General features: G+C 37.5%; 5 protein-coding genes across 15 annotated transcripts; 4 read left to right on the top strand and 1 right to left on the bottom strand.

Moving 5' to 3' along the window:
* Window positions 1–3,590: 3,590 nt before the first annotated feature.
* On the top strand, window positions 3,591–4,190 carry LOC131324153 (uncharacterized). Its single transcript, XM_058356000.1, has one exon. The coding sequence runs from the start codon at window positions 3,639–3,641 to the stop codon at window positions 3,957–3,959; it is 321 nt and encodes a 106-aa protein (XP_058211983.1). The 5' UTR covers window positions 3,591–3,638; the 3' UTR covers window positions 3,960–4,190.
* Window positions 4,191–5,093: 903 nt separating this feature from the next.
* LOC131324151 (TNF receptor-associated factor homolog 1a-like) lies at window positions 5,094–21,135 on the bottom strand. Of its 4 annotated transcripts, none has more exons than XM_058355996.1 (13): window positions 20,878–21,135; window positions 20,153–20,373; window positions 19,554–19,665; window positions 17,052–17,140; window positions 15,962–16,030; window positions 15,742–15,871; window positions 14,813–14,971; window positions 14,069–14,417; window positions 11,787–11,899; window positions 8,673–8,820; window positions 7,993–8,453; window positions 7,255–7,450; window positions 5,094–6,680 (listed from the first exon to the last, which is right to left on the bottom strand). In XM_058355996.1, the coding sequence occupies exons 2-13, from the start codon at window positions 20,331–20,333 to the stop codon at window positions 5,322–5,324; spliced, it is 3,366 nt and encodes a 1,121-aa protein (XP_058211979.1). In that variant the 5' UTR covers window positions 20,334–20,373; window positions 20,878–21,135; the 3' UTR covers window positions 5,094–5,321. The 4 variants fall into 4 exon arrangements, with proteins under 4 accessions (XP_058211979.1, XP_058211980.1, XP_058211982.1 ...); XM_058355997.1 differs by having other exon boundaries at window positions 8,673–8,817; XM_058355999.1 differs by having other exon boundaries at window positions 14,069–14,270.
* A 2,342-nt stretch (window positions 21,136–23,477) lies between these two features.
* LOC131324150 (uncharacterized) lies at window positions 23,478–30,950 on the top strand. 8 transcript variants are annotated; one of them, XM_058355990.1, is made up of 7 exons: window positions 23,478–23,666; window positions 24,463–24,583; window positions 25,033–25,102; window positions 27,787–28,040; window positions 28,930–29,046; window positions 29,132–29,180; window positions 30,173–30,950. In XM_058355990.1, the coding sequence occupies exons 2-7, from the start codon at window positions 24,491–24,493 to the stop codon at window positions 30,661–30,663; spliced, it is 1,074 nt and encodes a 357-aa protein (XP_058211973.1). In that variant the 5' UTR covers window positions 23,478–23,666; window positions 24,463–24,490; the 3' UTR covers window positions 30,664–30,950. The 8 variants fall into 8 exon arrangements, with proteins under 8 accessions (XP_058211973.1, XP_058211978.1, XP_058211976.1 ...); XM_058355995.1 differs by having other exon boundaries at window positions 23,479–23,666; window positions 30,277–30,950; XM_058355994.1 differs by having other exon boundaries at window positions 23,534–23,666; window positions 24,468–24,583; window positions 30,277–30,950.
* An 8,879-nt stretch (window positions 30,951–39,829) lies between these two features.
* Window positions 39,830–40,951, top strand: LOC131324149 (transcriptional regulator SUPERMAN-like). Its single transcript, XM_058355986.1, has 2 exons — window positions 39,830–39,938; window positions 40,054–40,951. Exon 2 carries the CDS (start codon window positions 40,080–40,082, stop codon window positions 40,740–40,742), a length of 663 nt encoding a protein of 220 aa, XP_058211969.1. The 5' UTR covers window positions 39,830–39,938; window positions 40,054–40,079; the 3' UTR covers window positions 40,743–40,951.
* Window positions 40,952–56,454: 15,503 nt separating this feature from the next.
* On the top strand, window positions 56,455–56,928 carry LOC131323973 (transcriptional regulator SUPERMAN-like). The gene has a single exon (XM_058355805.1). It carries the CDS (start codon window positions 56,455–56,457, stop codon window positions 56,926–56,928), a length of 474 nt encoding a protein of 157 aa, XP_058211788.1.
* Window positions 56,929–60,948: the final 4,020 nt, after the last annotated feature.

The following is a 60,948-nucleotide window of genomic DNA, read 5'->3' as shown; positions in this document are numbered from 1 at the left end:
GTGCCGAAACCAGCCTGTACTCCATTCAATATGATAACTTGTCCACACATGCATCAAATTAATCTAGCTTACATCATCGAAACCATTTATTTCCGCCACTGGTTTTTATATTCAATTCCTTAATTCCACAAATGTCCAATATTTTAGCAGTCCCCAATTGACTACCACCGATCACCGCCGCACACACCACACCGCACACCGCTTTTTTTTTTTTTTTCTCGGCAAACGAAATTTTTTATAAAAAACTCGAAAGGGTACATCGAGGAAGAAATAAAAGAAAGCACACAAAACTAGCCCATCCAACACAAAGTTGGACAGACCCAACACCTCAACACGAACTACAACTTAAGCTTACGAATGCCATCAAGGTACACCTTAAACTCCTCCACCGAATAAATCTTGATTGCGAACTTAGTCTTCATCCACATTGCGACTCTAGTTTTTACCAATTCCCCCACCACTTCAAAACTCGTAGAAGTGGTGTTGAACACATAGTCATTCCGAACCAGCCACAGAGACCACAGAGTGGCATAAAAAGACGCTTCCCACAATGATGTTCTTGCTCTCTCTCTCTCAAGCAAAACCCATTAAACTAGTCTCCAAGCCAGGGTTTGACCAATCCATGGAACAACTATACATCACAACAAAAGAAAAGAAGGAGAAAATTACCTCTGATCGATAACCCAACGAAGAACACCTCAAAACTCTTCGACGGCGGACGCGGCGGCGGCTGCTCTTTTCTCACTAAACGTTTTGAAAGACAATAGCACTAGTCTAATATACCTATACTCCAAAACCACCAATAACTCACGTTACCCTAAACTCTAGCTAATTAGATAATTGGAATTTATTAGCTAAGTGAATAGCAAAAGTATACTCCTCTTCTAATAATCTGATCCAACCTAATAAAAATTAATAGAATTACCATCTTGTACCACTACTTTACCCAAAATCAATCTCATATTCCAAAGATTACAATCGTGTCAATATTACCCATAGAGCACGCAAAATAATTAATTAATTAGGTTCCAACCATAACACTCCAATAATAAATGGCAACGTAATTAATTAAATAAATAAATAAGCTAGGCCGTAACACATGCACCCTTTCTCTTTCTCTTGATCGATGTACCCTTTCGAGTTTTGAATAAAATTTCTCTTTTACAGACCCCCCCACCCCCCCCCAAAAAAAATCTATTTTTAAGTTTTAAAAGATAAAAAAAGAAATATATCGTATAATTACACAAAAATAGGAATTTTGGTAGCATATGTTTTTAAAAAGAGGGTCTCTAGGTTACGCATCAAGTGCGCGAGCGTATGCTGGTCCAAACAACTTGATTTATCAAACTATGAAAATATAAGTGATTTATGTAGAATGATCAACTCGTAACCTATACATGCCTAATGAGGTAGTTATCACGACTGATCAACGTACCATTACAATCGAGGAAAATACAATGCACGGACAAATGTATCTAGAGAACAATGTACAAAAAAAAAAAAAATTAATAATAATACACGGTCTACTTTAAAATTTGGTGAACTAGGATCACTAGCAAAAAAAATATCCATGAAGTCATAGGTTCCATTCCCATAGAGGTCAATTATTTCAGACCTTGGGGTCACTGGGGGTTATACTTGGTCGTTACCTTCAAGGCCCCGAAATTAGTCGAGCTGCACATAAGCTGGCCATAAAAAAAAAAAGTGGTGAACTAGGACCCCACACAAATTGAAAAACCTGACCCATTGCAATTTACAGCCTGTTTTTCTTTCCAGACCCTTGCTTATATTCTACTTATTCTTGTCCATGTTTCTCTCGTTTCTGCATAGTCTAACTTCCATTTATATAGTCTTTTTTTTTAATTTTTTAATTATTTTTGGTAAAAGTTGCTTGGGATTCAATCAAAGCTACCGTGTGTTTGATTTCACAATATGGACCAAATAAACTGACTTTTCAAACAATAATAATAATATATGGTCAAGTCAACACAAAAGCTCCCCGGCCCCCTTCCCAAGTCAACAAATTAAACCCATCACCCTGTATACCCACATACAAAGATATATCCATGCCTATATATATACATAGGCATAGCCCTCATCAAAATATCACATACACACACACACAAAGAAAAATTTCTCATTACCAATATCTCTATTCTCTACTCCCTCCCATTTTCTAAGTTCCACATTATTACAAACAAAAGGGTCATATTATTACCATCTCTAGGATCATGATTTCCTCTAGGAGTCTCTTCACAAAGTTATTCCTTGTGTTGGCGTTGGTGTTCGCTTGTTCGACTGTTTTACCGCTTGCTGAAGCAGCGAGACCTCTCGATGGAGAAAATTGGTTGGCTATGGAGTGGAAAGCTCTGGTGATCCAATCCCAGCTGAGAGGGACTGTGCCCTCATCTGGAAGTAATCCGGGCACTAACATTCCCTGAACAAAACGAAGCTAGTTAACAAGGAGGGATTAAAGCTCTTGATCTTGCAATAGGAACGAAGCTAGCAAGTCTTGTACGTTGTGTGCACCCTTGTAAATTGTTTATTTGTAACTCAGTACACGAATTGATTAATATTTTTTAATGTTTTCGCAGCCCTTGTATATCATGGAAATAACAATCCCAAAATTGTCCTTTTCAATGCACACAAAGTAATTTCTTTATTTGCAACCCAATAACAGAATTGATTATTTTTTCTTATTTTTGGCTCTTGTGTATGGTAAGATGTAAAGAATGTAGTGTTTTTTTTCCCCCCTTCCAAAATTGATTTTGAAACTTGTTTTGCAAAAATATCGACTCTCGAAAAAGAAGAAGCACGCAAGACGGAGAGATTTTTACGTGGCTCCTCAATAATTTGTTGAGTACATCCACGATTCACACCATTTTCACTAATCTAAATCCATCTTAACCACTTGTTAAGTTAATTTAGTGATAAATGACAGAGCCATCACGTAATTTTTACATGAATGTAGTTTGCGTTTTTGTGTTTGAGAGATTTGAACTCTTTGCCAACAGAAATAGACCGCACACAAGCTTAAGTATTGAATTTTTCCATAATGCCATAATGGGCCGGATGACTTGTGCAGTGACTTCATCTCCTACTAATGACATTTATTTATATTAAGTACATACATAACCAAACAAAAACACTTCAAATCAAATTCCAAACCTATATATTAAGCCCCAATTAGCAACTGCAGTGTTGGGAAACTTCCCCAACAAAGAACCCTACCGCACAATTCCACAACCAAAGGCTGCATGTACAAGTGGACAAAGTGTATAATAGGAAAACAAATCAATCAAGCTCTTAAACACTTTTTTATTAAAAAAAAAGAAAGGGAGAAATTTCATGCCAAACTCACATTATTTTAATTTATAAAAGAAGAAAAGTATGATAAAAGATTAGATAAGGTTGAGATTGAAGTTGAAAACCTCTCTTCAACATGATGACCCATTCAATACTTAGAATTTCAGTTAGCCAAGAAACCTAGTAGTCAATCAAAACCTATCAAAGAATTAAAAAAGAAAACAAAATCCTCAATCCTTCCTTCATATAAATATATACACACAACCACCCTCACGATAATCACCAATATATTGTTCTCTCTCATCTTAGTTTGTTTTCTGTAACCTACGAAAATGAGGGTTCCAATTACTATTGTACTATCAATACTTCTAGTTCTTCTAATTCAACAACCATGCAAAGCTAGTAGGGTTTTGTATGAAGATGGCGAAAAAATGGTGGTGAAGAACAAAGGAGACATGCTGATTCTGGAGTCACTTCAAAGGGCTCCGGTCCCTCCTTCTGGATCATCTGGGTGCACCAACATCCCCGGCGGTGGTGGTCCAAGCTGCCTTGCGGCTCAAGAAATGAACTTTGCCGGTGATGCTGCTTTCCCTCGCGCTAGTGCTTACCCCCATCTCGTGGTTCCTTTAGGCATTGCTAAAAATCAGAGATAAGACTCATCATGTCTTATATATCTTTGATTAAATCGCGATTGCCACCGAAGATGCATAAACTTCCTTTTATAATAAGCTAGAAGCACAAGTTTCAAATTTCTTGGCATGCACGATTCAAGGTGTACATAAGCCGTACCGAAAATGTTTAGTCTTCTTTGTAATTCGTTTAATTTTTTTCTTGATATTTTGATTCTTTCAAATGATTGGTGGCCATGCATGTACGTACATGCATACCATACACTATGTTGATTTATGGACTTACGGGGGAATTTATAGTTCTTTGCATCGAGCAAGGAGACATTTGTAATTTTACATGGTTGATTTCCGCATTTATTTGATAGTAATTCATTGCTGAATTGCTTTATTTCATTAGCTGGACCGATTTTAGGCTTTGATTCTGGTCAAGATTTGTATGTACAATGGTTAGGTTTCAATTCTCAATTTCCTTAGAACAGTTTAGAATGGCATGATCTGCCCGCTAGATCTGCTCGCTAGTTTCAGCGAAAACGCATCAATCAATATATCCGAACAATGTGCACCCGTAGTATATAGGCGGGTCTCATATTGCCTAATATTCCTATGCGACTCATAATAAGAGATCATAATTTTGACATTGCTGTGTCACAGACGTAATTTCTTTTGGATAAAAATGATCCTAGTATTAACTTCTCCCATGACTTTACATCTATTAATTTATCCTATTAAAAAGATTTTTCTGTACTTATTCATATCCATTTTTGTTTTACAAAACTCACTTCATTTAGCAGTTACAAACAATAGAAACCTCGAAAAACCAAACCGATTATCAAGGTCTACTGATATGTCTATTTGTCTAACCTCAATGATCCAAACCATTCACTAACTAGATCATCCATGGTTCCAAGAATCAGTTGATTTGAGATCGAGAGCCACTTGATCTAAACTCTTTCTTCCGTGAAATGAAAACAACAATCACTATATCAACCTGTTGATTTTTTACCAAAAGATATGGATCCACCAGGCCGGTTGATGTCCGATCAAGTTGAATTCTTTTTTTTTTTTCCGCAAATAATTAAATCGTGCTCTTAAAAAACGAAAGGCTAGGATCATCAAGCCGAGACCATTATCGTAAGCCACACCGTTCAACCCAGATTCTGGGATGCAGAGAAGTTATTTCTATTGAGCAAAATCAAAGCCGCCTCTACTGTAAAAAGCTAATGCTGAAAACTAAGGAAGCAGAAACCTTTTTCCTTACCAAGGGGTGGTTACAACCTCACTCCAAATCTAAACATCAACCATCAACACTTTTATCCTCAAAATACATTATTCCCAAGGACCATATCCCCACAAATTTAAAGGCACAATCTCCGTCGGCGTTCCTTCTCAATGCCCATTCGATGGTCGGAATACAGTATAACCATTAACACCGCAAACCAAGTTCGAATAGTCTGGGACATGATAAGGGTAACCATCCCCCTCTGCGTTCCCCATGCCAAGATACGAGTAATCAGACCCACCCATTTGCCACTGGGTCGGAAGAAACCCATCGACATGTTCATTCAGAAATGGCCCTGGATTAGCTTGGGGAATCATATCCGGTAGTAACGCATCGAAATGGGCTCCACTTAAAGAGCCATAGCCACGTTGCAACCTGCCGTCGTGGTAACTCCGTGCTCGCTCAAACCTGCAAGAAGTCGATGGGCCCATGTTGCTCGACATGCCGGGGTCCAAGGGGAAAGAGAACTGCCGATTCAGATGGTGGGGGCCGTTGCTGAAACTTTGAAAGCTCGTGCTGGCCCTAGTTTGCTTAGCGATACTGTGTTCATCGTCAAGGAGGTCATTGATAATGTCAAGGTGAGGAAACTCATCAGTGAAGGCACCGTGGTTGGTCTGGCGCCCGGATGTACAAGCAGGAGTAGAGTCAGTAGAGATATTATCCTGCAGTCTTCGGTGTACAACAGGCTTGTAGAAACCAGGGTTATGAACGTCATTTTGCTGGGAGGAAGAAGGGTCATCATAGTGCATGCTTCTTGTGCTGCTGCTCCTTTCAGGGCAATCCACCCACTGTGGTCGTCCATTCTGAAACACATCAAGATTGAGCATTCCAAACGAAATGCTTGGTTTCACTGAGTTCGGTTCCATCCGATCAGAGCTCCGTGGTAAGAACATGGGTGAAGATGTCAAGCCGGGCAGCTGTGAGTACAACTGTGATGGGTTAATCGCAGATCTTGGAGAGTGAGGTTGAGTGAAACCAGTTGAACTTGAGGTAATGGAAGTTCCCATTATGGCATTTCGATATGACTGAGGAACAGAATTACGAGTTGCGGGTGACGGGTCAGGACCCAACCGCCCAGCTTCGCTCACTGAACGTGCTAGCAATGGTGGTGTTTGAACCGTGGAAGCAACAGGAGCAGTTGGCCTAGGTCTGGAGTTAATTGGAGCGCTCAAGGGCCTTGATGTGACCGGCATTTGTTGAACCGAGGGCTTTTCGGTAAACTTCGGAGCTGAATTTACAAGTGGGGCTGTTGGTTGGGGGGTGTCTGAAGATGGGCTCCTAAGGGAAACAGGATTGATGGCTGCGACATTTTTTGAAGCTGATTTTGCCTGCATAGCCGATGGGAGATTTTTGGGAGGAATGGTGGTGGAGGCAGGCACTGTTGTTGCCTTCTCTTTGGGAGGCCTCACTGTATCAACCTGGTCCTTGGTGCTCAATTCTCTTCGCAGAGAAACTACTTCTTCTTCCTATTACATATAGAAAGTAAAGTTCGTCAACTCAAGAGAAAATATGAAGAAAGTGAAAAAGAAAACAGCAATAAGAAATATAAAACCAATACTCCCCTGTCCTCATTTGTTTGTTCCTTTTTATTTTTACCGTCATGCTCCTTTATACGGTCAACAAATATTTATTGTCGTTCAAAAATTTCAAGGATTTTTTACTAAACATCTTAATTAATCCTTGTAGACCAAGTTTTCAAAATCATCTAAACTCTAACAAATTAAAAAATAGAGGATCTTTAAGATGTCTGCAATAGAGAATGAAAAACAAATGGGGACGGAGTGAGTACACCACATGACCATGATTGGCAACCTTCAGGACCCATCTGTTTGTCCGGATTGGGTTCCACATGTCAGGATAAAACATCCGTTGGATATGAAAACATAACTTAGAGGATGTGATTATATTAATCCTCTCAGTGTTAGTCCAATGGGATCCCTTATCATATGGGATCGTATCTCTCTCTTCACTATTAATCTAGTCAAATCACCGAGGAACAAGAATGTGCTACTCAAACAAAATAAATGAAACAAATACCACCTTCTTCACCATGTGTTTCTCAAGCTCCTTTATACGATCCTGCAAGGAGTGTACAACAACCTCGGACTCAGCCTTGCAACTTCCGGATGGATCATTTGGCCTCGTTGCCGCCTTCGTAGGTTCCGATGGGCGGCTATGGGCTTCTTTCACCCCATCAGTTGCATCAGTAGTCTCCTTACCTCGCTGGTTCCTCCCTCTGACAATATATAGCAAAACCATATGAAATATAATGTAATCTAGCACAGGTGCCATAGAGCATCTCCAACCCACACTTTGTATCTTCATTTGAGAGTAAATAACTTTGCCAACTCATCCTCTAATACCATCTCCATTTTCGAGGATGAGAAGCAAATCGTCCAAACATAGAGGATGGAGGAAGAAATAGAGGGTGATCCCCAATTTTACAGGATGGGAATTTTCCCTTTCAAATAGAACATATAAACAATATTGACACCTAATTCTACTAGAACTGGTACCATTGGAAACAGATCAACAATAACTCCAAAAAGATCAAAATTAAATGTACTTTACAAAAACATCAAAACATTAAAAATTTGGGAGTTTCAGATAGAAACGAGTGATTTTTTGAATTATAAAAATGCAAATGGAGGTGTAGTCAGTTCAAATGAATAATAATATCCTCTAAACTTCATTTGTAAAATAAGAAATTAGTTTAGATATAGATTTCAAAGTATCTCGTTGGACTTGCTCTTAGAACAACAATAAGGTAAATATTACCTGCTTGGTGATTTTTGGCTTTTACGGTTGGGATGCAAACTCCCCTTGTAAGGCCCGTTTGTTACCACTGAGGGAACCGAGTCAGTGGAACATGTTGATGAGCTATCATCCACTGCAGATGTGCTGTTTCCATCTCTTGTTCCATTTTGTACGGATGAAAGGCCACTTACTCCACTGCCACTTGCCTCTGTCGCAGGATGAATTTCTGATGTGTCTGTATCCCAGTTGGCAGGACTAGCATCTCTGTCTTCAGAATCAGGCTGGAGCATTTCGGGAACAAAATCTACTGAATCAGACACATCAGAAACATCTTCCAGTGTGTCAGGGTTTTGAGGCACAGGTTCCACCACATCAGTCCTGAAATCTTTAACTTCATCAGCAGGACTATCTTGTAGCGGCACATCAAGCATCTCATCCCTTCCTTTATCTTTCCCCTTGCGGTTATTTCGTTTTTGTTTCCCCTGAAGTGTAGAATAAGTGAGATGCACAGAATAATTTCCAAAGTACCAAAAAAATAGGAAAACATATATGCATTTCCGCCAAAACCAATGCCCATTGTCACATACTAATCATAACCAATATAACCGCTTCCGACCCAGAGAGACAGAACCAGTTCTATTTAGCTATTTTTTTGTTAAAAGTGGCAGTTATGTTTACATATATGCATTTGGCCGTCAAACCTGCTTTTTCTTTGACTTCTTTTCCTTTTCAGCTGCACCCCGTTTTGCTTTCTGCTCAGTTTCGGCCAGCCAAGCAGCCTCTTCACGGATGAGCTCCTCTTGCCTCTTCAAAGCAACAGCCTCCTGGTATGCAACTTCAATTTTACTGCTGAAACATGAAGGATGAAATAAGAGCAAACATAAGAGTAGAATAAACAATCAAAACCATAGGCATGAACACTCTTCCGCATCAAAGATTGCATCAACCCTGGATTCCGTCAATGTTATTTCTTCAGCCATAGGAAATTAAGTTTTATTAGACGGATCAACAAGTTCCTTGAAATGAAACAAGGTCTATGGAAAAGCAAAAGGTGATAGTACTGCAACGGGCCCAAATAAGGCGTGAGTTGTAAAGAGCAGCTTGCAGTTTTTGCTACCGTCAAGTAGAGGTTGGCGCCCAAATTGAATGGACGACAAACAAGCAGTAAATCGCACCACTCTTTAGTTGTGTAGTAGCCGAATGGCCGAGCAACTCATGGTCTGAGCCACATGCCCTTATAGGGCTCGGAGGGATGCGGGATGCATAAGTACTCAGCACCTAGGATTGGCCGAGAAAGGATGATCATGTCCGAGGACCGTCTGACCGAGTTTGGTGTACGTCGCTCAGGTGGATAACGATTTGCGTACGAACAGAGATCCATGCCCAAACTGTATGTTGCGGGCAGGACTGACCCGGGTACAACCGTTACGACCCACCATGATTTACGAACAGGTGGTTCATCCACGTGGATATAACCGCCAGATCCATACGTGGCCATCATCCAGAGGGGTTGTCTCGCATGCCGAAGAAGGACATACTTGGAGGGCTAGTCTGAAGGTTCTATACAAGGAAAAGGGATAAACCCTAAGAGGTATGCCGCTCACTCTAACCCTAGAGTTTCCTACCTTCCTCCATATAATTATTTAACCATCAAAGTGCCTTCCCCGTCGACTCTAACCTGTTAGGCACAAACATTGGGTGTTCATTGCGCAGGAAACGACCTGCGGAGGAGCCCTAGCCCAGATCCAAACTGGAGCACCACCAGGCCTCACGTCGATAAACCAACACACCACAAGTTGTTAGTTCAACAAGTTCTCTTGCAGTCTAATCCCTGATAATTTTGGCATCAAACCCAAAAACTCTGGGTATTTCTTTTGAGATGCATGGAGATAATAGCACTCTCTTAAAAACTAACTTCACTTGCGGTAAGGCACATGATACTTCACTACAAAAAAAAAAGAGAGCAAAAATACTTCATAGCAACACACAAGAAAATTTGGTTCATCCCAAAACATCAACAAAACAAATTTTCTCAAGAAGAATGTGATAACCGATCACCCAAGTGACGTGTAGCATTCCCCATTTAGTCTTTCTTTTGGACTATTGGGCTAGACAACAGTCCAATCCAAAAGTACTGGGAGCCCATTCAACAAAAAACTTTAAAAAGACCAACAACCAGAGCAACCTATGCTTTGAAATGTTTCCCATCGACTTGTCAGTGAAAAAAAGAAACACCTAAACCAATTGACATGAAATACTTTTTTTTTACTAGGAGCCCATTCAACAAAAAACTTAAAAAGACCAAAAACCAGAGCAACCTATGCTTTGAAAAGTTTCCCATCGACTGTTCAGAGAAAAAAAGAAACACCTAAACCAATTGACGTGAAATACTTTTTTTTACTCCGGATCTCTTAATCAAGGGCCCATGGATTATGGATAGTTGATCCACATCCTTAACTAAGCATGTCACCTGGCAGATTAGATGGTAGCAGCATCTTGTTCCTTGGATACCAGAATGAACTTTTAAAAAGGTAATGATGCTGATTCTTCAAGCACCCCACTAAAAACGAAATTCGCAATCAGTAGAAAGGCAAGCCACCCAGACTCGTCTACTAGTTTCACAGATATTATTTCACCCACAAAGTGAAGAGGTAAACAATAGATACAAAACTCAAGGATCACATTTGAACCCTGTAAACTTTTGGCAAAAACAAGGAGGACTCAAACACTAAAGAAACAAAAAGTCTTTCCCGAAAGGCTCTCAAAGGCTAGCTCTTATGCAATGTTAAAACATCTAACTCAAAAAGAATTGGCAATGAGCAGTGAGCTCATCAAGGCCCAATACTCAATACTAGTCCTGGAGATAACTATTCTACCAATGAGGGACAAGACCCCTGGCAGGGGCTCGCATGACGGGCTATAAGCTCAGTTGTAGAGTGCACCTCTGGTAATTCTGCATTTAATATTGTACAACGGGATTTGGGGATTGCAGTCAGCCAAAGTGTTCAGGCTTTATTCGGTTGAAGTAATATTTCTGCCTACTGAACAATCCATCAGACACCCTTATTCATACCAATATGCACTTTAACGTTTCCCATAATTGAAATGTCACAACCTAGAACATTAGGGACACAGACCTCTTATCCAAATTACCTCTTACAACGAGACACGGCAAGATATCCAGTACTAACTAGCGATCAAGAACCCTTAAACAACCTCCCACTCCAAGCCACATAGAGAACTTCCAAGATCCGACAACTGCAAAGATCAAGGTTTATACTTTTGACATTGTTACACAGACCTTGTTTCATCAACTAATACCCAAATTAAAAGGAAAATCATACCTTGAGTGATGTTTTTATCTTGAAAGACATTTTTGCTCTAGACAAACACAACATAAAAAAGGGACTATTCTCGATCCAGCTTCTTCACTTCCTCTACGAAAAAGTATTTGCGTACATATTGATAAAGCAGTCACACAAAAGAACCCTGTAGTGTCTTAGCAACTTCCGAGTCTAACTTAAAGTGAGCTTGACAAATTGAAATGCAACTTAAAGAAAATTCCAGTTAAAGGTGCAAAACCAAAGGTATATGATTTTCGGTTTAGCTGGTTGTATCCCCATATATCAAAAATCGGAAGAAAAAGTGTACTCGTCTCTTTTGCCAAATGTGTAAACGAGCAAAATATGCATGAAAATAGGAAATCAAGAAATTGGAAGGAAACAGATTACTGCAAGCATGAAAAGACGAAAGTGTTCCAAGATCAATGGGGAAAAATTCGTTTCCAGCAGCAAACAAAATGGGTGGTGGGTTACCTGAATACATGGGCTAGGACAAAAATCTCAATAGTCCTACGACCTAGTTCAGTAAGACGCCTTTCATCACGCTCAATGGAATCCTTACTCATGTCCTCTCCAGAACCACCATCCTAGAAGAAAGAGTTGCAGAAAAGTGAATGTCTAATGAATCAGCAATCAACAATAAATAAGTAAATTTGTTGGCAAATTAATAAAGCATAAGAACTTAATCCAAGAAATATGACATCCCCTTTGCAAGATCGGGTGAAAGGTTCCACAAACATGTATAATGTTCTATTCATTCATCAGGGGTGCAATGCAACCAGTGAACCTGCTTAACCAACCAAAAAAAAAAAAAAGACACAAAAGCAGAAACAGGTACAAAGTAACCAACACTGTGCATTGTTTGTAGGTTGGCATAAATTGTTGGGACAATTTCCTAACGACAAGCTTTTAGGACAATTGGTGATAAAATGTTGTATCAAAACTTAGGTTTCTTGGAGGTCTTAAATTCAAGACTCTTCTTCTGCATTTGTTCCCTGTCGGCCAAAACGGAATGCCAAGTGAGGGGAATTTCCAACGTACCAAAAAAAAAAAGGAATTGCACGCGAAGGAGGTTGTTGGGTAGCTTCATTACAACACTTGGGGGAGGGAGCGAAAGCTTTGGGAACAACTTGTCTTAACAGGCACATCACTAGTAAGGACATGGATGCAATTTTCATGATTTCCTCATGCACTGGAGAATTCCAGAGTATAAGGTGGTATGCAAGAAATCTTACAGGACCATTCTTGTCCCCTGCACATGCAGCAGCAGTTACAAGTCATCTGGCTGATGGGAACTTGTCAAACATTAATTCCTCAGCCTTAAAGAGAAATGCATGATCTCGACAAGGAGTGGATGAGTGGTAAGCATGATTCAGCCAGGCATTCATGTCCGTCTTAGTGAAATCTTGCACTGCCTATGAAATATCCTTCCTGCCATTCATCTGAACTGCTTAACACTGATATACAAACTCATCTCTGCCATTTAATAATCATCTCATAAATTGAAACCCTAATGGTCCAAAAACAATCCCCTTTTCCTATCACCTATTTTCTTATTGCTTGTCCCAGGATATGCACCAATGGGAAATGAAACATCAATATTTTCTCAAACTCACACTCTTAAATCAAAACCTAGTATCTGCAACAACATCCAATAATGTCAATCCACTCCCAGCACCTAACACAACTTCATCACCTATAACACTAGGATAATCCCTCTTAGGTCTCAATATGTTAACACCTCTACACATACAAAGCAACACCCCAACTACCCAACAAAATTAGCTGAAGTAGCTCTTCCCATGTGCCCCTTTCCATGGCCAAGTTAAGGGACAAGGAGTGCCCGCCGCAATTAACTGTAATAATCCAAGTCTTTAAGCTTTTGAGGTAATATCAAACGAAGAGGCTTCTTTGTACCTGTGGGTCCCACCGGGGTCACATTTTGATTACACAACTAGGCTCCGGTGTGTAGATCAGCCAAAAAACCAACTTCATAAAGCAACTGTAACATGATATTATGCATTTATCTGGGAAAGTTGGACCACATATATGATTTTAAAGCTAGAATTCCCATTTATCTCTACATAGATGTGATGAAATCAAGTTGGTAAGATTATTGCATGAAGATAATTTTTCCTAAGGATGATCTACACATCAAGGCGTATTAGAAGAAAAGAAGCGGATCCCAACAACCAAATGGGACCCGTGTGGCCCACCAGTCACCAACAGCACAGCTGCACTTTCAGTCCACACACGGGAGAAAACCCAAATAAATTTTCTAGTATCTGAGAGTGACCCTCCAAAATTAGGAATTACAAACAAGAGAGCGTTAGAAGTTTAATCTTTGATCAAAATATGAAACCAGACTATATATTTCAATTTGTATAGCTTTTGGTGTAGGGAAAAACTTGAGAACTCGAATTCTGAATCTAACCCGTTGGAAGTACCAATATATACATAACCACTTGGGTCTAGCTCAAGTGACAAGGACCTGGAACGTCTCTTAGAGAGGTCTATGGTCCAAATCTCAAGGGTGGACCACTGATGAATTTACTTTATCTCTCCCTTGAGGTTGCTACCGTTAGCTAGCCCTAGTAATTACCTAGTATATGTAGGACAAGAGGACTACATGTACCAAGAGATTAGGCAGAACAAAGTCCCAGACACCATCGTTAGCTAAAAAAACATGACGTAACAAATCAGAAAAAAATTTGCAACATTCAATAAATTTTTAACATGAAATTCACATAGCTCACCTTCATTCGGTTCTGGGGACCCTTATCATCCTTTGGAGGCAAGGGTTCCAAGGCAGCTCTCTCAAGTAGCAGTAATACATCATCCACCAAAATAAACATATCCTTATCTATACGAACAATTGGAATTGGAGAATCTTCAGCGTCCTCCGATTTTCCCCTACCATTCTTGCTCTTGGCCAGGCCTTCAAGGGCTTTCAGTCCACTGTACAAGGAATCCATTACCAAGGTAGATGTGACTTCCTTTTCAATAAAGAAATGTTTTACAACAACTCTCAAAATCGAATCTGTTTTCTCTCTGGACATACGGCGCCTAGCATTTTGGTCAATCCCCAACCAAAAAGCACAAAAGCTGCAGCCACCACAAGTAATTTGTTATTTTGGAAGTAAAAATATATTGACTGAAAATGTTATGAACCAGATAATAGATGAAACCAAAGGATAAAAGCATAACTGGTAGTAAGAAAAATAGGCTACAAATTTTCAGGTTTTTAGAGAATCTAGACTACAAGCAACAAACATTTAATTTAAGGGCCAAAAACTATATGGTGTGAATCCACTTGAGCAGTTCTTAAGGGTGAAAATAAAAGGCAACTTTTGATTGATTTAACCCCTAAAAAAGAGAGAACAATGTCAAACTTTTACAGCCATATCAACTAAAATCATAATGGATGTTAAAACTACCTATTTTCCATGCAAGAATAAGTTAATTTATAAGTAATAATCATGAAAAGGGACAACCTCTACCTTGACCATCTAGCTTTATCTTCAATCAATTTCCCAAGCTTGCTTCTTCTATCTTCCACAAAACGGCGACAAATTTGCTCTACATTTGTCAAATATACGCGAACAAGTTCTCTCCTATACTGACAATCAAGGCAGCGAAAGGGACGATCTACTCTCTCCCTACAAACCAGAAACACAATTTGAAATCAGTCATCACAATGATCAACCCCCATTAAAATTAGTAACAACAGAATTGCTTAATCATTCTTGCAAGAATGGAACCAATAGGAGGGGGACAATCAATATTTGGCAAGTGCTAAAAGAAAAGGGGGGAAAGGAGGTAATCAATCATAGTTTTAAAGGCAAAATCCTCACACAATACTAGATTCTTATTCTTTGTTTCTCGCTAACTGAAATATAACAATACTTACATAAACAGGGAAATATAGAAGACTAGGCAAACAAAAAAACTATAGGTACATACAGGGACGGGAACTAAGATTTCATAAACGCAAGGGCCAAGATTTTGAAATTTCAGGGTTTGGGAATCTGATGGTTTGTTTGGTTTAGATTTTGAGGGAGGTTTTTTGGCTAACGAGTGGAAAAAGATAGAAAGAGAAATCAGATTAATTGAGAAAGGAAAAACTTATGGAAGACCGTGTGTTCAGAGAAATTGGGTTTTGGGACCCAAAATGAACACATTCTAGGTGTTCTTAACAAACAAAAAAAAAAAAAAGTAATTTAATATTAAAATTTGAAAGAAAAAAAATCCCCAAAACGACACGGGGGCCGTGGCCCCCATACGCCCATACGTGGATCTGTCTTTGGGTACATACATGAACAATGAATTATGACCATATATACAAGGACCTTCAAACTAAAAAGAATCTTAGTTCTTCATCATTGATCAATCTACAAGGAAACATGGAAAGATAAGACTCGTAATAAACCTGATAACTTGGACTTGAGCTTTAATAATCAGAGTATCAGCATCAATAAACCCATCCAACACTTTAGACAACTCCATAAACTTTTTCCAACCCCAATCATGCTCTTTCTTCCAGAATCGATGCAATGTATCTGTAGAATTCACTTATAATGCTTTAATACTGAACTAAATAGAATCAGAAACTCAATTACAACAACATTGCCAACATGTAGCCAACTAACCAGAATATTTGGATTTCTTCGGATCTTTATTCACCACTGCAATTGTGAACTGTGCAAAATGACTCCATCCTGTTTGAGCCCAAGAGAAAAAGAAAAAGAGATCAGCTAGAAAGCAAGAAAATAGATAATATGACCCAGTGATTGAAAAATCGTGCCTAGGCGAGGCGAGGCGAGGCGTGAGGCGAGGCGAGCCTGTGACGCCTCACAGGTGTGAGGCGAGGCGAGGCGAGGCAAGGTTGGGTGAGGCGGCGACTAGTCTCGCTTCGAGTCGCCTAGGTGTGAGGCGCGAGGCACCTTAAAAGCTCGACTAGGCGCCAAAACCCCACGCCCAGCCTTCGTCGATCCTCGTCGGCGCCTGTACAGCCCTTGCCGGCGTCTGAAACCCTTGAAACCAAACACCCATCCACCGCCAACCACTTTCAATCCTCGAAACCTCATACCCAGTCATTGTCGACCCTCATCGGCGCCTGCACAGCCCTCATCGGCGATCGAAACCCTTTGAAACCTAACAGTCTAACACCCACCGACCTCTTTCCACCCACACCGTCCACCGGAAAGTAATTTCCGACCACCGACGAACTTCAATTGTGCTCAAACTTGTCTGGGTCCTTCCGATTTTACTCAAAATTAACTGGGTCCAGTTGAAAACTACTCGAAGTCAGCTGTAGTGTTGCAAATCGACACAAAATCAGCAACTGGTAGATCGAAAACCAGTTTGGGCAGGTTTCGAGTGAGATTGAAGGTTGGGTGGTTGCAATTTAGGGTCAGAGATGTCAAAAATAGGTAGATCTGATGAAAAATAACAATTTTTACCCCTTTTAAAATTATATTTTGGCCCCATAAAAATTATATTTTGCAATATGGTGATGTTATTTATTAGCATAACAGTTAACCCCCTCAAATTATTAACCCCTCAAATTATTAATGAAATAGTTATACAAAAAACATAAACATATTTATAATTTTAATAATTTTTTAAATGCTCGCCTCGCCTCGCTTCAATGATGGCTTTGTCGCCTCATGTTTGCCTCACGTATTTAAATCACTGATATGACCATTGAAGTTCAAAAATTACAACTTACAAACATACCTGGAAGAAGTTTGTCGTGATTAGCCACACAGAGAAACAAAGATAGATGATTGCAGACATCACATCCTTGAGGATAAATTAGAATATACCTATCACAATAAGAAGCTTACATTAGAACAGATGAAGTGCAATAGTTTGCACATGATCACAATTCACCGACACCTCTCATATGCCCAACCAAACCAAACCAAGCCTTAAGTCCTAATCAAATTCTGGTCAGCTAACACGTCCTATGCCTCTTGAAGAAAAACACAAGTTGTTAAAGCATCCAACTCCAAACCAATTAGCAAAGAGTGGAGAGGTCGCCCAGGCTCATATACTAGTTTTGGAGGAAATAATTAACCGATGTGGGACAAACTCCAACATTTTCCCGCACGTGCGACCCCTGACTCGCACGTGGAAAGGTAAACAAAGGATCTGAAACACATAGATCACAATGAAAGAAAGTGCAACTATGGCACAAACAAAGGGGAAAAGCCTCCAAAACCCTAGCTCTGATACCATGTTAAAGCATCCAACTCCAAACTAATTGGCAAAGAGTGGAGAGGCCGCTTAGATTCATATACTAGTTTTGGAGAAAATAATTAACCGATGTGGGATAAACTCCAACACAAGCAAATTTTTCCAACCTCTCCTATGCCTCCTAGGCATCAAGGGGAGGCCCACCATTTACAAAAGAAGGCCAAGGATAAAAAGGCCCACTACATCAATAGCCTAAAAAACCAATCAAAGGAAAAACCCATGTACTCCTCTATACTCCACTCCGAATGCAAAAAAAATTTGATCATATCACGGAATAGGTCGAGAATCGGATTGCACACCCTTAATTCCCAACTAAGCAAACTAAGAAAAAGACTCTTAAGGCTAAACAAAGGCCTCTCCACCCCATCAAAATATCTACTATTTCACTCTCTTCGAATTAGCCACATCAAGCAAAGCGAGGCCAAATCTAGCACTTCCGTCTTCGTCTGCCCAATGTAGCCCCAAATCATTATTGAATCAGCTCTCTCACCACAGATGGAGAGAAAAATAACATAACTATAGTCTATAGGGAACTAGATAGAGTGCTCTAAATAATACTCCCTCCGTCACAATTTGTTTGTCCAATTTCGATATACGTGCCTTAAAAAAATTATCTATATCTCACAATTTATAATGTTTTACAAAATTTCGAAACATCATATTTTAGACCTAATTGAGATCTATCAAACAAGATCCATATTGCATATAAAAAATATTATTAATTAAAACATATAGACAATTTTGTAAGATGTCGCAAATAGTGAAAAATGACAAACAAATCGGGACGGAGGGAGTAATAACTCTACCCACTTGTACAAGTAATGCCTTTCCCAAGTAGTTGGATTATGGGTAAAAGATGTATCGTTATCCGAGAAAAATGAATTGAAATCCGTGAAAATTTATCAATATCCGTGAGATGTGTATTTAAATTCTAACTCATTCGGCATTATATGTATACCACCCCTTAGTGGCAGTGGTTGGCAAGACCCTTGTTAAATTGATCAAACTTGCTCTTTCCCTCTTATATCAAAGGGCTTTTTCGATGCAAAAGAGGTCAAATGGGCTCCAAAAGACTCCTCCCATTCACAATCAAAGAATACCAGAAAATGGCTTCCACTTAAGACCAAACGCCACAAAACAGATCAAAAAAAGTCTATGTACTCTCAACCCTCTTAGCAAATAAAAATGGGAGGCACTTCAACCCTCCCCCAATATCGATTCCAACCTCAAAGTCAATCAATCACCATCAACTACAACCCTTTGGGATCACAAGGATAACCCTACTACTGTAATTATAAATGGTAAATGAGAAATATGGTCTCCATGCCTCCACCCGTGACCTTATAAAAATACCCCTAGCTACCCAACTGACAATCATAGATAACTCATAATTGTTTAATTGAGATGCCAAATGTCAGGGATGAAGCATGCACAAACCAGTATGACAAAGTTAGATTTCAGCCAATCATTTCAAAGCACCTAAAAATATAATGGTACTAAAAAGACCAAATGTTATTTATAAACCAGACCAATCCATATGTTAAGAACTTCAAACCATAGCAAGTTCAAGCCAACCCAAGAGGCTCATACATGCTCATGTCAAGTGCGCATCGACATGAATATACAAGAAGGAAAATGAATTGTGCAGCAAAAGCATATAGGGTCCGGCTAACATGAGCCCATTGGGCACGGGATAAAACACACAAAAAGACAAAACAATAAGAACTCCAATACAGCTTTCACAGTTATCAATGCACTTTGGCGAATATCTACGCACTTTTTACGGATATCAATACACATTTTTGCTATTATCCAAAGCCTAAATATGCTTTAGTTAGCATTTTCCAAGTATATAACACTGCATTTCAAGAATCGGTCCCAAATAATAAGGAACCACCATAACAGTAAAAGTGAAAGAAACAATTAGATTAAAAATGCTGCTATCTGAAAAAACAAAAACCAAATGCAGGTTCTACATACCAATTGTAGCCGCCAACCTCAAATGCATTACTGCGAAGTTCTCTCTTGTTAATCTGTGAAAATTTGTCTATCTTCCATGTATACTTCCCATATAACTCGCAAGGTTTTGGTCCTGCAATGTCAAAAAATAGCTAAAACTGAAGTTAACCGCATAATGGATGCATAATTTGACAAACATGGATTGGTTGACAACTTGATACTTATAGGAAAAGCTGAAAATTGTTATTACAATGAAGACCCAAAACCTGATTTCACAAGAATGCCTATTAACTGTTTTGTAATGGAAGCACCAGCTATTACACTATCCGGCTTCCCACAACCAAGTACAGTTCTCTTCCAATCTAAACCAATTCTTAGCACCAAACTTCTCACCGACTAAGAAAAGACACGTAAAGTTGTGTATTCATTTTAATTATCAAAATACTTACCTTTAATAACATCTAAATTACTCATGAGGTCAAAGGCCAATAATTGATCAAACTGTAGGGAGCAAAACACAACTATGATTACTCTTCTTACTGTTCTTTTATATCTTGTAAATAAATTGGTAAGAACAAAGAAACGTAGCACATAAGGCTTACGGGAGACAAACAGCCTACCAAAGTCGTCGTCGTCATCAGTGTCCCAGTAAGGGGGAGAAGTTGATGGGGTTCCATTTTCAAGCTGCTCGGAAGACCGCCATTCTGCTAATGCTTCCCCAGATTCACACAGCTGCTGCCCGCTCGAAAATCCTTCTGTAGAACTTCCAACACCCGAATCCTCACGTGAAATACCAGCCATCTCCCACTCCACAACTCCCACCACACTCCTCCAACTTCACCTGCTAGACAAAAAGCAAGCTCCTTTAGCGCAAAACGAAGGCCATACTATTCTCTATCCTTCTCAATAATAAAATCCACAAATCCGAAAACTGAAAAATGGGTACCCTAAAAATGCAACATTTTCCCATTTCCAATCACCAATTAAGACATTTCAACATGTAAATTCGACCACTGCAAAGTTTAATTTCTTTAACCCACATTCCAAAATTCACAAATATGTCCCAATAATAAATACTACTATTTCAATAGAAAAACCAATTCACGACTCAGAATAAGCTCACATAAAATCGAATTAGATAAATAAACCTATCTACAATTGACAAACTAGATAAACAAAACCATTAAAATCCTTATAGCCAAACAACCCTTTTATAGTGAACAAAGAAGATCGCGCTATAACATCCCTCCCAAGAAAAGCAAGCAAACCAAAACCCTAATACAGACCAATTATAGTAATTCAATCAGCGGATAATAATGTATAGATCGAAGAAGGGAAAAAAAACCTGTAAGCAGCAGAGAGCTATCGTTCAGGTCTAGAGAGAGAGAGAGGAGAGAGAGGGAAAATAGAAGAGAGTGAGAGAGATTTGAGGTCGAAGAAGAGCACCAGCAGGGCAAAGGCTGAATTGAAGCGAAATTATTTTTGTTTATTGTTTTATCATCTTTATTCTCGTGCGTTTTCCTGATGAACAGCGAGGAAGAGATACGGTCATACGGCACTCCTCTCTCTCTCTCTCTCTCTCTCTCTGTCTCTTTCTCTCTTCTGGTTAGGTTAAGAAAAATAGGTTCCGCAAAATAAAAAAATTGATAGCAAAAAAAGGAAAATATTAGGAAAAAATGAATATAAATGTCTTACTTTATAGTTATTGAAAAGAATCAAGTTTTAAAATAATAGTCAAACTGATGAACGGTTATTTAACAAAATAGTTTAGGAAACTTAATTACTCACACCAATTTCCACCTCAGTAACTACTTTACCTTAAAATTTTATTTTACCTTAAAAACTATTTTACCTTCAAAAAAAATCTTCAACATATCCATGCATTTCCTTATTCTTAAGATTTCAATTAAACGCATTCAATATTATCCTTTTTTAAAGTATAATATATATATATATATATATATATATTTATATCATTTTAATGTGTTACGAAGCAATGGAGCATGTGCTTCAGAAATTTTGATGTCAAGAAATAATAGAGAAAGCTCTCTATTTAGTCGGAGGGTCTTCAAATACTCTCTTCGTCTCGCAAAGTTTGTTCCCTGTAAAATGATATGTAATTTTTCGGTCAAAAAATAAATTAATTTTCGTATATAATAATAATTATTTTTTGGGCACCAAATTGAAAATCTCAAGCACTTTTTCTAATTTAATGCAAAGAAATTTGGAATGGCTTACTACGGTACTACCTAGTCCATGGGCTAATAAACGTTGCCTCAAAGCTATTACCAATTCGAGCTAATCCAATCCAAAGGCCCAAGGCCCGTGAGGGTTACTAGCAAGCCGATGGGCTTCCCAATCCAATCTTAAGGCCCTGTTAAGAAGATGGGCTTCCTAGTCCAATCTTAAGGACCATGGGCCATGAGGGTTATCAAACAGGGCCAAGGTTACCGATGGAAATTGGGTGGGAGACCGTGGGAGAAAGCCCTTGCGATGAATATGGAACCCGGCCCATATCTCGAAAACTACACAAGCCTCCTTCTCCCTAGGGCTGCAAACGAGCCGAGTTTTGTCTTGCTCGAGCTCGGCTGACAAAACTCGGTTCAACTCACCTTAGTTTTCCTCAGCTCGAGCTCAATTCGAGTTGAAATATGTGGGCTCGAACTCGGCTCAAACATATATTCAAAAGCTCAAGCTCGGCTCGAATGGCTGGTTCGGTACATGTATGGGTATTGGTATATGCATGTATATATGTATATGTATATGTAAGCTCGAGCTCGGCTGGAATGGCTCGTTTGGTATATGTATGTATTATATATGGCAGCTTGCGAGCTCAACGAGCCAAGCATCAAGTGGCTCGAGCTCGGCTCGTTTATGAAACGAGCTGAAAATTTTAACTCGAGCTCGTTCATTTGCTTGATGAACTGAGCTTGAACGAGCCGTTAGCGAGCCAAGTCACGAGCCGCTCGCGAGCGGCTCGGTTCGTTTGCAGCCCTACTTCTCCCTAAATTTATTTTTTTCCGTTTCTTTCGTAATTTTTGTTTAGTTTTTAATAGCAATTTTTTAATATTAATCATTCGTCTGAAGAATAAAGAAAAATCAAAAGTGAACCAGAGTTGAAAAAAAACACATATATCTAAGGCGAAAAAATATAAAAAAATACCAGCCGTTTTGTAATTGTTGTATTTAGGTGTTGTTCTCCTTAGCTTTTTGAGAGTTTTTTGTTTTGTTTTTTTGAGTTTTGTCTTTATTCAAAAAAAAATCCGTGTTTGTTAGTATTGTGTCGAACTTTTGTGAATTATTACTTTGTCTTATTGAGATGAATTGGAAAAGTAAAAAAATTATGACTTTTAACTTAAGACATATCCAAGATAAAACTCAAAAAGCCAAATAATTGAGCTTTTGGGATTTTATCTTGGATATTTTCAAAAATATTTGGGTGCAAGTTTTTACTTCTTCGACTTCTCTTATCGGGATGAATCAATAATCCATAAAAATTTGGAGGACCGAGTGTCCCTTTTTTTTTATATCATTTTTTTCCCTTTTAGAGTTAGATTCGTCTAGTCAAAATAATACTCCCTCCGTCCTAAATTAAATGTCTCATAAGGGAATTTGCACAATTTCAAATCTAAAAATATATATTTCTACATGTAGAAATATGTTTTTTTTTATATAAATAGTACGAATTTCATTAGGGAATATTTGAAGTAGGACGAATAAAGTATATTGTAACTTGAATTCAAATAATTAATGAATGTCAACCTATCCCTACTAGACGGATAATAATATGCCAAGAATTTTAAATAAATTCGGATATCAGTATATATCACACAAATATTGTATAATACGCTTTTATAAATATCAATATACCTTTTTTCGGATATAGGCATTTTTTTTTCTTTTGAGATTCCCTATTTATCCCTCCACCCTCCAAAGGCGGCTAGCATTTTCCATTAGCGAAAAAATGTCGCAACAAAAAAAATGTTGGGGCCTGTGGTCCAATCGGATTTGGAGACGTGTCCAACTTCGAAATTACTACGCGGGAGGAGGAGGAAAGCGAAGAACGCAAAACGACTCTCAAACAACAATCGTAATCTCCGAAGAAAACAGATAATCTCCAGACTCTCTTTTCAGGTACGCATTCCTCAAAAAACCTAGCCCTAGGTTCTGGTTACGGCCATGATCATGATTTTTCGAAATTCTGGTTGCGGCAACGATGATTGTTACTCCTTGTTAGTACCAGTGCTTGAAACATGAATTTTCAGTTAGGGCTTCTCAACTAATTCTGCAATTCAGCCCTGGGCCTGAAAGGATCGAGGAATGTCTGGAAAATGGACACTGCACCTTGTTTTGTTGTCAAGTTTCGAGACAAAAAAAAAAAAAAGTTGTATACGTTTGCGCTTTTTTTTTTTCATCTTTAGTCAATTTTTTTTAATAGAGGTATGCTATATACATCCAAAAAGTAAAAAATGAATAAAAAATCACTAAGGACAAAAATATGAATGATAAAACAGTCAAAATTTTGGAGATATTTTTGGAGAGGAGAAAAGAGCAAAGGAGGAGTTTTCATTTGATCAAATTTGAGGTTATTTGACCCTGAGGCCCGATCAGATGACGACTTGAGTCTGTTCAAATTGTTAGTATATAGGATGTGATAAAGGCAACCAAAAAAAAAAAAATCATACTCCTATAAAACTATGTTGGTCTTGTGCGAGGAAGAAGATAATCAATTTCAATTTTACTGAATGACAATGGAGATGGACATTGTAGTTATTTCTAGATCAGGAAGTCTTATTTTGCTTATGATCAAGAGGAAATCATGGATTTTTTGTGAAGGTCTTTGTTTTAACTGCTTACTTGTTTATGGATCATAATCCAACGGCTTTCTCCCTCTATGTCGCGATGCTATTACAAAATTTGATGTTTATAGTGCAGCCATATTTCGTCTTTGAAATATCATGGATCAAGTTATGCTGCCATTAAAAGTTGGGGAAGTAGCTGAGTCAAGATGTTTCCAGACCGGGTTCCGTGGTGCATGGTTTCGATGCAAGGTATCATTGAATTCTGAAGCAACTTCTCTCATCAGTTATTGAAACAACAATGGCATTTCCTGCTAGATATACAAAACATTAGACCTGCTGCCGTAGATTTTTATTCCATCATTAGTTGCTAAAGTTAGTAATTGGAAATAAAACTTTTTAGTTTGGAAGTCTTCATGATTTAGGACCTAACATCTAAAACACATGTTCAGTTTAACCTAATATGACAAGTTGATTTAGTAGGATTCAATGAAGCGATTTTGTTTTCATTGGAGAGAAACATTGGACATTATGCTTGAAATTTTATAATTCCCTTATTTTCTCTACTTAATCAGAATATAACAGACTGATCTCCTGTCTTCTATTTGGGATTGGAGGAACTTCATTCATTCTTGTGCGGGAGTTGATCTTCGAGAGTAATAGAATTACATGCTCTTACAACATCTTGTACATTCCATCAGATAAAAGAGATTTGCTGGAGAAAAGGGCACATTGAGTATGCCTTGGAATACTTTGATTTTCCAGATGAAAGTAAGTAACGGATTTCGAAGCTTAAGTAGCTGCCTATTAATTGTTGAGCTATTTTCTCTTTGCTAATTTATGCTGTAGGTTTAGCCATTGGACTTTGTACTATTGCCTTTTCTACCTCTGCCATCTTCAGTGACGGAACCAGGATTTGTTATACAAGGGGGCCGGCCATAGCATGAACAATGAAATTTTAAAATTCCAACGTTCAAGAATATAAAATATCTAAATGACAAAATAATACCCATTACAAACCACAATATCTACGTGATCTTAACAAACTAAAAACAACTAAAAGGTGAAAAAATAAAATAAAGTCAATATGTTATACGTCAAGCGTGTACCAAAATGGAATTTAGTGATACCTTAGATCCGAAAATCATCTATTATTGAGTTAGAACTAATTGTTGCAGTAATTTCCTTCTTAGTAAATATAACCAAAGCATTTGTGAGAAATTCATCCTCCATCTGAAGCATGTATTCTAACAATATTTATAGTTGAAAATGCCCTTTCTATCCACTTTTTTTATTTAGTAGGGGACCACCATGTATAATTTTGATATTTAAACAAAAAAAACTTAGATAATTGTGAAAATTTGAAACCACGCCGGGGCCGTGGCCCCTGTAAGCTGAAAGGTGGATCCGTCTTTGGTACCCTCAATTGTTTAATAAACTGTGTTGCACATGATTTGCTGAGATATTTTCTCTTATTGTATGCATGCTATAGTATGGTTCTTAAAATTGTGACCTCCTCTGATATTCCAAGATCTAAAAGTGACAAATAAATGATTGTTTGTTCCAACAAATATTTAGGTTGCATTCATCTTACAAATATCAAGTGCAAGGGATAAATTGCAAATAGTGGTTAGTTGTACGTTCATCCGTTAATACATTGGTGTTCCTGATATGTCTCAGTACATTATACTTGTGAAACTGTAATATCTTATTTGAATGCTAGGATGTATCTTAATTGGAAAAGTTGGCAATTAATTTCAAATTACGTGTGATCTTGGGTGCAAGGGGTAAGTAATATGTTGATGATTGTTGTGTTTGTGATTCACATCTCAGAGACATTTGAGGAAAAAATTCATACCTTAGGTTATTGGATCGCCTTTCTTCTTGTAGACTGATGAAGTTCGTTATGAATGCCTTCCGAATCAATCCCTTCATTAAGCATCACCCAAGTTGCAGTCCACCCTCTAAAGTATGACGCCAAACTGCTTTGGTGGGAAATATGATAGTAACTGGTGGTTAGGCTATTGTGAATGAGCCTAGAGAAAAAGAGTGAAAATACAGAATTGTGGTTGCCTTTTTTGTTTTAGGATGAGATTGCCTAACCATTTGTTTAATCACAATCACAAAAGAAACATTTTTGGACTCCTAGATTTTCCTGTAAACTTACTTAGCCACTGGGGATGTTGTGGACTCTGTTGAGAGAAATAAAAATAGGAGAAATTATTCCACCATGAGCCTGGTGGTCCCATTCAATGGTCATCTTGTTTGATGGAGGGGAATGCTAACAAGCCTTCTTTTTCGAAAAGTCCGAAGATAATATATCTAAAAATTAGATTTCTCTTGCACCCCAAACATATTATCATACAAGAGCACACCTTAGCCATCTTTTTCAGCTGAAATGCTATATAATCGTACCAGGTTTAACATTGTGAATACCTTCTCCACACTTTGTGTTAAAGCGCTTTTGCACCTTTAACTATCTTTAAAAGGTCATAAACATGCACCCATTGCCCCTCTCCTCGAAATCAAAACATTCACAATTATGGTTTTTATAGATGCTTCACCTTTCTAATTGCCTTTGTGAAAGTAAGGAGTCTTGTGCTTTTGTTGTCACTTTCAAGTAAGTATACATCCTTGGACAATCATTCTGAACCGATGACATTTAGTTGGTAAATCTCTTGGGAGTGTTTGTATCTCCTTCTCCCAACTCTAACATTGTTTTGACTTTTGGCACTTGAGTTTTCCAGAGGGAATATTGCTTGCATACTTGGTGAATCAAACCCTAATTTTTGCTTAAGCACTCAAAGCTTGAATGCCAATTATACCATGTTGGATTCCTTGACATGGCTACATGTATTCTTCTCATTTTCCACCATGCTTCACCTGTTGTTAATTTCAGAAAGATATAATGATTCACATGACTATTTGTGATAGCATAAGTCATGTGGCCATTAGGGTCATATGTTATATGTACTTAGTGTGCAGAATAACTGTTTTACCTTTTTTAAAATATATTGGATTTACAGGTCAGTTACCGTTAAGTTTCATGGTTGTGTTCCAATGGGAACTGTGCCAACTGAGCAGAAGCATTAGTGAATATGTTCCCTGCATCAGACAAGTGAGCACGTTGGATTGAATTTACAGAGGCATTTTTATTTTTATTTTGAACAGCTACAGTGGAATTCATTCTTATGCATTGTTTTTTCCTCTTGTTTGTATATAGTCCGTACTTTGTAGTATCAATATATAGAGAATATTTTATGAAGGGACAATGAATAGGCTACCTGCTACCCTGGGGTTTATATGTTTACAGTTTACCGTTTACTATTCAGGTGTGATGAGCCCTCTTAGATTTTGACATCGAATGCTAGACGAGTTCTTGTAGTTGATATTTGCCCTTCTCTTCCATATTAATGAAAGTGCATCTTTCAGTAGTTGAATTTGCATTTCTGCAGAAGTCGGGTGTACCAGAATATACCAGGTGCCCCCTGCGATTAAGATGTCAAAGGAGAAGAAAAGGCAGTTGATGGTGCGTCCGCGGTATCCTCCTATATGCCATGAGAGTCAATTGCCTTGTGCAGGAGCAATTTCCGAAGAGACAGTTGTGATCAATGGTGCATGGAAAGTGGGGGATTTGGTAGATTGGTGGAATGCTGGTGCTCAGTGGTCTGGAAGAGTGGCTCAGATATTAAGCAATGACAGGGTTCAGGTAATACTTTTTCAGATTTGCCAGTTCCCGCCCCTTTGCACTTTTCAAAATTACCAGTTTGACCTCACTCTTTTATTAGTGGACTCTTAAGACATGTGGATGTGGTGATTAAAGATGCATAAAAATTCTTTGATGTTCAAGAAAATTTGTTCTCGTGTCTAGGAGCTATGGTAAATGTTCTTGTGTTCCTTTCAACAAGTAATGATTTTCAGCACTGAGAAGAAGCATCTTACTTGGAAAAGTGATATCAAGATAGGTAGACATGGCAAATGAAGGTGCTGTAATAGACTATCTCTTAGTCGTTGGGCCTTTCTCAGCGTGTCAGCCTTCTAAGGTGACACTTGGAGTAGTAGAATCTGTCCACGCTTATTCTTCCTCTATGGTAGAACTCTGCTGGCCTAGGCCAGCGTACATGGTGTCTTGCCTCAAGCCATGAACCCATGACATTCAGGAGGCAATCTCCAAGAAATTTCCAAGGGTTGCTAGGTTCTATTTCCCTCAATCAATTGAACTCCATCATATTGTGCCCATATGTACTCATGCCAATACACTGATGAGTATCGGAACATCCTTGGCAGTCTAAGTGGATTTTGCAGTCGAGTATACTTTTCTTTCACTAAAAATTTGTCTCTTGTAAGACATTTGGATCCTTTTGTATCAATTTACATTGACATATGCACTGGTGGAGGATTGAAGTTGGTACAAGAAACTATGTATTGGTTTTCCTCCATTGAACATTTTGGTTTTCCTCCATTGAACATTTTGTAGTGATGCAATGGCATAATGCTTTTCTCAAATAAGATTCAAGTTAATAGCACTTAATATTTAAGAGATCCTTTATTTATTATGGCAATCGTATTAACATGTTCTTGCAACCTTGTTTCTATAGATTGAGCTGCCACCACCTCCTGTTGGTGAAGGTTCATGTTACGAAGTTTCCTGCAATGATCTTCGCCCATCCTTAGACTGGTCTCCGGACTATGGTTGGAGTGTTCCTACCTCTAAGGTGCCTCCCATTTGCTCGTCTACTAGGATATTTCTAGCTGTTTTTTTGGTTTTTCCCCTCATCTGCTTGTGTTTGACTTGTACAGGAAGGAGAAGACGCCATTTGTGCTCGAATAATTAAGCCAGAGAACCAAGGTAAGAACAGCAGCCGCTTATACATTTGCAGCTTAAAGTTTGATGATATTCATGGTAATGTTCAATAGAGATTTTGTTTCTAGATAGAATGGATGAATGTTGTACACATTTCAACGAATTTTGTCATTATTGTTTGTTTTTTCAATTACATAAGTTCTAGGTATACCATGTGACGAGCATATTATGACACATTCTGTTCTAGCAAAATTCAATATGGATTGGAAGGAACCAAAGTTATTGATACTATTTAGTTCCTCTAATTGTCTAAATTGCATTTGGCATCTACTTACAATTTTTTAGGTGTATGCTTTCATTTCTTGTATTAACAGTTGAGGGGCATAGAAGAATGATAGCCTTGATAACTTTCCCTGGAAGCACTTCCTTGTTCTATGGAAATGTGATTATTGCTGAGAGCTAATGCATTGTCTTGAAAAATGTGATGGTCTGACCAAAGGGGACTTAGACATTCTTCTCTTCTGACTTGGAGCTTGAAGTCATCGTGTCATGGGTGTCTAAATGCAAATTGGATTTCTTCTACCAGTTAAAATAATATATGCCACGATAGTAGGATTCTTCCTTCAGACTGATTTTCCTGATAAGATGCCAACTATGGAAAAATCCATTGAGATTTACTGATATGAAAGTTCTACTACCTGTTGAGATCGTCATTGGCCTGTGGGTGGAGTTATTTATTCTGCATAAGACCAAGCTAAATGTACTATAACTTTTAGAGTTTACTTTGTTAACTTTTAGAGTTCACATTTCTTCTATTGTCTTTATGTATCCGATTCTGTGTAGGTAACTTGACTATCATCATCACTTGTTTAGCTTGGCCCTTGTGCATCAGTAATTTTTTTCAAGACAATATGGAAGGAAACACATTGGTAGTGATTCTAGTGAACTACAATATTTGGTTATGCCCGTGTCTTTTACTTTGTTGGTTATTGCCTTTACATTTAACACTAGTTGCTTAAAAAAATTCGTCTTTGTAGCTGCCACCGGCCTTCCAAAGTTGGAGATCGATGCAATGGATGAAGGAATAACTGATGTTCAGGCAACCCGTGTATTATCTTCTGATGCTTCTTTTTCCTCTCAGATTTCATCAAACTCATTACCTCAAACATATTCCAAGGTTGCAAGAGAAAGGCCAGAGGAAAATACGGGTTTGGGAATTGGGGATAGCACCATTGGCAAAACGAGTTCGTCAGCGAGCGTCTCTACTTCATGCGTTAGAGATACTTCAACTGAAACTGCAGCGCTTCCTGCCGAGGAAGCCCAGTCCTTTTGCAGGGGGCCCTTGATGAAGATGAGAACTAGTGAAAATATTTCTTTGAATGCTATGTACTCGGACACGTTAGAAGCTTCAATTATTGATTTGGAGGAACTCGTTAACAAGGTGAAATGGCTCAAGGGCATCTTAGAATTAGGAGCCCCTTTGTCTAATGCTGGGAGGCCTCCATGGAAGTTTATGGAGAGCACATAGCAGCATCCACACCAAAATGAGTGCTTCAAAAAGTGTAAGCTTTTTATGCCCTCAATATACATAATCCTATGCTTAGTGCAGACTTATACACATCTTAAATACGTTGGCTAACAATGTCAGGGTAACACATTTTTGTTTTCAAGATTTGAATATTGGGTTAACAAGGGAATTTATCTCGTTTTGTTCTTTGTCCTCGCATTGAAATTTCCCCTTTTGTTTTGTCACATGTATTCACATTGCCTTATCCTGTTTTTGTCAATTCATTTCAGTCCGCCGGCTTTTGGTCTTGATGCTGCAGGATTAATATTTCTTATTGCGTATCTGGGTATTATGTCTTGAATCCTTGAGTATTTTTCCTCACATATGGTCATGCTTTATTGCCTGTGCGTGCATCCCATTCATAACATAGCCTGCATTTGTGTATTGATTGGGAAAAGATTTGTAGGATTAAGACATTTAAAGAAAGTCTTTTCTATTTTACAATTTACTCTGTCATCGTTACTTTTCAAGATCAATTGATCTATTACAGAATTTATCATTTTCCAGATAGCGTCTAATATCGAATTTCGCTTTGATCCAGATAGCGAAATTCCCTCTAATATTGAATTTCGCTTTGATCCAGATAGCGTCTCTTGTCTTCACCAAATCACAAATTTCCATATAACCTCTAGCTCAGAATTGTTTTTTTGAAAGGCAAAAAAATTTCATTAATCTTGAAATTGTTACAAGACTAATAGGAGTAAAGAAACAACGTCCATGTTCAAAGAACACTTCTGCTCAATCCAAAACTCAATCCCTACAATTGACAAGAAACTGGCCAATTAAAGGACACCCATATGAGACAAGTCCATCTACAAAGGCTAAAGCCCTAACACCCTATATGGGTCTAGCTCATAGTTTGTTGAATACCTTATCATTCCTTGCCAAGTGAAAAACCCTTGCTCACCTAGGTATATAAATATTTGCTACTTTTTTATCTTTTTAAATAATCAATCCACCAATCAATAAATAAACCAATCGCACGAATAAAAGCAATAAACAAAGAATGCCAAGATATACGTGAAAAACCCTGAATGGAAAAAAAAACCCGCGGAAATGAATCAAACAATATAAACATTGTGTAGTTACAAGTAATCTTACCCTACGATTTGAATCCTCACAATCAAGCCTAAGACCTACTTGCCGAATCCACGTTCACCACACCCAGTGTTTGACCAATGCTATCTTGAATCCACAAACCTTCCGTTTGCCTCTCGGAATCCACCGAAAAACAACTCTAAGCTTGTTTAGATAAAATTGAGAACACCTCTTGGAGTTTCATGGTAGCTTCAACAATTTATTTGGAACTCCAAGATTCAATAATAAAACCCCCTGAATGTTTCTCCTCAAAGAAACATGTAATTTGGCTGCTCTCACGTATATAGGTCAAAGAAATAATAAGTGGAAGCATGTATTTATAAGCCCAGCTTTTTACCCGGTGGATGGACCGACTTTACCCTTGTAATTGCCTTTCCAAATATGGCTCCTCTACGCCGAAATCTTCTTGCCCAAGAGCGGAACTACCATCTGGCTGACTTGGGCTGTAGCCCAGGTGCACTTCACCCAAATTATACAAAAAAAAAATTATATGTAGATTTCCACCATCCAAATACTCCTAATTTCAAACAGGGCAAACCCAAAGAAGTACTTGCTTCTACCCTTTTTCTTCTTCGGAACTTCCTTCTCCGAAAAGCTCGACCTTTTGACGGCGGAAACAGGATTTTTTTTTTTTGCTCGGCAAACGAATCATTTTATTGAACTCGAAAAGGATACATCGAGAGGAAGAAAATTAGATGAAAGGTGCAACAAACTATCCAACCAAGGTTGGATAGACAATACGCCTAAAGATTACGCTACAACTTCACTTTCCGAATCCCTTCCAGATATCCTTTGAAATCCTCCACTGTATAAACCTTAATGTCAAACTTGACCTTTATCCACATGGCCACTCTAGTTTTGATTAGATCCACTACTTCCCATGCTTGAGTTGAAACATTGTTGAAAACATATCCATTCCTCACAATCCAGATAGACCAGAGAATTGCAAAAAAACATACCTCCCAAATACTTTTTTCCAAGTTCCGAAACCCGTTCTCAAACCACCACGATGCAAGTTCAGCTAGAGAGGATGGGCAAACCCACTGTATTTTCCACCATTTCAGAATACTAGACCAAACTTCCCACGAAATTCGACAATGCAGGAGTAAATGAAGGGGGGTCTCAACAACATCGGAACAGAGGGGACACAATGCCTGTTGGATTTCAATAATCAAGTTCCTATGAAATAGCACTGAGTACCTTCTTGCAATTCTTCCTTGAACGGCCATCCAAGAGAAGATTTCCACCTTCGGGGGGCTCAAATTCCTCCACAGAGAACCCAAAACACTATTACTTGATTGAGTCTGAAGTTCCCATTGCCTATACACTAATTTGGTGGAGAACTTTTTGTCTACAGACCAAATCCACAGAAGGGAATTCGGTTTTGATGGATCTAAGGTCACTCCCTGCAGTTGTTGCTTCATCTCCTCCAGTTGTTGACTCGCCCGTAAGCACAACCTTCCCCTAAATTGCAAATCCCAATTGTTACTGCCCCTTTCGATACAAACCTCGCTCAGAACAGCATCTTTTTGAGTGGAACGCAAGTACAGTCGTGGAAAGTCCTCTTTCATATCTGAATTACCCAACCACACATGATCCCAGAACAGTGTATCACGGCCTGAGTTTACTTGCACTTGAAATCCTGCCCGGATGGAGAAACCAAGGTCCAAGTCATTATTTCCCACTGAACAAATATCCCTCCAGACATTTGAAGCTGGGCCATTGTCTTGTATCTACGGGAGTCAACTCCTTCGGTCTAGATTATATTTCCCTCTAATAACCTTTGCCAACTCCTTCGATCTAGATTAATATTTCTTATTGCGTATCTGGGTATTATGTCTCGAATCCTTGAGTATTTTTCCTCACATATGGTCATGCTTTATTGCCTGTGCGTGCATCCCATTCATAACATAGCCTGCATTTGTGTATTGATTGGGAAAAGATTTGTAGGATTAAGACATTTAAAGAAAGTCTTTTCTATTTTACAATTTACTCTGTCATCGTTACTTTTCAAGATCAATTGATCTATTACAGAATTTATCATTTTCCAGTTCACAATGATCGATTTACCTTTTCATGTTCAAATTTGATCATATCTTCTTCTTCTTCTTCTTCTTCTTCTTTTTTGCTCGGCAATATTTGATCATATCTTACCGAGACATACCCAAATTTATTACATTTTCATACGTTTAACTTGTGCATTTTCATCGTGAATCAACGGACATGATAATATTTGATTATGAATAAAGTTAAACCTTGATCAATTGTGTAATGTAGGAAATTGATCATACTCAAATAGAAATACCTCATTGTTTTTAAGTCGGTTAGGCTTGAAATTACAGAGCATGGGGCTCCCCTGCAATGGACCTCAGCTAAAAAACATTTGTTCACAAACATAGCCCAACATAGCCCAGTGAAGAAAATAAGAATCAGTGGGTTCAGGTTACATAGCCCAATCATATTGGAATTTTATTTTATTTTTTGTTGGAAAAATTATTGGTAAGATTAAAGAGAAAAAAACTTTGAAGTAAACATGTCACATGTTGAGATTCCACCAAAGTTTATGAAGCTAAATAGTTGATTCTTCAAGTTAAGTTAGGAAATTTTACCAAGCTTAAATAGTGTGTTCAAATTTGATTAGTGCATGCGATGCGATAAGCATTTCAACCCTAAAGAACTTTTGAGGACCTAAACACAAATTGCTTTTTAAGTAGCTTGAAAAATTTAGAACATCTCCATTGATTCACGAAAAATAGTGTTATTGTCATTCCCAAATTTTTACAAGACCAAAAGTGGTAGTGGTAGGGTAAAACTTTCGCAAATCTTTTGAAAAATTAAATTCTTATGCCAAATTTATAGAGCATAAGTTTTTCAAGACCAAAAGTGGTAGTGGTAGGGTAAAACTTTCGCGAATCTTTTGAAAAATTAAATTCTTATGCCAAATTTATGGATCATAAGTTTGGCTTTGCCAAAGTTTATTCTGCCTTTTTATTTAGGAACTTCAGTGCAAGTATTCTCATGATGAAAAACTTAGTTTTGAGGCCAAATGACTCCACTCCTCACCATTCCAGCCTATGTTACAATGATTATGATTTAACCGATTTCAAAGGTAAACTTTCTTAGATCATTTCGCGAAATATCACTCATTCAACCACTTGCGCCTGCAAAAACGTAGTTTAGATCCAAGCAGAGCCATTGTTGTATTTTCTTTTTGATATTATTGACATTGCAAAAACTAGAGAAGGAAAAAAAAAAAAAAACTTTTAATTTACAAAAAACTTTTAACTAGAAGTGCTGCTCTTAAAAGCCCCGTTGAGAGTCAAGAAACAAAGTTTCAAAGGCACCAATCAAAAACTACAACGTAACTCAGAGTACAATCCCCACCACTAATACAATCTGTCACTCTCACAGAAACACATGATCACAATTTCACAAAACCATTATCTCCTTTTTGTTAAGTCTCCATAACTTCCAACCAATCCCAATTCACTTCGCAAAAAACAGAGAGAGAGAGAGAGAGAGAGAGAGAGAGAGAGAGAGAGAGAGAGAGAGAGAGAGAGAGCAAAAGCACAGACAAGACAGCAAAACAAAAACTGGCAAATGGGGTTGGGATGCGAAACAGAAGAAGCCCATATATAACATGCCTTTCTGCCCTGTCTCTTTATTCATGGATAAACAGAGTAAACCCATTCTCTGGAAATATCAAAGTCTGGAAGCCTTTGTTTTTTTCTTTTTCTTTCTATCAAGTGTAAAGGAGACGGCAATGGGCTAATACACTGCGGGCAAACCCTGCAGTTTCGACCGCATAAGCTTGTAAATCCACTGCTATAACTGGACTGGGATCGTTTCACCCAATTGGCCACTAGTCTTTCAGCAAATCTCCTCCTAAATTTGACAGGATCTTTTGTCTGTTTGGAGTCCCTCAAGTAACCATCCCCCCCTTTTTTTTCCCGAGAAAATTTTAAGGGAAAACATATTCTGGGCTCGCTTAGATTTTCCTTCTCGTTTATGTCGACGTGCCTGTTTTGTACTTGTATTTTTGCCTAGGGAGTGATTTTCGCATCTCCGAATTGTTAACCGCACTTTTCTAGTTGGGGGAGTGTCAAAATCAACTCATATTTTTTGCACTCCAATTACGTAATAATTTGTGGAGTACCAAAATCACTTCCTTTCCTTTTTATCAGATTGTTTTGATTGGAATAGGTTGTCAGCATCTTACTGACATACAAAGAAGGACAAAAATTGAAAAAAATCCAAAGACAATTCAAATTGTCCAGGGAAACAGTTAATCAAATTTGTAGTGATCTACATATTGTATTCCAAGACCTTGGTGCTAAAACCGATGTGCTTACCAGAGGTGTCACTGAACGTACAAAGAGAATGAGGATTTTATTAGTTCTAATGGAGTATTTTCAAGCAAATGTAGTAATTAGTATTCCCTTCGTTCCTAAATGAGAGTCCATGTTACTATTTTGGACACTTCAAAAAATTGTTTATATATTTCAATCGATAATGCTAAAAATATTCAATATAGATCTTGTTTGATAAATTTGAAAATGACGGCTAAGAACGTGTTTTGATAATTAATATCCGGCAAGGACATTTTCAGCATTAATACATGTTCTTAATTTGTCATTAGCGGGTATTAATTATCAAAATACGTACTAGGCCGTCATTTTTCCTTGATAGATCTCAATTAGTTTCATTAGACAAAAATTTTAAAATCATAAAAAATATTATAAATTAAAAAATATAAAGAAGATAACAATAATACCTTAGGAAAAACTGAAAGTGGGCTCTCATTTAATAACGGAGGGAGTAAGTGTTTAGGAGATATGATAAAAGTAATTCTCTCGTTCTATAGATATTAGATAGTTATCGAACTTAGTCCCTAGGCGTAATCTGTTGACAAATTGAATACTTGTGGAGTTTCGAACGCGAGACCTTTGGATGAGAAGTCTCGAGCCATTGTCACGGGGCTATTCTAATTTAATAAGGGCAAGTGATTTTGGTTAGAATGGTTAGAATAAGTGTTTTTCCCAGTAAATTTCACAATGACAAACCCTAAGAGGTATGCTCTCTTCTCCTTGATTAAGTTGTGTTTCCCTTCCTCGGACAAGCACTAACTTCATCGTCGGAGTTCCTTCCAGCCGCCTTAGACCAACGATGCACAAACTGGTTGCTTCTGTTGTAGTGACCCGGGGGAAGGAGAGGGCTACCTCAACCTATCTAAGCTCAAAGAGATCCCAAAGAAGTGGAGATCCGACCTGAAGAGCAAATGCCATCCCGTAATTGGTGAACCCGACGTGAACGAGTAATTTGTTCTACAAGACAACGTTGTAATTTCAAACTTATACCACCAATAACATCTACTAATTAAATATGATCTGTTCAAACGTTTACCAATGTCCAATCAAACTGGTTGATCAAAAAAATGTTGGGATTTTTAGTCCCCCACCACAACGGAATCATTCTACAAAATTAAACAAGCATAGCGGAAAAAAATTTAAAAAAAATAAATATTGAATTTAATGTGATTCGGTGTCAATACCTACTCCATTGACAAAGGAGAATTCCTACATTGATTGAGTACAATGAGAGAAAAGTATACATACCTAAGCTCACGCTCAATAATATTTTTTTTATCTATTGCTCTCACCAATTCTGTATATCTCTCACACACACAAAAAGCCTAAATACCCCCATTACTGTTTATAACCCTTGAGAGTGCGTTTTTGCTAAACTAAATGGATTAACTGGACCAAAATCCTTAATTTTTCCAAATTTCTAGGCAGGTCATAATTCTTCTCACATATATCAATTAAAATACCATTTGACGAAAATAATTTAAGTACTGTATTGTCGTTAACCTACAGTTCAATAATATTGTGTGCGAAAATGCACCCTGATTCTGAAATGTTCAATTTTGAAATTTCGGGACATCATTGCAGACCCGAAGTGGGACGAGCAAATGTCAGTAGTTCTAAAGGGAATGAATGAGATGGGGTTGCGGGAGGCCGAAGGTGAGCCCATAACGACGACATATTCCATGTACAAACAGTAATACTCTAATTACATGAAATTTGTTGTTTAGATTCGCGTTTTGCCGTTCTTTTTCGGTGGTCTTGGGTGGCGTATGTCAGCGGTGTGCCTTTGTTCCGTTTAATATTTGTATCGTTTACAAAGATTAGTAAAATCTTTTTGTTGAGCCAAAGAAAAAAAAAAGCTCTCAGGATCTTGGATACTATTCTAGCAATCACATATATAAACACAAACCAAAGAAATAGAGGGAGAGAGAGAAAGCCAAAACACAAATATATACAAGGTTCGGCAACTGCTTAGCTACTTCTCAGGAGCCACACCAGTTCATTACGATTAATGTCGGAGGAAACTCTAAAAAATCTCTCTCTAGCTACAAATACATCAGCTTTAAGTTTTTCTTCCACGATTGTTCGGGGGGAAGTCACAACCGCCCGAACAGGATTAATCCAGCAGCCGCAGAATTTCTGTCCCATGTCGTGGCTGTCCGGACGGCCCTCAACCCCGTCCGTCCGGGAAATACTGCAAGCTCTCAGAATAGACTAGTTCAATATTAGCTCGTCAATCTAAATAGCATTGCTCAAATTTTATTTCAAAAAAAACACAACCCCCCCAAAAAAAGAAAAGAAAAGAAGATTTTCAAGGCTAGAATCCAGAGTTGCTTTCCAACCCAATCCGAGTTATTAAGCCCAATTTGTTAGCTAGGCTACTACGATTGGGGTACTTAGCTCCATTCCATGACCCTTTTATACAAGAAAAGACTAGTATACATATAGGAATGTTTGTTCCCTTTTTTTTATAAACCATTTGCCTTTAGAGTCATTGAGCCAAAAAGATGGTGCATTTCTTACTGTAGTCGATGCTAATGAGAAACTAGCAATTTAGGCACAGACAGACGTGTGTGCAAGTATGTTGAAATTGAAACGTGGGGTAGTTGAGCGTGAGTGATTTTACCATTTTGTCTCTAACAGTTAATTGATCTGTGTTATAGTATATACTTAAGGTAATTATAAATCTTTTCTTCTATAAAGGAAAATGATAAAAAAAATTACTTTTGTGACGGGGGTTTCAAAAAGGGGAGACACCAAACTAGTGATCTCCCTTTGTATAAGAGAATAGATATACCATTATTCGAAAGCATTCTAATACATAATAAATTAATATCGCTATTGGTCAAGATCACACTGGTATTATTAGTATATAAGCATTTTTCTCTATATCTATCTCAAAATATGAGTAACCCCAATAGCTTCTCGCTCCATGACATAACATTATAAATTATCATTTCAAAACTTCAGAAAACATAAGAGTGCAAAAATAAATACAACTTTCTCCGATCCATATTGAGGTACCACTCTCACTTTTTCTATAATTATTTTTATCTTGTTTATATCTTTTAATTTATAATATTTTTTATGATTTTAAGATTTATGTATAATAAAAATAAATAAAATCTATCAAACAATATCCATATTGGATATTTTTAGCATTATAGATTGAAAAAATAATATTTTTTCTTAAAATGTTCGGAATAGTAACATGGACACTCAATATAGAACAGATGGAGTATATCATTAGTATAGTCTGGTCACACCAAAGTAAATTAATGTAGATTGCTATTTTTTTCCCCTTCAATTTATCGTATTTTTTCTAATTAATGAAGCATCGCACTTATACGTAACACTGAAACTTGTATAAATTAACCACACAGATATGCGAAGATTTGTAATGATAAATTTGTGATTGAATTTTGTATTGTTGGTAAATAAAAGAATCCATTAAACCAAAGATTGAAAGATGAAATTAATCATTTACAAATTACTTAAAGGTTTTTACATGACTTAAAGATTGACAAAACAAACTTAAAGAGGAGTAACATCTTACCGCATTTGGCAAAAAGGTATAAACCTGGCAGAACAAGGTTCCCCATTTAGTAAGCAGTGACCCAAAAATAGAGCACTTTTTCCCAGCTTAAAAAAAAAAAAAGAAAAAAAAACCCACCAATAAGATCTCCACCTCCTGGCTTAGAATTTGATGGCCTTTCCTACCATCCTCATCACTACTCTCTCTCTCCCCCTCCTCCTCTCCAAATATCTCTGGTAAGTCCTCTCTCTCTCTCTCTCTCTCTCTCTCTCTCTCTCTCTCTCTCTCTAACTTTTTTTTCAAGTGACATGATGTAAGCTAGACAGTAGTTGTCATTTTGATCTTTGCTAGGGTCTGACTAAAACCGAAAGGCAGAGATGGAGAGGAACACCCTGAAGCACCACAGCCTCTGCGGAGGAAGATCAATGAAAGACAACATCATCCTCAGCAACAGCAACAACAACAGCAATAGGGTTAGAGATTCATGGGAATACAGTGGAAGCAGTGAGGGAGATTTGCTAAGTGGGTTCCACCCATGGCCTCCAAGATCCTACACCTGCACCTTCTGCAAGAGGGAATTCAGATCTGCTCAAGCGCTCGGCGGCCACATGAATGTTCACAGGAGAGATAGAGCTAGACTCAGACAATCTCCCCCCAAAAATGGTGACTTTCCTTTCCTCAACCTCAATCTCAACTCAAACCCTAACCCTAACCAAAGCCATGATTACCCGCCATTCGCGCCCACTTTAATCCCCGTGGTGTCTCCCTCCTCTCTTACCGCTTTGTCTTCGCCTTCTTCGGCTTCTCCCGGTGGAATCAAGAAATGGGTAATGTTTCACAAGAAGGGTGGTGGTGCGGATGTGGGGAAGATCAAGGCCGCGAAGGCCCTTGTTGGAGTCGGCGAGTTTGAAGGACTTGCTCGAGATAGTCGATTCGAAGTTGTGAAGAAGGCCGGGATTGTTCAGTTGGATTTGGACATCGGTTTGGTTGCGGATTCAAAGGAGGATTTGGACTTGGAACTTCGCCTCGGACGCTCTTAGATTGTTACTATTTTATTTTTTTTGCGAGATTGCTAAGGTTGGTGGCTTTCGTTCGACTTTCGATCACGTTGTGATTTATTATGCAATATGTAATTTAAAAATTAGCAGGCCGGTGACGAACTTGTGAAATTTCATAGAGATTTCAAGGGTTGATGGTAATGTAGGAGTATTATGGTACGTACTAATTCCATATATCTTCTTGTTTTAAATTTTCTAATGTTATTGGCTGATGGAGATGTGTCTATGGAATTCAGAAATGTGTTTGTATTAAAATTTCAACAATTTAAATTAGTATAAAACTAGATAAAAATAAATAAATAAACTGTGCTCTCAAAACGCTTGCAAGAAACCGGTGCTGCTAAAAAAAATTCGCCTCCTTTATTTATTTATTTGTTTGTTTTGATCGGCAAAAGTAACAATTTATTAGTAAAATTTTGCCTCCTTCATGCCATGAGTTGCTTTTGAAACTTTGACTGGTGTCTGTTTTTGTGGAGACAAATGGAGTTGTTCTACCTCTTTTTCTTTCCTTTCCTTCATTTTTTTTTGAAAATATACAAATATATTATCTTCAAAACTGCTAGAATATATTTTGCGGAAATTAGGGCTTTCATTACTCTTGTTATTATTTTCCCTTTTTCCCTTCAACTGAGCCTGCCTTGTGGTGCTGATACGAATTAATTGTAAGAGAACTAATTTGTTGTTACAAGGTAAAGCTAGCTTGGACATAAATTTGTGTAATCTTGGACAAAATAGTCATTTTTTGTTATCGGGAAAAATATATATACAATAAGTCGATAAGAGTACATCGATAAATGGAAGAGAAAGACACAAGCTCAAGACGAAGAAGTGTAGTAGTATTTCAAACAAGATGAAGGAAATTTTTGATGATTCCGTATATATGCATTCTAATAGGCCAACTAATTCTGGAGACAAATCCCATCATTCACTAGTAGAAGACCAAATTAAAGTTTGGACAATATAAGAACTGTTAGCAACCGGGTACTCCCTCCATCCCATTTTGTTTCTCCATTATTTCTTTTGTTCCTTTTGTATTTATTGCGTATATCTTTCAATCCATAATGTTGTTCATGATTGACAACTTTGTGCAGTATCATAGCAGAACAAATTGAAATATATCCAATAAGATTCATATTGAATATTTTTAAAAATTTACATTGTAAAATATACGCAACAAACACAAAAGAAAAAAAAAATTGATAGACAAACAAAACGGGACGGATCTGAGGAGGGGAGTAGTATTTTTGTACTAACAAAGTGAGTACAAAGCTGTGAACATGAAATAGGTGAATGGCTAGTAATCATAGTAGAGAAACATCAAAAAAGGAGGTAATTATTGAAGTACAAGTGAAAGGGTGGTGTTCTTTTCTCCAAAACAAAAGTGATTGGCAAACATGTCTCAATACGGATAAATGACCAGTCACATGCCAACAACCATGACTCAAAAAAAATAAAAAAATAAAAATGCCCCATTGGGCTCGAGAACTAAAGCTTGATTTTTTTGCTAATGTCACGTACGTAACATTATTATTATTTTTTTCCTGACATGGTATGAAATTTTCATTGATAACAAAGATCGTAGCAGTATATCAAAGAAGACGATTATCAATCTACGGAAAATCCAATAACTAATCAGAAGATCTAGCTTCCCGAGTACAGATATCAGAACTTCTCAAACCCGAAGTTACCAAAGCGTATGCAACTACATTATATAGCATAAGTTTCTGGATCCCTATTTTTTACAATGTGAGTCCTTATTTTCCTATAGAAAAAGTGGGAGAAGCATGCAGTATATGTATATGTGTATAAGCGTAAAACCATTTGTCTAATAAGTAGGAGTATGTGATTGTCGAAGGTAGGGCTATGCTTTTCATACACACCGCCGTAGTTGGCATATTTACCTTGTTCTGATGCTGTCGTGCTCCCAATCTTTTTAATATTTGTTAACATTATTTAAATATTAATAAATTCCATTTTAGCCATTCAAAAAAAAAAAAAAAAGGGGTGGGTTTTTTTCTAAGCAAATTCAAATATTCAATAGATATTATCTATTATAAAGGGAGAGCACTATTTGGAGTGGATAAATTTTGAAGCTGGCTCACTTTTTGAGTTCTCAAAATCACCCATGGTTTCAACTGCTCACATACCACAAACTGTCGTAAATAACTGAATTGATGAGGATAACTTCGTAAATTTGACCATAACAGTTGATTATTAATTCCCCACTTGGCACGTTTTGCGGCTTCAGAGATGCAGTGCCGTTGCTCCTATATCTGAGAGCAATGGAGGGTGGATTGGATTTTGTACTAGTATTTTATCTAACCTGTGAGGTGTGCCGGAACCTATTTGCAATCAAAATTGCACATGCATATCGCGTGCGCTCGATTTGAACGCATCGCGTGAGCTCTGAACGCCGGTGACAATTAAGGGAAGCTGACAACTACCAAATGCACTTAATTGCCGTATTTTGGGAAATATAAGTTCCAACACAAATTAAAATGCCCAATTAAGCTACCGAATATATATTGTGGGAGAATTTCATTTAATATCTGACCTTAATTATCATCTTCTGCGATTACATATATACGCACCCACAGAGACCATGACATCATCAAAAAATACTCCTTAACGAAAAGGGTGAAAGCAACTCTCTCTCTCTCTCTCTCTCTCTCTCTCTCTCTCTCTCTCTCTCTCTCTCTCTCTTTAATTTGCACTCATTGCGTACAAGTTCCAACACTCAAAATCATGGGCACAAAACTCACATGGAGATTTCATTTTCATGTTTCTGATGATACAGTTATTGATCGAAGACAAGACAGGTAAAAGCCAAACGAAATCATTTTGCATTTCACTATCTCATAAATTCACTCACTCACTCACTCCCCTTCTTTTCTTTTCTTTTTTTTTTTTTTATATAAAATAATTAATCACGCTCCCTTTCTTCGTCTTTTTCATGAAGTGAATTTACAATGTTGTTCTTCTAAGGGTAAAATTAAGAAAATACAAATGAAAGATTAATTTTGTAAATTCACGTCACAAAAGAACCAAAAAAAAAATCCGAGTGTGGTTATAGATATGCGTATATTTACATTGTTAGCATTATTCGTACATTTACATACATATAAGCGTAAAAAGTACAGGATCTAAGAAATATCCATCATTCATGTCTCTCTGATAGTGCAGGGGTATGTGTGACCACTTTCAGCTTAACGTGCATGTGTTACAATGTGAATAACTTAGGACCGTTCGGCCGACTTTTTCTTTTAACTTTTTGGCGAGGTCTTAATTTTTGGTTCTTTTCTGTTAATTCATAGATTGAGATCAAATTAATTTTTGCATCGCATCGTTCTTGTTGATTAGGAAAGTATAAAAATATATAGACCGACGAAAAAGACCCAAAAGTCTACTTTTTCGTGTCTTCTATGAACTATACTCGACTTTGATCTATATTTTTATGGTTTTTGGGTTCCTCTCGTTGGACAATACAATGTAAAAATTTAACCCAAATTTAGTAATACTTAAGAAAACAAAAAAAAAAAATTCGTGTCAAATAGTCAAGAAAAAGTTTGGCCAAAATGGGCTCTAAATTTTTAGAGTGGTGTGCATGTAGCTTATTGTGGTGAACCCCACTACTAGTACCGACGGGAAGCATCCCGATGTGGGGTAACGATCTATTGTAGGACTCACTTCAAGGTCCCCACGTGAATGATCCAAATCGTTCAACTCCATTGCATAAACGTAAGTACTCGGTCCATTTATCCAACGTTTCATTCATAATTCAGGATCTTAAACTCTGAAACAAAAAAAGAAAACTTTGGATCAAGTACTTACAGCTATCCGATAAAGTTGAAATCATTCAACGATAATTAAAAAAAATACTTTAAAAAATAATCAACGGTTCGGATCATTGACACGAGACCCTTAAGTGGGTTCCGCAATCGGTCGGTACCCCATCGGGACGCTTCTCCCTCCTCTTGTTGTTGTGGGGTGAATGGGGCCGGATATATATATTGCTATTCCCGAAATCTGATAGTTTGCATGTTCCCGACATCCTCTGGGCGTCAAATGGCATGATGGCTTTTCCTTAAACAGGAGGAGGTTTGAGTTTTTGGTTGGGAACCATTGCACATAAAACTCGGACACACTCACGCATTATTTCCCAACATAGTACTCGCGACATTAGCGTACTCACAAACCCCCACACCCCCACCTCCTTCCCTTTTTCACATTTTGTCATCTCAATTGTGTTTTTTTTTTTTTATAGATATGATGTCTCCACCCCTTGCTTTGACGAACAAGCCAACCCCTTCCTTCGGGCGGAGCCAGGATTTATGTTCGGTCGAGGCCGTACATTTTACTATCATCGGTTAAATGTTCGGAAAAGATTACTTGCCCGTAAAATTAAAAAAAAAAAACTAATTTCGAGAAATAGGGAAAAAGACATTGGGTCGTTGTTGCATACGGTTTTGCTCCTCGCACTATACGATATACTTAATATCCGTTTACAATGAAGCCTTGGAGAGGAGACATGCACCCACCCATGAAAATGAGCGAACAAATTAGAGCATCTCTAATCCTTACCATTTTTCGGTCCAGACTCAAAATTTGAGTAAAAACACTTAAAACTATCTCCAATGTCATACCAAATTCCGAGCCCATTTTGAGTTTCACCTTTTTCCTTATCCAAGTTTGGGGAGACCCGCCAAGCAAAAAAAAAAAAGTTTGGGGAGACCCAAATTACCTATACCCATTTTACTCAACACCTCTTGTCACTCCTTAATATTTATTAATGTGCCCTTTTGATTCACATTTTAGAGGAAAAGCCTAAAAAAACCCCAAATTTGGGTATAAAAAAAAATGGGTGTAATATTGAAGAAGACATATCCAAATAGAGCTTTTGACCCAAAATTTCACTGAAATTTAGATTGCAAAAATGGGCAAGGGCTGGAGATAGATGCTCTACCCTCCTTTTATTTGGAAACTCAATAGAAAGCATGGTCAAAGGGTGACCCTAATCTGCCGATGAAAAAAAGAAAGGGTGCCCTAATCATTTCCGAAATTCCAATGGACAAGTAGATCGATGTAAGGGAATTTAAGGGCACATCTCATTCACAAGTCGAGGAGGAGGGGGAGGCCACAGGACCCACGTTATTCTTTAATCATTACTTATACACAACGTTCTTGGCTACAACAATACATTGGTCAAGACAAATTTTTGTTGGTTTTAAAGTGTGGAAAGCTACAGATGTTGCAACGTACCCTTCGGCAAAAAGAATTCGATTCAAAGTGTGGGGGCCTATGTGTATATCCAGGGCCCAGCTAGTACTGACTTATCCTGTGGGGTCAAATTTTATTTTTTGCATGCATGTAACGACATAATTGTACACTTTGTTAATACGTACAGTGGCGCAAACAAAATTCGCAATCATTACTAAGGTATTTTGAAAGAAAAAGAAAAATGGTGGATCTAATAGATTACGGTCTGTTTTGCTAGGGCTTTTATTTTGCAAGTACTTATTTTTCGTTTTATGAGATTGATTATTCTTTTGTAATATAGTATCTTTAATTTAAAAAATAAATAGTAGTTCTTTTAGTTAGTGAAACACAGCTTACTTGATGAACCGAACAAAAATGAGACAGAACGAACCAATTCATCGAGATCAAGTAAGGGGAGACCTTTCAGCTGCAATGGAATAAGTTGGATCACCTAGAAAACTCCATAAGCATGGTGATCTGTGGCTTGTAACTGGTGAGTCAAGATATGCTGCATCTTTCCAGATTCACTCTGAAGTTGATATATCCTATCCCTTTGACAACGGAGATAATCTTCTCAAGTGGATCTTTTGCTTAATTTGGGAGTTTCTTATCTTATTTACGCTTGTTGTACTCCTTTATTATGTTTGTAATTTCTTGTTCTTGTTGACCTTTTTGTCATGAGAAATGCTAGGTACAAAGAAAATTTATCCCAAAAGTACCCCGAAAAAAGCAATCCGTGGTTGAGAATCACTTTGATGATTGGGTCACACACATCAAAATGAATCTCAACCACCAGTTGCTCTTTTCGGGGTACTTTCAGGGTAAGTTTTCTTTGTCCTTACCATTTTCCTTTTGTCATTGGGGCTATATTTTATAATCTCTTGTACGGACTCTTTATTTATCTATGAAGTTCTTTCTTTGATGCTAAAAAAAGGAAAAAATGACGGCTCATGACGTGTTTTGATAATTAATAACCGCCAAGGATATGCTGAGAACATTTGTTAATACTGAAAATGTCTTTGACGGCTATTAATTATCAAAACACATTATTGGCCGTCATTTTTCAAAAAAAAAAAAAAAAAGAACTGAATAGTCACAGCCTTTCACATTCCTTCAAGAATATGCCCATGGGCAAAGAAAAAGGCTTATGGGCTCGAAAGCCCAAGACCAAACTTGAGGCTTTTTTCACATTCTCAAATATGCTCACTTTATGAGAACATCTTTTATAGTGAGCAAAGTTACTACAATGTTGTAGTGAGCATCTCATCAGTCTACCTCAGCAATCAACGTTTCAGAAGAATATTTTTTTTTTAATTTGAACCATTAAAGACACTTTTGAATGACTGAAACTGCTCGCTACAACCCTGTAGTAAGTTTGCTTACTATAAGGTCCCTAGATCCTTCTTATTCATCTAATAAGAACCTTTTATTTATTAGTTAAGAGTGTCTAACACACATGGACCACCTCGAAAGGAGCTCGAGTCCCATTTGACTCAAAATTTCTAGAAATTCTATTGAAAAAAACTCATTTTCCCCACATACTTTACCATAAAAACAACCCACCCGATTTTGAATATTTGTGTTGGTTTTCTATAATGTAAGGCTGACACCGAGCTAACACACACACACACACAAAAAAGGAGAAGAGTTCAGTTGAGCCCCTATTTTTTCAGACGAAAGGTCAGCGTTTCAGCTCATAGCATATTCTGTTGTGATTTGCCTCCCGGGTTCCAAGTTCAAAATGCTCTCTCTATCAATATGTGATGGGGAAAGGTCAAGAGCACTTCTTTAGGACCACTCCAATTGACAAATTTTAGTATCTTTCAGGACATTATAAATATTGGCCAAAATTTCAATGTCACCCCTTGAGATTTGTGAGAGGAGCAATAAAAATTAGTCTAAAGTTCGCACAAAATTGGTCTGGACATCATGTGTCAAAAAAACACTTGAAAGGGCCGCCCGTGAATCCATTATCGTTCATACTTTACAAGAGAACGATGCAAGTACGAATAGAATATATGGAGCAAGACACAAAATACTCTTTGGTCAGTGAAAGAGTATTGAGGGCAGTCATTTTCGCACTCCAAAAGGGAATTAAGTACAGTTAATTAGTAATTTAGGAAGTGTCAAAATCATTACCCCAGTATTAATACCACAACCCATTTAAGTACAGTAATTGATTGTCACACTCTATATATTTTTTGCCCACTTGTTTAGGTGAAATTGCAGAAGTAACATTTCTTCTGTACGTATTCTTTCACACTTTGAATGACAACATTGTAAATGTACATTATAATAAATAAAAAAAAAAGAAACATAATTTAAAAAAAAAAGTGTGAAAATCACTACTCTTAATTTTATTTACCGGAGGACAACGAAATAGACAGGGTCATTAAAGAAAGATATATACTACTCCAGTCCTACATCAAATTAATGAGGTCCCCACAGGTGGAGACTGGATAGTGAAAGAGGATAGAAAAAGGGTGAGACAATTGGGATGAAGGAGAAGCTGAGAGGGTGCTTATTTTAGTGAAAGTGGAGGGGTATGGCGTAAAGTGAGCCAGTCGGCGCACATCACCATCTTGCTTACGACCCTGATCTCTTCCCCCTATTACAGTACGTACATTCATTGCTTTGAACAACTTTCATGGGAGGCTGAGTTGAGATCGCATGATTCACGTGACTAGGCTATGCCTACTCATATACACATGAGAGAGAGAGAGCGAGAGAGAGAGTGTTCTGTTTTTTAGCTGGTGGGCTAAACTCCATCCACGGCCATTGCGGCTGTTTCATTATGAAAGAATAAAATAATGTCGTACAGGAGTACGTGGGTACTACAAATGAAAAATGCAATACTCTCTCCGTACCTATTTATTGGTCCCGATTAATATTTTTTGCCTTCCTAAAAAAATTGCCTCATTTCCAAACTATGGAGGGAACAGTTAATGAATTTCCCGTTTTACCCTTAATATTTTTTTTAATTATTCTAACAAAAAGGAGAAAAGCCAATGTCACTTTAATTTTGGGAGTGAAATTTTCTCTCCGTTTTGGATTCTTCTTTTGGCGCCTAGTTCAGCATGCAGTTAGTACATCGATCCCAGTTGACTGATGTCAAAAGGCAACACATAACTCAAATTCGAATTTTAAAATTTGAAGGGTGAAATGGGTAAATCATGTGATAACAAAAGTAATTGTGTCCCCTTAATAAATTGAGATCCCTAAAAAGAACCAACAAATGGAGACGGAGAGAGTAGCACGTATCGAACTCTACACGCTTAAAGTGTAAAAATTGATTACATGATGGGAAAATGACGGCCAATGACGTGTTTTGATAATTAATATTCGCCAAGGACATTTTCAATATTAACAAATGTTCTTAGCTTATCCTTGGCTGGTATTAATTATCAAAACACGTCATGGGCCGTCATTTTCCCTTACATGATTGGTATGGTTAACAATTTCCAAAAAATAAAAAAGAAGTAGACAACATTGTATAGTGGGCCGAACCCAACAAAGATATTGGGCCGAACATGCATGTAGTAGGCTATGACGAGCTAAGCAAGTGAACCAAATCCACAAGGCAGACGAGATGGGCCGGGCGATAGTGGGTCTTGCCAATGGTCCAGGTAGAACCTCAAGACCCGTTATGTGGAGGGTCGGTTTAGGACCGACAGTGTTCCCGACCCAGGTGGTGACCTGGGAGAAGGTTGGAGATGTTTCTGGAATATTATTCGAAGCACATGGACGATAGCCATGTGATGGCCGGTCGTCACTAACCGAAGCGGTTACGTGCAAAGTTAGGCGCGTGCTTAACTTGCACACTTAACTTGGAGAGCAAGTACATTCTCTCTATAAATACCAAGGGATAAACCTTAAGCAAGAGACGTCATTCTTAGTCTACAATACTTAGGGGGTGTTTGAAAGCTTACTTTTTAGCTTTTCATTTTTAGTTTTTTGATTTTTTAGCTTTTTGGATTATGAGCAGAATGTATTTTTGAGTATAGTAGAATATTTGGAAGATATGTGCAGAACGTATTTTGGAACAGTAGTCGTAGTGTTTGGTAGATGATTGATTAAAATGAAAATGAATTATGGATTAATTTTTTACCAAATTGCCCTTCGCCTTTATTATTGTTTTTACAGTCAAAGGCTAGTGAACTGAAAACACGAAACTGATTGCCTTTTTCAAATATTTTTTGCTTAGCTTTTCTTTTTTTTTTTTCAAATGTGAATATATAAAAACTGTTTGGTTTACTCTCAGCACAAACACGAAACTGATGGCCTTTTTCAAGCTCCACAAACAAAATGTTCCACACCTAAAGTTCTGTCAAGTATCGAAGAACCATGGTTAGCTAGAACCAAAAGCAGATTTTGTGGGAGGTGGTGTAAATCTGGGAGATAAAGGGAGGGCAAAACTGGTAATTAGCTAGAATAGTTTGGATATTTTGGTAATTTAACGGAAAATGCGAAAAGTCAAAAATGGGAAAAGGACCTCCTGACCTCCTTTTCCATTCTCGCTTCTTTTGTGAAAATGAGTGAATAAGTTTTGGCAGAATGAGGTTTGAGAATGAAAAACCAAACAGCCAAAATGGAAAAATGAGAATGTAAAAATACAAAAATGAACTTACCAAACACCTCCTTACTCATTCACCACATACTGACTTGATCGTTGGAGGATCATTATGTTGGTCATAGCCCTACGACTTCTTGTAAGTTGCTTGGTGGAGGAAGGCGGATGGTTCTACCCGAGATGAGATGTTGAACCCACCATCAATTTGCAAGTACTAGTATACAAACAGAACTTGTCAATCAAATGGTTCAGCGCAAGTAGAGGTGGAATGCAGTTAGTACCTCCCCTATACTTCAATGCACATGGGCGAGGTTCGATTCCCGTAAGCACTCATCTCTCTCCCTAAATTTCGTAGGATAGAGTTGATCATTAGGATTAATGAATTGGCAAAAAAAAAAAAAAATGGTGTCAGCAAATTCATTTCATTCGCTAGATATAAAACCAAATACTCCCATCGAGCCATTACGTAAGTGGGATTTTCTTAGGGAAAAAACTATGTTTTCATAATGTTTTCCCGATTTATAAAGCACTGCGCATGTCATGTGCATACGTGTGTACAGACCAATCTAATTCCATCCTTGGTTCGGTCATTCAGTCAAAGGTAGGCCATCCACGTCGGACTATGGGATTCACACGAAATTTCTTTCTGGCGACCTAACCCCAAGAATCGAACCCAAGATCAATTGTATATATGGAGAGCAAGCCCACCAATCAACCGGATTAACCCACTATGAAGAGCTGCAATGTGCAATGTCCAAACGTATGGACTATATCTCATCCCAGAGGGAAAAGTGAGCAGAATTGTTCGCCCACGTACAGTTCAAGTTTGGACCTCAAATTGGGTCAGGGAAAATGACGGACAAGGACGTGTTTTGATAATTAATACTCGCCAAAGATATTTTCAGTATTAACAAATATTCTCAGTATGTCTTTGGTGGGTATTAATTATCAAAACACGTCATGGGCCATCATTTTCCCCTCTTTGTCACATATTCCAGTGCTTCCCGTATATGAGATAGGCCTAGGCCTGTCCTTTCCACATGCCCCATTTTTCTTAAATTTTTGGGCTGGTATTTTTTTCTGTATTTTTTATTTTTTGCAAATTGTAAAAAAAAAATTTCCTAATTTTTGTGATGTAATACTTTACTCAATGAGAGGAATCAGAAAAGTATTCTGATATGAACTAAAGTTAAAAAAAATTATTTTGTAACGAGCATATGAGAGTTAGATGTTGGCCAAGGTATTGCGTGCAAGTATACAGCCAGTGGCTTGAGCCACTATCGAGCACCAGTTCAGCCTTTGTTCAGTGAGAGGCTGGACGATTTGTTGATTAATTAAATCTTTGTCAAAGTTCGACAAAAATTTAGATGCTAATCTAGAAGAAAATTGGATTTCCGTGAATTTTGAGTTTCCTTCTTTATTTATTAAATCTTTGTTAGATTTCAAAAAAAATCTAGACGATAATGCATATTGAGATATTACAGGGGACCAATAAAAAAATTGAAGTTAATTAAAAGATCATCCAATAAAAGATTGGATGAGAAACAAAAAAAAAAAAACACCTAAAATCTCGATATCTCATATTACTAATTCTTCTGATTAATTCCATCCAAAGCCCTTTTGAAGTCCTCCACTTGATAAAGCTTAATATCAAATTTTGCTTTGATCCAGATAGCGACTCTTGTCTTCACCAAAATCACAAATTTCCATATAACCTCTAGCTCAGAATTGTTTTTTTGAAAGGCAAAAAAATTTCATTAATCTTGAAATTGTTACCAGACTAATAGGAGCAAGGAAACAACATCCATGTTCAAATAACACTTCTGCTCAATTCAAAACTCAATCCCTACAATTGACAAGAAATTGGCCAATCAAAGGACACCCATATGAGACAAACCCATCTACAAAGGCTAAAGCCCTAACACCCTATATATATGGGTCTAGCTCATAGTTTGTTGAATACCTTATCATTCCTTGCCAAATGAAAAATCCTTGCTCACCTAGGTATATAAATAGTTGCTATTTTTTTATCTTTTGAAATAATCAATCCACCAATCAATAAATAAACCAATCGCATGAATAAAAGCAATAAATAGAGAATGCCAAGATATACGTGAAAAACCCTAAACAGAAAAAAAAAATTCACGGGAATGAATCAAATACTATAAATATTGTGTAGTTACAAGTAATCTTACCCTACGATTTGAATCCTCACAATCAAGCGTAAGACCTACTTGCCGAATCCACGTTTACCACACCCAGTATTTGACCAATTCTACCTTGAATCCACAAACCTTCCGTTTTCCTCTCGGAATCCACCGAAAATCAACTCTAAGCTTGTTTAGATAAAATTGAGAACACCTCTTGGAGTTTCATGGTAGCTTGAACAATTTATTAGGAACTCCAAGAATCAATAATAAAACCCCTTGAATGTTTCTCCTCACAGAAGCATGTATTTTGGCTGCTCTCACGTATATAGGTCAAAGAAATAATAAGTGGAAGCATGCATTTATAAGCCCAGCTTTTTACCCAGTGGATGCACCGACTTTACCCTTGTAATTGCCTTTCCAAATATGGCTCCTATACGCCGAAATCCTCTTGCCTTGATCTTCTCGATTGTCTTCCACTCTCATTAACTAAAGACTCAACCTATCAAATACAAAAGATTTGATTTCCTTCCACTCCCTAAACAGACACTCTAGAGAATTAAAATGAAAAAAAAAAAATTTACAACTCAATAAATAGAGATACAATTATATATATGGTTTTGTCTTGGAATTTACTAACATAGAGAGAACGTAGCCTGTGGTCTTTACACCAATCAAATACAGTAAACCACATCACAGCATATAGCTAGGCAAGCTTCCCAAATAGATTTCCCAAGGTTAGAGAAATTATTATCGAATCACCAATCAATAAGGGCCAATGATTGAGCCGGGACTTACCCAATTAAGAAATGTTAGAAATACAAAAATGCTACTTGCACAACCGTTGTGTTGGTTGTGTGGGTAATTTTGACCGTCCAGATGTATTTAGATGGTCTAGATTTTAAACAAATTTTTTCAAGAAAAAGTCTAACTTTTATGAGAAAGAGTTTGAGTGAATCCTGGCCATTTATTACAGCAATGGACGGCTAGAGATTGGTCGTGTGTTGTGTTTTACACAACCGTTGTGTGTGTAGCACTCTTGTATAAAATATTGGACACGATTGTCTTAGCTGCACAGATACATATGAGTTGGCATGGCCGCAATATTAGGAAAGTTTTTTTTTTTTTTTCTCGGCAAAGGAAATTTTATTAGAGCTCGAAAGGGTACATCGAGAAAAAAAGAGAACAACTTGTGAATAATATTATCCAGAGGTCGTTTAATATTAGGAAAGTTGACGTATAAAGAGAACAACTTGTGCAATTCGCATCGAATTGCACAACGTGTGAATTGCTATAGTAGTATTTTTCAATCACGAAGGGTCGTCGAGAAGATGTGATCGATACCGTGTTATAAATTGTACTCCGTAATACCTTATTATACATGTATAGACTTAAATCGTACTGATGGTACACTTATGTGTGTCCAATTAGCATTTAGTAATCCTGAATTAATTATACTTAATGGCCTCTAAAACTTGTCGATAGTACTGGCCGTCTCATAGCTAGCTACACTTATTTCATTGTAAGATAAGACATGGTCAAAATCCAAAGGGTAATTAACATATGCCACTGTAACCAGCTATACACTATTAGCTTTACTTTGAACATATGGCAAAATTATTAACGAATAACGAATGTGTCAGACATCTCTCTCTCTCTCTCTCTCTCTCTCTCTCTCTCTCTCTCTCTCTCTCTCACACACACACACACACACAAGAGTGGAGTCGTTCAATGTGTGTAGTTGGAGCTAGTTTGCATTACATGAAGAATATTAATTATGGAGTAAGCAATATTTAGGTTATATTTAGAGGAGGCTAGGAAATTAATAAAAGTTGATTCATTAATGCATCCGTGCTATAGTGGAAGTAATAATTGATCTTGTGGTTTGCGCCAACCTGGTCATGACTAATCTAGCATAGGAGAAAGATATTCAAGGATACTAAAACTTACGAAAACACAGCCTAAGTATTATGAACCTTAAGTGTCAATGTCTTGTATTCAACGTATGTTTTGTTTCGGTATTTTTCTTCTTTTTTTTTTTCTGAATTCTTGTTGAATTTATGTTTATGTAATTTTTTTCAACTTCCATCCACATTCTCATATCCTTCAAATTTCTCTCGTCGAAACAAATAATTAATTTCAAAAGTACGATGAAGAGATAAACAAAGGTTACGAAAAGTAATTAAGTTTTAGTAAAAAAACTGATGACAAAAATCATAGCGTGAACTCAACCTAAATATGGGTAAATATCTTTAACATCGTGTTGAATAGTCTAGAAGTAGTGAAAAAGGCACAGGGGCAATGCGAAATCATTTTCCTAAAGAAAGAAAAAAGGTTATTGCCAACTCATTATTATTATTTTTTGCTCGGCAAACGAAATTTTTATAAACTCGAAAGGGATACATCGAGGGAGCGAATGAAAAGAAAATAAAACAAACATCCAACAGATAATTGGATATAAACACACCTAAACCTAAATTATAATTTCACCTTTCGAATTCCATCGAGATATCTCTTAAAATCCTCCACCGAATAAACCTTAATGTCAAATTTTGATTTCATCCACATTGCAATTCTGGTTTTGATGAGCTCCCCAACTTCCCCCACTCCCGTTGTAGTGTTGTTGAATACATAGTCATTTCTCACTAACCATAAGGACCACAGTGTAGCGAAAAACGTTGTTTCTTCTCAGACTTCCATGCCAACTCATTATTACGGTAGTAGTTAAACCAATTTATTAATTGCTAGAGGGTGGATAGAGAATGGATTTGCTCGTGTACTATTTGCACTATAATTTATTTAAATTTTCCTTTTGAAAAGAGGCTTCAATATACTACTATGTTTTAAAATTGAAACGTGTTTTAAAATTGGGTCGTTTCAATTTTGGAATACAAAAAATGACATTTCTTGTAAAGTAAAAAATAAGAACCTAAGCAGAACGGGATCTAAGTTCCATTTGATGAGAAAAAAAAGTTCATTGGAACATGTATTTTTCATACAAAATGAACTGAAAATCTTGTAAACAGCTACTGATTTAACTTCAATTGCAACAAAAAATTCTTCAATTGATAAACCGGAAGAAGTCAGACACATTTGCGAGAAATGGACCTTTTCTTATAAACCAAACGTAGTTATATTAACTCAAAAGTAGTGTGCATAATTGACAGTACATCTTTACAAAAAGATCGAGGGACTGCTGATTTCATTTGATCTTAGTAAAAAGTCTAAAAAAAAACCCTGGGGCACGACTATGCCAGGAAGGTACATTACATTAAAAAGCCGGCTGAGCCAAAATAAAAAGTAAAAAAGAGGATTCTCGATCAATACAAATATTTTCTAATCGTCCCCGTGACATCGCCCCTCACGTTTTTCTCTTTCAAAAATTTAAAATATAAAGGAAAAAAACAACAACATTCTCTTTTAGCCCCTCTCTCTCTCTCTCTCTCTCTCTCTCTCTCTCTCTCTCCTCAACTCATATATATATATATATATATATATATATATGTGTGTGTGTGTGTGTGAATATATATATATATATATATATATATATATATATATATATATATCCACTTACAATCCCATCTCTCCCTCTCTCATCAAACCCTAATGTCCATCACACTCATGCATCTACCATCCCACAAGGCTTTTAGTAGTCTATAAAACCCTTCTCTCTCTCAACCCTAATTTCATTACTCATCCGCCAAGAAGGTTCCTAATTACCATGGATCAGCCGGAGAAAGTTGCCAAAGTCCGAACATACGATTGCACCTATTGCAAGATGGGATTCACCAAAGCTCAAGCCTTGGGAGGGCACATGAACATGCACAGCAAAAGAAAGGCCGCCAAGGCTAAAACGGTTGCTAGCCATCATGACCAGTACTCTTCTTCACCATCCCACAAGGCCAAAAATGGTTCAGACTACAACAACATGGCCAACAACTGTGAGTACTCTACAATACCCTTTTCAAGCGACAATTGTTATGGACCGCGGCAGTCAAATTACCCGATGCATCTTCCGACGCCAGACTACCCTAGTGTTTCTCGGCGCGATTCTGCGTGTTCTAGTCCTCATGGAAGCTACGCGGGTGAGAATTTCACCTTGAGAATTGGACCGATAATCGTGGTCGATGGAGACGATCATCAAGAGAGAAATGAAGTAGTCGATGTGGAGCTTCGTCTTGGTTTCAACCCCTGATCACTCAGCTATACATGATATGCACCTATACTTACACAATATTGATCGATTTTAATTTCGGTATATGGTTTACTTATCCTTTCTAAGAAAGGAATTTTGGGAAGAAAGAACTCAAAGAAGTAAGGAAGTAACGAAGTAACGAAGTTAATTACATCCCAAAGCCTGGTTGAGTTAGCATTTGCTTTGAATTAATTACAATGTTTCTTATTTTCCTTAAGTCGTTTAATATTTGTTTATTTGTTTTTATTCATAATAATTTCAGCTTCACGAATTATCACAAGTTGTGTTTGAGCTAGATTGAAGAAAAAGTTCGATCATTTTTTTTTTTTTTTTGCTCGGCAAACGAATGATTCTATAAATCTCGAAGGGGTACATCGAGGAAGATTATCTCGAACGATTCTATAAAAGTTCGATCAATTTGTTGAACTATAAGTAGATTATCTAGATTAGAATGTTGTTTGTTTTTCTCTAATAGTCCCCATGGCTATGTTGTTCTTGTCCCATGCATTGAGAAAAACTAGGGTTTACTTCGGAGAGAATTTTTCAGTATCTTACTTAGTCACTTGCATGGCCTTTTCTCAAGATCTTTTTGTCTGGCTTCTCCGGTCCGATCGATCGTTTAGAAAAAAAAAATTCATCTTTCTAGCTAGGGATTCCCCCCTTTCGTTTGTGGGCTGATTCGCCCTGGCCGTTGGTTCTTCCTCTAAGCTCAACCAGGGAGATTTATACCTCCTCTATCTTTCTCTTCTTTCTGGTTGAGTTATTTCGAAAAGACGTAAGGATTTTTGGTAAAATTAAAATTCAGGTCATTTTTTTAGACAAAAAAATAAACAAATTTCATGCATATTTTTTTTGAATTTCACACCAATGTAAAGAACTAATTAATATTTTTTAAATTGTTGACGAAAATTAAAAATTATGCACGGAAATTTTACGCTATAAACTAAAATTATGAGACGAAGAGAGTAATTATAATAGATCAAATCAGCTATCGATGTGGTTGTTAGTACTAGTAGGCCTGTGGAATATCATTATAAAGATGAAACATTATATTTGTGGAAGAAACTGGATAGCTGAAACTCCAGTGAAGAAGCATTGAAATGCCCCTTTTTGGGCATTTGTACTTTGTAGATGCATTGAAGTTCCCCCATTTGTTAATTGGGGTTGGAGGGGATTTTGTAGGATAGGCTAGGGCTATAGGGCGGCCGATTCAGTTATTCATTTCGACAATAGACAGCTCGAATTTTAATTCAAGCAATGAACGGCTTGGATAAATAAGAGCTCGGATTTCATTAGTGTCAAAATGGACAACCGGATCAGACGCCTTATAGTCCCTGTAGTGCGGGCTGCAATACTACAGGATTTCCAAATTTGAACAAAACAAAATGTAGAATTTTCTATTTTTCACAATTAGGGATTTGCTTATTTATGACTTTCAATTTTCTACCAGTTTGAGTACTCTTCAATAGAGAAACTTTTATATGAAATTAACGGGGATAGGTGGTGTCCCCCTCCGGTCTGTTTCAATTTTTCAGCCATTTCCCGAGCACAATACATATAGAACTCATCGCAAAATTAAAATGGCCGGAAAATTGAAGACGGATCAAAGAGGGACACCACCACTCCTCCTATCCCCGTTTCATATAAAAGCTTCTCCTCTACAATGAACATGTAGAATGTTCACATTTTCTGCTCGTGTGAGCTTTCTAATATTAGTTACAGACCGTAATACATACGTGGTACGTTGTTCTCCACACCAAAATAAATTTGGTGTGGAAATTGAGCTAGAATCTCAATTTAAATAGAACAGTGGTGAACGACTACAAGATCTACCATCATCTTTTCTGTTGGGACTTGAAGACTTAACATTCCATCCCAAAATTCATTACTATATAATAGTAGTAAATATAATAGTGTGTGTGTGTGTGTATGTATGTATGTATACAGTCCGTCTCCCGTAAGGACCACCTTATTTTAATAAAATGCGGACCTCTCTTTCCCGATTGAATTTCGATGATCCGAGCCGCTCAATATGTTCAGAACGTGATTTTAAGGGTACCCGCGAGAAATCGACAAAAAAAATGACCGGGAAGGGCTTCATCCAAGCAGTTTTTGTTTGTTTTTTTATTGAACAGCTCAAACAAAAACTGCTCGGATGAAGCCCTTTCCGGTCATTTTTTTTGCCGATTTCTCGCGGGTACCCTTAAAATCACGTTCTGAACACATTGAGCAGCTCGGATCATCGAAATTAGATCGGAAAATGGGAGAAATGAGGAGATCCGAATTTTAACTAAAATAAGAACTCCCTCATTTGAGACTGACTGTATGTGTGTGTGTGTGTGTGTGTGTATATATATATATATATATATATAATTTTGGGTTTAATTTAAAGTAGGAATGAAAAGATAAGTGTTTAAAATGACCAGGATGGAAACACAAGTCAGGTATGGGCTGAGGATGGATATTTAAGTATCCCTTCCGTCTTTGACTATGTTTCAAAGAAAGTGAATCTTTTTCAAGAAAAAAAATCCTAGGGGGAGGTCTTTTTCATAAATGAGGTTTCTTAGGCCCCGTTTGGATGCGTCCATAGGGGGAGGTCTTATTTTTTACCCCTTCATAAGACCTGGAACCCACCTCTTACCCCGTTTGGCAACCACAAAAGAAGGGGTTTTCATTTGCACTACTTCTTCAGTAATACCGGAGAAGGGGGAATCCGGTGGAATAATTTTCGACTAGGGTTTGAGGTCCCCATAATTTATCCCCCCCAATCCCCTTTGAATTAAACTGGACGACTTCACCCTTCCTTATCCCCCATCTCTCACCCGCAGCTTCTCATTTCTGCCACCCACCATTTCTGGTTTTGTTTCGAGAGTAGTGGCGATTTGGTGAGTGCAACCTATTTTAGCCTCGATTAACTCACGTATGAGGTTCGACGAACTGATATCCTGTTGTGTGATGTGTTTTTTGTTGATTTTCGAATACAATGATGCGTGGGTTTTTGTTATACCTACGATTTTTGGTGTGTTCTCCATGGATTTAGGGTCTGGACATGTAACATATAGATTTTTCTGCATTTTTTATGAAACCCCTGTCCCTCTTTCTCCATTTATCGTCGATCTCAAGATCTCCTTCACTAGCATACGCTTTGTTACTCGTCTACCTTAGTTTTAGTGCTGCTGCTTCTGCATATTGTGTTGACTTCTGAGTTTATTAAAGGAAACTGGTTGGTGTTTTTTCTTCTTTGTTTTCTTCATTCGTGAGTCATACGGGGTATTACAGTGTGAATGTCAAACAATAGAGTTATGAGACTATTCTAAGTTTAGGTTATCAGACTGTTCTATCTTACGTCTGTTGTAATGGTACCCAACTCCGGTGTCAAAATTGATAGAAAATATTGTTGAGACTTGAGGCCATGCTCTTAAAATTTGATTGAGCAGGTGAGACATGATTTTATGCTTGTGTCTTCTGATGAAGAGAATGGCTAATGATAATATTGGTATTCAATTTGAAGCAAGGTTGAGTCAAATCCTAACTAGGTTCTAATCTTTGCTTTCTAGTTTTCAAGCAGGCCTTAGTTCTTATGTAACCTTTTGATCACTTCTTAACTGGATTAATTTGTTAAAGTCTTCGGGATTGTACAAACAAATCCACAAGTTTGTCACGTGTCAAAGTCGTTTAATGAACGCCGCTTCTCAGGGATTGCAGAGCCGCATTAGTCAATGTCAGGCATGTCACTTCAAGCAGAGATGTCACTTCGGTTATTAGAGAAGACAACCCACATATCATCAGAAGCTTCTAAAAGGTTCCACAACAATGGTCTCCAAACGTAAAAGACAACATGGCAGGCCACCGAACAAGGGACTCTTTGCCGAACAAAGATTAATCCATTGACAGGAATGATTATACCGAACGACATGGATGACTACCGAACATAACGCTTTCCTAAACACTGGGGAAACCCCCTGAAGCTTGTCTAGTTACCCAGGATCTGCTTATCCTTCAGGAAAAAACTTGAGGTGA

The sequence above is a fragment of the Rhododendron vialii genome, chromosome 4a (genome assembly GCF_030253575.1).
Source record: "Rhododendron vialii isolate Sample 1 chromosome 4a, ASM3025357v1".
NCBI lineage: Eukaryota > Viridiplantae > Streptophyta > Magnoliopsida > Ericales > Ericaceae > Rhododendron > Rhododendron vialii.
Note: the sequence above shows the minus strand (reverse complement) of the source record. Positions and strands in the feature narration are given on the sequence as shown.

Excerpts from the sequence above, each read along its gene's own strand:
- LOC131323973 (XM_058355805.1), top strand. The coding sequence starts at position 56,455 with ATGGATCAGCCGGAGAAAGTTGCCAAAGTCCGAACATACGATTGCACC.
- LOC131324153 (XM_058356000.1), top strand. The coding sequence starts at position 3,639 with ATGAGGGTTCCAATTACTATTGTACTATCAATACTTCTAGTTCTTCTA.
- LOC131324151 (XM_058355996.1), bottom strand. The coding sequence starts at position 20,333 with ATGGCTGGTATTTCACGTGAGGATTCGGGTGTTGGAAGTTCTACAGAA. Across the intron at positions 7,451-7,992 it reads AGCCAAAAATCACCAAGCAG|AGGGAGGAACCAGCGAGGTA; the intron begins GTAATATTTACC and ends ATATATTGTCAG. Across the intron at positions 6,681-7,254 it reads AGAAACACATGGTGAAGAAG|GAAGAAGAAGTAGTTTCTCT; the intron begins GTGGTATTTGTT and ends TATATGTAATAG.
- LOC131324150 (XM_058355990.1), top strand. The coding sequence starts at position 24,491 with ATGGATCAAGTTATGCTGCCATTAAAAGTTGGGGAAGTAGCTGAGTCA. Across the intron at positions 29,047-29,131 it reads GGAGTGTTCCTACCTCTAAG|GAAGGAGAAGACGCCATTTG; the intron begins GTGCCTCCCATT and ends TGACTTGTACAG. Across the intron at positions 29,181-30,172 it reads AATTAAGCCAGAGAACCAAG|CTGCCACCGGCCTTCCAAAG; the intron begins GTAAGAACAGCA and ends TCGTCTTTGTAG.
- LOC131324149 (XM_058355986.1), top strand. The coding sequence starts at position 40,080 with ATGGAGAGGAACACCCTGAAGCACCACAGCCTCTGCGGAGGAAGATCA.